Source organism: Colias philodice, chromosome 2 (assembly GCF_061535455.1).
Source record: "Colias philodice isolate Cphi_HAF_F1 chromosome 2, ilColPhil1 Martin Lab GWU primary, whole genome shotgun sequence".
NCBI lineage: Eukaryota > Metazoa > Arthropoda > Insecta > Lepidoptera > Pieridae > Colias > Colias philodice.
The window spans coordinates 690,463-762,551 of NC_143087.1; the positions used below are offsets into that span (position 1 = coordinate 690,463).

Here is a 72,089-nt window from a genome sequence, read left to right on the forward strand (position 1 = left end):
GAAAAACTTATAACGTTTATGAGTCTAATTACGAATCTAAAAGATCTGTATATGTCGGCGCAATTTCAAAATGTATGCAAAATAAATGCTTACCCGCCCCGGCTTCGCCCGTGGGCCGTACTTAGACTTTAAAGCATCCTATACCATGCACTCACGATGAAATCATTTTTGATTAGAGCGTAGTCGCATTAAACAAATAAACAAAAAAAACACTTTAAAATTATCTATAATCGACGTTAATAAAAAAAATTGGATTTTTATCTTTTTTGGAATGAATGCTTTTTTACTCTTAAAATAATTGATATTGTTGGTTGGATGGATGTTGTAAAAGTATTTTACAAATAATAAAAATAAAAATAACAAAAATGTGAGTTGTCGACCGTGACAGGACTCGAACCTGCAATCTTCGGATCCGAAGTCCGACGCCTTATCCATTAGGCCACACGGTCCTTGTTGTACAAGATCGAAATTAACGTACGTATTTTATTTCTATCGATTTTAGTGTAATAGCCCTTGATTTGTTTTCATACAATTAAATTATTTAATTGATTTTTAATCACGAATATAGCGACTCATCACGTATTTTTTTTTTAATCTATGAATAGGTAGGAATAATCATAATTTTAATTACTGCCTATGATATAAAATATAAATTAATAGTGCTCAATTTAAATTCATTTGTAAAAGAAAGAAACAATACAAGATAATATAATCATTCGATCAAAAATCACGAAATCAAATTAAAATTAAAATAAGTTAAATATTGTATTAAATATTTACGTAGTATTTTATTTCTCATTCCTAGTGCAGCGAGAGAATATTTTCTTTTCATTATCAACACATTTTAAAACAATTAAACTAGGTCACTTTTTCATGCACCAAGGTCTGCAAAATGCAGTCTCTTACCTAATTCATACTTACTTTTATTAATAAAAAAACATCATAACATTCTAATATTGTATTGAAATCCAATATCATATTAATTTCTGATGGCAAAAAAAATCTTTAATTCTTATTTTTTCATGCGAAAATTCTAATTCTCCAGGATTTATAAAAACAATGAATTTTTATAATAACGCCATCTATAGAGATTGTCAAAAAATAGATCCAATTCTTCAAAGAGTCATAAATGCTAGTTTGTAAATAAAAGTATAGATGGCGCTGATATAAATAATATCTTTACAAATTTTTATCCTTTGTGTATTCTATTGATTTCAAAAAATTGATTTAATTTTAAAATAAGTATATTATATTATGATATTTCTTATTAATACTATAAAAATTGAATCCGTGAATAAAAATTATGTACGTAATTTATTCATTATTACGACAAATTAGTAACAGCGTCATCTATGCGATTATATGAATATTACGAGCCCAAGCAGTAGAGGTGGAAGCGTTGTAGTTGATATAAATGTGTATAGATGTCACTTATTTAAATATTGCTATTGTATTTAAGCTGTGTATTTAACCCTTAATCGGCCATGACTTCAAACAAGTTTATTTTAATACATCAGTACGGGGTTATATCGAGATTAAACAGTAAAATATTAAAAAGTAAAATATTGGGTAGCTTATAGGTTTTTTGGCGGTGGGATATTATTTCCCTATAACCATTAAAAGTTATGTTTTGTGGGAAATTATTTCCCTATATCCATGAACATACATGTGGGAAATAATCTCCCACTTTTGCCGCTTTTGCCCGCGCCTTTACTCGTCGATTTTAACACAGGGACAAAAAATAAAAATGCATCATTAAATTTATTATTTATTGAATATGTATGAATTTTTAAATTACTTTTTACTTTACTCAACTTTTTACTTTTTATACCTACTTGGTATCCTTACAGGATAAAGGGAAATATATTCCCACTTGAAGATTTCATGCACGGCTACAGGGTATTAATTTCCCACCATTTTTTAAATTAGAAAAAATAACCCAAAGTAACAGCTTTCGTACGTTATTTTTTTTTATATTTGATAAATAACACGTTCTTCTTTACGAATTATAAACAATTGCATATTAACAGGAATTTTTCTGGGCGTAGATCCAAAAACTATCTTGAATTTCGGGGAAAAACGGTCGTTTTAATGAACTTTTTACTTCGATTGTCTACTGACATTCACAGTTGACGTTTAGAAAGAAGTGTTGACAGAAAAAAATTAAAAGAACTATCTATCTTAAGGTGCGTTCCTTAAATTTTACCGTATCTTTAAAAATACAAGAAATAATAATTAATTTGTGGGCAATGTCGAGGTGGGAAAATAATATCCCCATGGCTTATTAAGGGTTAAAAATGTAATGATACATAGCTTAGATACATAGTATGTATTTAAAACATTCTTAAATGATTATAAATTTCATTTTTTTTTCAATATAAAAATTCCAGAGATAACAAATTTTATTATCGCAAAACATCTTTATGTGCGGAGAAATAATTTCCTACACTAGATGGCGCTAGTACCTGGTTAAAACAATACAAGAAATAGGAAAACTACATAAAAACATAACTACCGGGATGGGATTTCTTTTTATTTTTTTTATAAATATAGGAATGAATTTGATTGAATTTTGTCTTTATTTCAATTTCAACGTTTCCTTATGAATTTTAACTAATAGGTAGGTATCATGTTTCTTACGAAAATGAATGTTCAATACCTACTTGGTTTGATGAAAAAAGTGGTTTTATCAAAATATATCTAGGCTGGCACTTTTATAACGACAGTCGGCACTTATTTGGACAAAAAGCGATTGTAATTATTTCAAGTTGTGAATAGAATAAAAAATATGTAAATCATGATACCTAGTTAAGTAAGTACTTACCTACAATAAGTTTTTTTTCATTCGTCTTGTTCTTTTGTTTATATATTTTAGTTAATAATACAAATATAATATACATACCTTTATATAACATTATTCAAAGCACAAAAGGGCTTTCTAAAATTACACTTGAGGCCAAAATCATTAGGCGACAAGTCAACGGTCTAGTTGTTGAGTGGAGAGCCAATTTGTAGGAACACTCAGCCGAATGTTTGCCCCTTAGACTGGCACTCGGCAATTTTGCCATTTTCAAGTGACCCGTTTTCTGTGGCCTAAAGTGTACCTATTTTCGATAGGTGGTATTGAACGTACCTAGATATGATTATTTAAATATTAATGTTATTTTTTAATTTCTAGGAATATTCAATACACTTTCTATCGTCTTAATACTTATTTAGGTGTAGGTATAAAGTAGGTACCTACCTACAGTCTAAGATTATGTCTAATTCTCGTTTATTATAAATAAAATTTAACAAAAATTTTATTGTTAAAAAAATGTTTTAAGTAGATACTTATCTTAAATATTTTGGTACCTACCTAGGCTACTTTGTAGTTTGTAACAAAAACTGATTAAGAATCCACCATAATATCATTATGTGGGAAATACTTATTTACGTACGTAGGTACCTAATTCTAAGTAAAAAAATTGATTGATGATTTAAAATAACAAATCCCACTCCCTCTTTAACCGACCTATAAAAAGGCGGAGTATCCAAATTCGATTTTTTGTCGAAACAGCTACCGTGGTTAATTGGAAAAAAATCTAAAAAGTTTGAACGTTTTATATTTTTTACAAAAGTTAATTTATCAACAATCCTATCCTTAAACGATGAAAGGGAAAAAATCAAAGGGCCCAATAACATGACTGAGGTTTTTATATAAAAGGGAAGGTACCTAATGGCGTAAAAACTAAACACGCATCTTATGTTAGTAAAACTGTATCATAGGTTTTAGGTAGCAGCTAAAATCTTTGGTTTTTTTGTGAACTTTTAAATTTTTTATCTATACCTAGGTTCTGATCCCAAGTATCCATAGGTATTTAAAGTTTAAACCTACCTATGTTGTAATATCCTGCGTAGGAAAGTCGTAAGTTTTTTTCTCTCGCTAAAAAAGCTAAATCAATTTTGATGAATCCAATCAAATCTCAGTAACAAAATATTATTGTCAAGACACGATAACGTGAAGGGGTAAAACAGAGGGTGATGTGGTTCTACGGGGAGTCGGGGTCTTATCACTTTATCCCACAAAATCTTAAAGAAAACGCAAGCAAAGTCATGAACAAACACTAGTTCACAAAATAATGCTCTAAATTCAAATCAACATGCGGTATTACAAAGCTGTTATTATCTAACATCCGCGCTCAATAAAAAGCCAATTTAAACGACTTGTAATTTCCCAAATATATGAATAAATTAACAGGAATGACGAAAACTCTTCAACTGCGTAATTATTATGTTAATGTACAGTTAATAGCGAGAATAATTATATTTTATTGTAGCAATGTTCATTAAATTCTGATTGATGATAACAGATTAGGGGATTATCGTTGTATTGGGAATGTTTCAAATTATCATTGCTTTTAATATTACTTATTCAATGAACTATAATATATTATTATCCGAGTATGTTCTTATGATCAGGTGATCAAAAACGTTTCCTTGCAGTCTTATTTCCATAACGAAATACGACATGAGTTAACTTTTTCATATATGAGTTGGTATCATACGCGACATGGGTTTACTTTTTCATATGAGTACTCATGAGTACCTAGGTACTCGTATTTCGTTATGGAAATAAGACTGCAAAGAAACGTTTTTCTTTATTAGGTACAAATTACAATGCAGTTACAAAATTGCACCAATAGGTAAGGTACCTACCTACCTATTTCATTCGTTTTCAAAGAAATAGAGCCATACCTATGGTTACTACTACTATCTACTAAATACATTAAATAAATTTTAATAATAAGTTTTAAGTGGCGGTCCCATAGTTCCTCTATTCAGATTAAGTAGTTAGTAGGTACCTAGCACCTAGTCTATATGTAGGTACCTACTCTAGGTACTTATTTAATCTACCTAGATTATTTACCTATATCATGTATTTCTCAAGGAATACTATTTTTAACAAACTCCAAACGAAACATTTTCCTCCAAGTGACGACAAAGCTCACATCAGGCCCCTGTCGGCTGTCGGGGGCCAAAATGGCCGACAATGGCAACGCTTCTATTAATTAAATTTTAAATTCCCACTCGACGCGACGCTGTCATTATCTCGCATTATATAATGTTATTTGTTTTAGCACCGCCATTGTAAAAATACTGAGCGCTTTTGAATAGTTCATGGTATTGTGTGCTTTTCATATTTGAGACAATAGTTGGGTTATGGTGTAGGTATCTATAAGTATGGCAGACGGTTATCTGTCGCCTTGTTAGCAGTTCAGAGAGTTTCATTGTAATTTTATAATGATTAGGTAGGTATCTACTGATCGTAAGTATAAAATCCAAAACTCTCCCTTCACACAAGTTCATAATCAATTACAGAACAAAATGTTTTCTTATCAAGAAAAATATTTACTCCAAACACTATCACCTTTTACCCTATTTAATAAAGACAACTAAAAACAAAATAAAAACACCTATCTAACCTAACCTAACCCAAATCTAAGATACCTATCAAGCATTTCCCGCGGAAAATTCCTCCAAACCGCGTCAACCAATGAAAACTTGGCCGTCAGCAACTCAATTACGAGTATATAACTGAACAATCGGCTACACAATGCGCACAAAGCCGGTCCAATCTTCCTATTGTGGCGCACAATGGAAGCCACTCCCTTCACAAAAGCGGTATTGTTTCATCTAGAGAATCCGCCACGCGATTGGCTGAGACGCACGCATGGGATATACCATGTATTTTTATTTAGATTGATGGCTTTCGATACAGTTTAGAAAGTTTAGTAAATGATGTTTCGTGTCGATATGTTTTAGTATGCGTTTGGTATAGATATTATTTTGTATGCAATGCTATGTTTGCGTGCTAGGTAAGTACCTAGTGTATGTGTACCATTGCAATGATGAATCAAAAGTGAAACTAATTAATAAAATATAGGTAACATACATTTTACAATTGATAATCCATATTATGTTAAATAGTGTAGGTATAGATACCTACTGTAGTACGAAATACATTTAATTTTATAATCAAAACCGTTTTAATTATGAAAATATACCCTTAGTTTCGGAAAAAAAAACCCTTAAAAGCTATAATCAATTGCTATTAACAATTGACATTCATTCTAATTTTATTAAAAAGTTTAATCAAAACTACCTATAGGTATATTCACATTATTACCTACAGCTACACTAGTTACTACAGAACTCAGATAAAATTAAAATTAAAGACCTATTTACAATTTTTCCCCACAAAAAAACTAAGCCTAGACCGCCAAGACTAAATCTATAGCGTACTAGAATAGAAATAGGAATAACCGACAATGGCGAGACGAGACAATGTTATCGATCGCGGTTCATTCGCCGCAGCTCCAATGTGTCCGGCTTCTTCGTTTTATATGTTAATCTATTATACACATATGTATAAAACTTGTCTTTATTTCCCATAATTAAGACATAAGACATAAGTCTTATACTAAGCTCTGAAACTGCTTGATTGATTTTGATAAAATTTCGGTCGTTATTCAATCCTACAGATAACTGAAAGGGGGAAATAAAGAGATTAATTATTACGGAAGAATATTATAATACTAGCTACGCCCCGCGGTTTCACCCGCGTGATCATATAATGTTAGGCGTCCATTACAGGCGGATCGGGCCGGGCCGCATCGCAACGGGCCGTCTCTAATGGACGCGCTGTTTGCTCCTGCCGTCCTGCGTCCACCTGTACGGGGCGCGGCGGATCGCCTAGGCGGATTTTATCTAACAGACGCTCGCCGCTCACATCCGCCTGCCTGCGTCCACTAGGCGGATCGGGCCGGGCCGGGCCGCAGCGCACCGCCGGCAGAAATCCGCCTGCGAAGCGATATCCGCCAATGCGTTGCGGCCCGCCCCGGCCCGATCCGTCGCTAATGGACGATGTTTCATACAAAACATAGGCCGGCGTATTTTTGCGTTGCGATGCGGCCCGGCCCGATCCGCCTAGTGGACGCCAGCCATAATATAGCTTATAGCCTTCCTCTACAAATGGGCTATCTAACACCGAAAGAATTTTTCAAATCGGACCAGTAGTTCCTGAGATTAGCGCGCTCAAACAAACAATCAAACATAGGTACCTACTCTTCAGATATATTTGTATAATAGATAAATTCTCTAGGTATAACTTAATTTACCTATTGATAAATTATAATTGGAGAAATTGCACTTCGAACCACAACTATATCTATCTACACACAATGCTAGAAATACCGATCTCACAGCAAACAATCGACAATCAATTTAGAACCGCACTTATAACTAGAACAAGCAATTAATTAAAAATCAAATCGAAGTCTGGAGCGTAATTATTCGCGGAGCTGGCCGGGACGTATACAATACAACTTCGAGGTATTGTATAATTGGCAAGCTATTTCAATTAATTGCCTCCATTTTGTGGCTTCCTATCCAAGTTTTGGTGCAAGACCGTTGAAGAGTTGAGGTATGTAAGGAATAGCGTCTGCGCCTTTGGAACGAATGGATATGGATTGTGCTCTTTTTAGTTTTTGTCATAACGACGAAGGTTATTTGTGGTGTCTATTTTGTATTTGATTGGTGTAAACTGTAAAGTATGATTCCTATAGACTAGGTAAGTATTTTTTCTTTGTGTTTACTGAATTGCTTTTACTTTTTAAGGCATTGTCGATATGGTTTTAAGCTCGATATTGTTATGTATTTAGCTATACAATACAGGTACATATGTATGACTTTCATCTATACTACCTAATAATATTATAAAGCTGAAGAGTTTGTTTGAACGCGCTAATCTCAAGAACTACTGGTCCAATTTGAACAATTATTTCGGTCTTGGATAGCCCATTTATCGAGGCAGGCATCACGCTGACCAACAGAAGCGGAACTACCTACGCGGGTGAAACGGCGAAGCGCAGCTAGTATAGTATCTACCTATAAAAAGTGCTATTCGAAAAAAATCAAAAAATATACACCCTGATAAGTTACACAATTAAGCAGATAACCCAACGATGAAGCATCAATATTGGAGCTATCAATCTAATAAATTACAGGCTCTAAAAACATGGCCGACCATAAACCTATTGACAAAGTAGACACCTGTGTTGCAACACCTTAGAACATACGTGAATGGGGAGGAAGTTATAAAAACACGTTTTTATTGCAGTGCACCCTGTTTTTTTGTTCGTTGACGTGTTCAGATGATTAGCGGTCTGTTTAAAAGGTGTTTGATATGGAATGTATCGGCATTTAATGGTTGTATCGTTAGTTTTTGTTATTAAAGTTGTGGCATGTAAAATACTATACTAATTTGCAAGCGGCTCGACGGAATACAGTGGGGTTTTAGTCTGTAGGAATCCGACATAACCCACGGCTCCTTCCCCGGGTGCCGTGGGTATCTTTGGAAGATTTCCCCTTTTAAAAAAAAAGTTTACGTTATCATTCATCTGTATCAGTCCATAGTTGTTTCCACTTCAGTTACCTAAGGCCGTAAGCATGTTGGCTAAGCGTCGGAAAACTTTTGGTTATTGAGTATTGACATGTCACAGTAAGTATGAACAGACTCATGTATCCTTACCATATTTTCCTATAGATAGTGGCAGAGCAATAGATATAAATATAAATTTATAAATAATAGAAAAATTCGATCACGAGGCGGGACTTGAACCCGCATCCTTTCACGCCAATCCGGGGCGGATGCTTGACCCACTCAGCCACTCGTGAAATGACATGAAAAAAACAAAAAAAAAATATAATTCAGAGCAATAGTTCTTAAATAATGTGTAGATAAATTATGTATTATTGAATAATCATATTTAAAAAAAAGACGTGTGGCACTCGGGGACTGCCGCGGTAAAGCTATTGCATAGCATGCCTTCAAGCCACACCTCTCCTTCTCCGTGCCCGTCGGAGTGGGGAGCGTGAGGTTTTTTCGTTACGGAATTTCTGGATTCGGTCCCCGCGCTCAAGGCCCGCGATAGAAGCTATGCAATAGCTATATAACTAAACAAAAATGAATGTCTCCATTTCACTTACTGTAAGGAATGGTAGGTTTTACAAAAAAAACAACTTAGGTACCTACGTCGTTCGCAATAATCTTAAACAGAGTTAAAGTTCATCATCATCATACATCATCATCTTGATATTTACAGTACCTACCTACTTATAACAAGATAAAACAGTTTTCTGATTAGAGCGAGCTTATCACATTCATTACAACATCCTCGAATGGATCCAGCCATTCGAAACAAACAAACAGTAGTTAGTACAATGCTACAATATATACATTACAGACGTTTTCAAACTGTCACGCAATCTCTGTATAAGTTGACGCGGATGTAGAGTTACTAGATCAGACAGGAATATTTTAATTTCTTAGATTTTTATAGAACAGGTTTACGACGATAAGTATCTAATTATAAGTAAGTATTTATGTACCTAGTCGAAAAGGATATCTACTTATAGACTAATTTTCTAAACTATTCGTTTTATCGTTGATATGGACTCTAGTATATTATTATTAAATGTATAAGAAAATTCATTATATTTTCAAAAAAAGGCCTGTCATTGTTATGGTAATTCAATTAGTTGTTCATTGCCACAACGCGTCGTGGTCGTAAAGCATGTTAGCGACGAATCGAATTTTGCTCTATGGTCTTTCTTTGATTGTCACAACGCGTCCTGAGCGTTTTCATAAGAGCCGTTACACGAATTCCGCAATATGGATCTTTACTCTGACCACAGAATAATAACTAGTAGGTAGCTAGCTCTGACCACGTTGATTTAGTTTTAAAGTCACGTATTGCTACTACACTAGGTATAAATATCATCCCAAACATTTTGATTGAGGTATAGATTACGGCTTGAAGTTACGAGCACAATAATTATTCGAGTAATCTGCACTTAAATACTTACTTAGGTACTTACTCCTATTGCGCTGAAACCCCAAAGTGGGTCTTGGCCTCTGAGACAAGAACTCTCACTAGTTTTTATTTTTGTTATTTAAGAATCACTTAAATAACAAAAATAAAAGTTTTATTAGTCTAGTTTTATTTTTGTTATTTAAGTGATTCTTAAATAACAAAAATAAAACTAGATACAATAATATAGCACATCCAGTATCCCTACATCGCTTGTCACCATACATCGTATATCAAATGGGAATAATATGTAACAAGAATGGATGTTTTATACATATACATACACACATACATATACAATACACGGATTTTGTGTGCTTTGTGTGACATATAATGGAAATTGCGGGTAATATCCTTTCGATGTATTAATTTTTCCTTTGTGAATATATTTTGTATATTTATATGAAAATGTATGCTTTTGGTTGAAGTATTCTTGATACTTGATAGTAAGATGTTGTTACTTGTAGATCTGTATTCTGTGTATTTAAAATATTTACATGTTCATGAAGTACCTACATAAATGATAACTTTCATTTTTCATTTATACTTAAATTATAAAAAAAGCGAACATGACTTTATTTTCTTTTCAATTCTCATATGAATAAAAAATGTTTCCAATATTTATTTGCCATAAACAATATCTTAAACATTAATTAGTATCTTGAGAAACAAGTAATAGATATCTATACAATTTAAATTTGACATCTGTCTGTCACAATACGATATGAAAGGAGGGGAATAATATCCGGATCTTTCGCTGCCTCAAATGAATTTCACGTGAGCAAAATGTGGTGAGATGATTGCTTTATGATAGCTCATATTTTGAAAGAAGGCTCGTAGTCAGTTAATTTTGTAAGTAATAAAGTGTGACAAAAGAATCAATTCTAATCTAGGTATTATTATAATACCTATACCACATTATTTTTACTTTAACCTAATTAATACCTACTTTGATAAAAACAAAATCGGGGCAGGTTGGATTATATTATGGGCAACCATATAAGGTTGTATGTGGAATAATATCTTACCTACTTGTAAATAATTTGTATGTGAATGAAAGGTAGACGATAATTAATTTGCTCTCTTTTTCAATGTCGGTTACCTACTGAAACATTTATTACCAACTTTTGCCAAAACCAAAAAAGAACCAAAATTTTTCATATTACCTACATGGGATAGTCACCATCTCATTACCTTAAAATATAAATAAATCCAAACCAAACAGCAAGGCAAACATTGCAACCTTCGCAAACTAAATACAGAAATACCTAATGCTGATTTATCTTTAACTGAATGAAACTAGAAAGAAACAGAAAAGTAATAAATTGTTAAACGTCAAACTTCAAAATTTCCCGAAGCTGGCCAGAGTTAGGAAAAACACATATTTTACTGTCAACAGGGGGATGTTTATATGAAAAACACCTTTTGTTAGCAACCCCTCAGGAGTTTAAATCCCTAAGATTATACCCTCCGTCATATTGATTACTTATTGTTTGATTATTGACATTTTTCTTTTGTTGGAAACTTCGTCGGATTTTTAAATGGAAATTTTTGACGTTGATTTTTACATCTAGCGGACGTGACGTAATCGTGGTATCAGAATGGTTTAAAGTAATTCTTTTTTTTTTTGTTTGTTTGATTAAATAGTCAAGAAATAACCATAATTCTTATACCTTCTTCCATTTTCATATAGGTACCTAGAGATTTAAAAAAATGTAAATTGTACATTGGACATTGTGAGTCTGTGAAGTAACAATAAATTATGTAAATTTTGATAAAAAGCACAGAATTACTAACGCTAATATAAACAGAACGCTTCTCTCTGGTAGTTAAATGAAGTACGTGAATCTTTTCATTCCTTATGTGGTAGTGGGAGCAATAGGCTAGCAATAGAATAAGGAAGCTGTTAAGTAGTAGGTAAGTCGTTGTTCTTTAGAAAGCAGCTAGCAACCTATAGATACACATACCTAATATGTATAACCGAGTCTTAATAAGACTTGCGTGAAAAGTAATGTAGGTATAAATTATGGTGTAGGTAAGGTAACCTACACCATAATTTATAGTGTAATTATCTGATAAGTCGATTTAACGCCTGTCGTCAGATTTATCGAAATCTAAAATTGCATACGTCAACCGCAAATCGGTAAATTTGACAGAATCCTGACGGTCACCGCGATTACAGCCGCACGTGCTGACACGTGTCGTTTGACACATGACATTTGACGTGTCAAATGTCACTTTGACAGCTACGAAGGCGGGAACGTTTGTTCTTTAAATTAACTTAGGGTCAAGTTGAAGTGGGATTAAAAATTTAAACGGTTTAAATCGAATTTGTGTGACGTAATCAGATTATACATGATTTGAGGTTTGTGTTAGTCATAATATGCTTTCTGAGGTCTGCATTACTGCAATGCTAGTTACTTCCTTGTTCTACCATACAACAATATTTTCAACAGAGTGCTTCAATATCAAGGTTAAAAGAATAAACGTATAGCTATATAATCTTCTTTCCTGAATTAACTTATGAGCATTGATGAATTACTTGCTTGAAGTACCTAGTATATATGTGTATTGTGTAGATACTTTTTTTTTAATCAGGATAGCCCTTTTTAGGGTTCCGTAGCCAAAATGGCAAAAACGGAACCCTTATAGTTTCGTCATGTCCGTCTGTCCGTCTGTCCGTCTGTCCGTCTGTCACAGCCGATTTACTCGGAAACTATAAGTACTACAGTGATGAAATTTGATGGGAATATGTGTTGTATGAACCGCTACAAAAATATGACACTAAATAGTAAAAAAAAGAATTGGGGGTGGGGCCCCCCATACATGTAACTGAGGGATGAAATTTTTTTTTTCGATGTACATACCCGTGTGGGGTATCAATGGAAAGGTCTTTTAAAATGATATAAAGTTTTCTAAAAAACATTTTTCTTAAAGTGAACGGTTTTTGAGATATCAGCTCTCAAAGTCGTAAAAAGTATGTCCCCCCCCCTCTATTTTTATAACTACGGGGTATAAAATTCTAAAAAAAATAGAGGTGATGCATGCTAATTAACTCTTTCAACGATTTTTGGTTTGATCAAAGTATCTCTTATAGTTTTTGAGATAGGTTGATTTAACTGTAATTTATTATATTTGCTGCTACGGAACCCTTTGTGCGCGAGCCCGACTCGCACTTGGCCGGTTATTTTGTATAAAATCGAATCTGGAACATGTTTTTCATAAACCCTAGCAATAAAAAAGCCGATACAATTCGATCCATATTTGTATGTTTTTTAAAATATAGGTAAGTACTTCTTCGTCTTATAAACTTTATCCATGTTTTCCTTACACATACAAACTCATTTATTATTTACAATAATGACCAGTCTTCAGTGTAGCCAACATTACGTTGGAATTATTGACTACTAATTACTTCAGGAATAATTACAGGCATATATTTGTTTATTACCAACAAACTGTGAACCGGCATGTGTAAAACGGAGTTGCAATTAGTGTCAATTGCTAATGGCGAGCGACGGGCGGTGTGTTGTAGCGTTTATTTAGAATTGAAAATATAGGCACAGATTACTATGGTAACACCACAGATAATATAATACTATACTAGTAAAAACCATGTCATGATTATTCAATTTTGCTTCTAAAAGAAGAATAATAGAATAAATAAATGATTGAGTTTGAGTTTGAAATAATGACGATGTACCTATAAAATTATCTAAGTAGGTATCTAATGATGCCGCATTCGGTTTTGCCAATTACAAGCTGTGTCCGGCGCTTTATTTACCTGCGACGAAAATTGTTTTTACTAGACTGCCAATATTGCTCTTGAATTTCTTCGGTACCTACATGTACATATTTTCTAAATTACGTTACATGTGTCTACATTTGAAAAACGAACAATGAATTTTAAATTATTTCAGTTTGAAAAGATAAATGTTTTAATTCAAAAATCATTTTGTTATTGCTAATGGCTGCATTAGGTACCCATTAATATTATCATTACATTTTTATCAACCACTCGAAAGGGGGCGAAGCGGGGTGTATTTATTAGTGTTGATTGTGTTTGCATTAAAAACAATCCTGCATCCGACGCGAGTATTTATTTTGCCTCGTTTTGTCATAATAATGCGCATTGATAGGGGAGGTGTTTAGTTAAGCTATACAGGGTGTCTTAAAATGCTGTTACTTAATTCATATTTTATTGTAAGGATAAGAAAAAAAATGAGCGCATGTGCCGAGAATACGTATCAGAAGTGAAACTTCTTTGGCAAGTTTCATGATACCAAAATCATCGCCTTACTCCATGACGAGACGGCATGGCCATGACACGGCCATGCGCGATTTTACTCTCAACGAACCTAAAGAACACTGGACAATCTACATATATGAGTTTCAGTATGTAGGTAATATGTTGTATAGAGCTCTGTACCAGTTTCTATTGTTGGAAGGATATTGTGACAAAATTGATTAATACATATTTTTACTAGGAAGAGTTCTTACTACTCGGGATACAATTTTAAAAGCGAAAGAAAGTTGACATATTTACCAATTAGGACAAAATATGAAATAGTGAGAACACTGTATAGCAATTAATAAAATGTCCACTTGATCCTGATGTGTTATAATATCTAAAAAGTATAGTTTTCAACAATATTTAACGCTCTAAACACCCTGTATCAGCTCACCTACACTACAAGAGGGTCCGCGCAATTGTTTATGTTATTTCAACGTATTTTGCCCCACAAAGCGCTTGTTTTCTTAATAAATCACTACCCTGCCAGTGATATCTATCGACTTGCATATTTTATTAAAACAGGGGACTACTGTACCGCAAGGAGTGATGTGTTAAATGCAGTGTGACGTTTAAAACGCCGCATATCTGTTTATTTTTAAATAGTTTAGAAAACAGATATCATATGCCTAGTAACAGTATGAAATATAATTGTTTCTGTAAATAAATAATAGTAAAACACTTCATTTTCTAATACTAGGTAACTACGTATGTGAAAATGCTTTTTGTTCTTGCATGCAAATACTGCACTTATATCTTTGTATCCCAGATTGGTGTCTAGAAATGTAGTAGTTCTATGTAATTAAATATTACTGTCTCGTAGAATTAAAGTAAGTACCTAGCTATTACAAATATTTTTCGGTGCTGATATAAACGTATAAATATAAGATTGTTCAATGGCTATCTCTAAGACAATTTTTTACTTTTCAGGATACTTTATCATTATATATCAAGATTTTTTTAATTTAATCATATTCCTGTACTTACCTGTGTCGTGCGTCCGTACCTGCTATGAATAGGTGTGAAAAAATAAAAATGTTTCTACTTTTACCTTTGAATTTTCCACTTCGTGTGTAAACAGCTTAAATTGATGGCCAATTTACGAATACAACTTTAAGTGTGGTAAAAAATGATATCATTTTCGATTTCAAGTTTTGTTATTGTAAAGGGTTAGAATATAATAAATATTATACGTTTTTTAATTTGTTTATTTTGCGAATGTTTATTTTTGAAATCCGCTCTACGCGAAATGGGGGTCCCTAAAAATGGTTTTATTATTGTAAGATATTATCTATGGACAATATGTTTGGATTTTAATACTATTTTAAGTATTTTTTTACGAATTTGATACTTTATTATATACGTTCATAATAACATGAGTAAATGTTAATAGAAAAAGAGAAATAAATAAAACAATAGTTGAGATTTTCCAACGATTTAATTTGAGTAATATTCTTCGTGTCTAAGTCGTGTCTATACAGTTAATTCTACACTTATTATAATATTTTACATTTATATCCATATTTTTAACAAATGTGTCAACCCTTAACAATTTTGCATTCAAAATTGCAACACTATTCAAAGCTATAACAAAATAAAAACAAATGCAATTCTTCTTTATTATTGCTTATTTTCTACATTGATTTCAAGGGTTGCCACTCATCCATAATTAAATCATATGGCAACTAAATAAGACGAAAATTATTGGTTTTTGATCTATTGCTTACATTCTAAATGATTCTAGGGTTGTCACTTCAAAAACTCGAATTTGTTTTAATATGGCAACAAAATAAATGCAATAAGAACACGAGATGATCGTGTTTAAAATAACAAAATATTTTTGAAGTATTTCTAATCATAACAATTAGATATGTTTATATAATTTTCAAATAAATGCACATAATATTAAATAAATTTCTAAATCTTATTCTATTATTTACAATATATTATTATTTATTCGTTGTTGAAATACTTTTTAAGATTTGCTATGATAAAAATTCGGCTGTATTTGTTCCAGGATTTTTTTTTATATGAAAATGACAAATGTATTGAAAAACCACCAATTCAGATGGAAAAATATAGCGAGTGTTTGATATTTGGTGAAATAGAAGTACATACATTTTATAAATAATCGGTTAAAACTTAGGTTTTTATTGTTTAATTTTATTTTTCTAGTGCACTTCCATCCGATTTAGTAGTTTTCCAAATCTATTATGAACACAAATTTACCAGTTTCAATCACTTTACATGTAATCTTGTCTTTACTAATCACAACAAATCTTAAAAAGATGATTAAATCCTATAATTTTTACATAATAAATATTTACAGTCAATCAGTTGTTTAACTAGTCAAAATAAAAGGAACTTTAAATTTATTTAAAACATGAATTACAACGAACTTTCAAACAAAGAAACGACTCATACAAAGAAAGACACGTCTTTCATGATAATTCAATCAAAAACTGGGCACAAAATGTGACGAAAAAAAAAACAAGGATAAACAAGGGTAATAAAACGAACTAAACATTTAAAAATATGTACAGAGCAGTATCATCAGTTCGGATACTAGGTATCTGGTCAGAAAATAACAGTCAACGGTCTTCGGAATTCACCGTTTTGCGTGCTCTGTGCGTATTGTCCAGGATACTGAGGCATTAGGAGCCCAGGGGACTGATAATATGGTAAAGAGGGGGAAGGGTTAGATCCTGTAGACGATCCTTCAGTGCGATCATTCTTGGGGGTCACATCAGGTGACTCTGACGATCTTGGTGAAATATTTGAGGGGTTAACTGAACTTAGACCAGCCATAGCAGCTGCGGATGCTTCTGAGTACATCTTGCTAATGTCCATCGGGTAGGACCTCTGTTGCTGCTGGTCCATGTACATGTAGGCTTTGGAGAGAGCCGCGGAGTCGAGGTAGCCGCGAGCAGGGTCAGGGTACATACCATAGCTCCTGTATTTGTCCTCGATCGAGTATTTCGACATGTCCATCGATGAACCGACCTGTAAGAGAGTTGAAAGTTTAGCAAACATATTTTAAATAAGATTTGTTTAAGATAAAAAGGGACGAATTAAAACACATATTATGCTTATTTATAAGACTCATTGTGAACCATATCTAAGCGCTGTCTCTAAAAAGTATATAAGTACAGTGGCTTAAATAGTGAGCAATAAAGTATCACATTTTTTTAGTCATCATTATTTTGCTTAATCTTCATAATAGTTAACATCATTAAAATTAACACTAACAGTAATTACAGTTAAACCATGAACATAAGGGCCATTATGACAATCGAAATAATTAAAATTCGTGAGTTCTGTTTGCTTAAGTTTTGATAAAAGTCTTTATAGATGGTAAAAAAAATATTTTGTGTCTTTAAACCACAAAAATCTATTATGAGTTGTGTTTAGTTCACCACATACATTCATATACTTCATATATTCAACAACTTTGCCATTCAGAAAACTCGAAAGCTAGTAAGATCCATAATAATTTCATGGGCACTTTATATTCAAGTGCAATCTACATCAAAACATCATTTCTCACACGTATCTAAATATTCGAATGTAAATAAAGTCCAGGATTAAGCCTACACTGTTTGCTTCTCGAGAAAAATATAATAGTCAATTGGTATGTAGGCGTAATAATGTGTATACTAATAGATCTATTTTGGGCCGGATTGGTGTATCAGACCTCAATTTATTTATAAGCTTTTGTTGGATAAAACGGGATATTTTGGTTTCGTTTCATATTTCCGGGAACTGCTGTTAACTGGATGAAAAGCATCAAATTTTGTGATAATGCTTCATCTAAGATTACGATTTTTATAACCTTTTAGAAGGTCTCTATGTCCACCAGCCTTGTCACGAGATCTTTTTTAATCATACAGCACTTATTTTGATCGTAGTAAACGTTACTAATGATGAAAATTTCTTGTAATACTATAGTGACCATTTTGTTAATAATTCATAATGTTGCATGCATCAATTTCCATATAAGATAATAATATATTCCATAGTTAATGCATAACGCATTTCTATAAATTAGGTCCCAAACGAGAAGTCAAAATATTTACGAATCAGCACCTTCCATTAATTCCGAATCGGATTATAATTTGTAATCTATCGAATACTGAAAAATTGAATGAATTCTATAAACCAGATAGCATTGTGAACTGTGCTCTATAGCATTGTGAATAGAATTGATAATCCGATGATTTATTGTGTACAGATCTTTACAAAGCCTTCGATAAAGTCGCGAGTTTGGAATTTTTAATGAAGTGAGCCGCCACAATATTGTGAGGTAAATAGCCGGTGACACACTGCTGTGTTGTTTAGATAGCATTGTTGAAATATTTAAAAATGAGTTTTATTCTCTCTTTTACTAGACTGGGAATTCCTGAAGCCGGATGCAGGTAGATAATAATAGATAGCCAATAAGAAACTTTAATATTTGCGTTAAATAAAATTATAAGAAAGGAAAAATAACTATTATTCTGTGCTTAGTGGATTTTAAATAACCGTGTGAGCTGTTTTAAAAGATATTTAAAACAGCTCACACGCTAAGATAATTTTTTAACACAAAAAAATATTAAACTATAAACGATTTTCATAAAAATTTTAAACTGCTATTAAATGACTAGTATTGGATGCGATTTCAAAAAATTCCACACGATCTTTTTCTTTCTTTATCTATCTTTTGTCGGGTCCCGCGTCGTTACGGCTAACTTACGGGCGCGCTAAATCAGGCTTAGCCCGACACCGCGACATCGACCGTAGGTTTTATAACCTTTATTGTATATGTTTATAAATGCTTGGTAGTATAAGCGATGAATTTGAAATGGAATGTTTTGATAGGTAATTGTTTTTTTTGGTTGGTTGGTAGGTTTGCGATTTTTTTTATGTACCTAGTCTACATACTTAGCTAACATCAAAAAATTTACCAATAAAAATATTTTTCTTTTTTAAATTCAGATTTTTTCGACTAACTGAATCTGCAGGTGATTTATTTTATTATAATGCTTTGATAAATATTTCTACAAAAAGCTAAATCCAGCTCTACACGGTAACCATAAAATCAATAAACACTATTTTCAAATTTTATAAAACCAGTATACACATATTGTGCTGCTATTATACATTTTAAATGAAATTTTTACCCAACAACACATGTTAACAATTACGTCCAATAATTGACCATGAAAGCCCATTAACCGGCTCCCAAAAATCATCGATCAAAATAATCGAGTGAAAATCACAATGGTTCGTTATAAGTTACCTGCGCAAAACGCACTATCACCATTTTTAATATAGCTCAATAGTAGCTGATTGTATTGTTTTCTCTGTTTAGGGCACGATTCGATACGTTAATCGAAAAAAATCGATGTCTATTAAGGTATGGTGCGAGGGGATGTAGGGTTGGCACTGTTTTGTTTTGGTTGTTTGGTAAGGGTTTAAAATACGATGTGGGTAGAAATAAGTAGGTGACTTTGATTTTAATGGAATGAATTAATTGATAAACTGTTACATGATAATAAAACGGCGAATAATCTCAATGTTTGGTTTTATATTATGTTAAATTATATTTGTATTTTTTAGTTTTTATTAATGTTTTGTGAGCTTTGATTCTTCTCAAATATCATTGTTAAGAATATTAATTAAAAGTTGATGCTGATTTTTAAATAACATTATTGTTTACTCTATATTTTTAAATGCATTATGAAACACATAAACACATTTGAAAAAATATGTACCTAGCCTTTGTACAATAACTTAAAAGTGTCAGCCCTAACAGCCGCTACCGAAACAAAACTTTCGCTCGCAGTAATTAATCGATACTTTGAAATCGAGAGCATTGTAAAAGCAGGTACGAGTACTTGAATTGCCTTTTGTTTATATATACTGTCACGTTATAATAATGACAATAAATAAAATATATACTTAAAATGAAACATTGAAATAGAGAACGGATTAAAAACTGTGCTATTATTTTCTGTTTTGTATTTAAGCCAGAAGGAATTAATGGATAATACTTATTAATTTTGATAAGCATGTCAGAAAATAGACAATTTTACGTTGGGGAACAAGAATTATATTAAAGGGATGAAATTTTGTATCACAACCGGGCAATAGGTATATGTAAATAAAATAAGACAAGATAAATAAATATAAGTATGTAATTAAAATTATTATAGGTAGTTACTAGTTATGATACCATATGTTTATATACATTAAAAAATAATATGTTCAGCCTATGACACTCAGACATAGCTGTCTAGTTTCTAATGTTGAAATAAGTCAAAATTTTGATATCTAAAACATTTAACAAACATACAAATAAAATCCATCATACAATTAATCTAGAATTAAAGTATTTTCATCCATAAAACATCCCATAATCATCAAGGGTGTAATCTTAATCTCATCCCTTAAACGCCTCCCCCACGCTTGACGTCTAATCCCAGCACCCTTCGAGTACTCATGTATAATCGATTCGTTTAATTATTGGATAAACATTCGAATTGATTTGTTTTTTTTTTTATTTAAGGCGTGTGTTGTAGTGTTTATATTGTTAAAAAAATGTTTGACTAACTACAAAAACTTAAAAATTTACTTTTAATCATGCATTTTCATGTCTTAGTAGGTACACCAGGGTAAAAATGTTATTGAAATAATATAAATATGCATAATTAACTTTTTTCTCAGTAACTTTATTATGCAGAAGCACAGTATTACCATTATTTCCTACAGTAAGGAATCGCCTTTGATGTCGCGTGATGCCGCCGCCAGCGTAGGTAATTACGCTGCCACACGAAAATACGCTAGGGTTGCAACAAATGGGAAATAAAACAATTGTGATTATTAATATTATGATGAAATCTTTATTCATATGTACATTCAAAATAATTGCGATTATTAAATCTGATGTAATTATTTGTTCATAAATATATAATTACAGATATTGCACTGCTAAATATTATTTACGTGGACGCTTTATTTTTGGATGTTCTTAATTGTATATTATAACATTTAACTAAGTAATGCATTCGCATTGGGATGTACAATCTGATTAGAAAATAATGAGGACAACATATACATAGCTTTGATTTTAATTCAACAGATACAATTAATACAATCTTTCTGAAATATTGTTTCCTTCTGGGATTTCAATGTAGATTTACATCCGTAAACCGAACAGTTTGTGCGCGCCATAATAGAATATGTAAGTACCTATGTATAATAAAATTATTACACAAAAAATACGACTGCGTCATCCTTTCGCGCTAGGTAAAGCAAACTAAGCGTGTTTGCTTTACGCGGCCCGCGTCGCCCGACCCCCGCCAGTTCCCCTCCGTTTCTCTGCACAAGTACATTCGTCGCACTACTGTAGGAAATAATGGTAATACTGTGGCAGAAGGCTGAAGGACCTAATAATATAATATAAACTATGCCAAACATATTTTTTGTATTATTATTTTTTATTTAGGTAATTGTATTGTTTAAAATTTACACATTTAAAATTCATATACCTACCCTACGTAAAAATAAAAAACGTAAAAAAAAAAATAAAGAATTTCGTGGATGGACAGTGGACACCACACAATTCTTTATTTTTTTTTATTCTAAAAAACAAATCCATGGTTACTTTACAATCTAACCCTCATCATATTGTTTACATTCAGGAAGGGTCATCGCAAAATAATTAGCGGGCCCGACCCTTGTTTACTGCGAAACGTTAACGTAACGTAACTTTAAGATTTAGTTTGGGGAAGATGGTTTTTTTAGGGTTAAGATCGAGGATATTTTTTAAAGTTGATAAGAATTAGGATTTTTTTATATGTTATTGTAGAGTAATGTTAATAAGGTTACGTCTTTAAGGATATATTTAAAATGGTTTTATGCTTGGTCCATTTTTTAAATAAATTTTACAAAAAGTATTGAAGTGAATATCTTAATAGCGTATTTCAACGATATTAAAATTGTAAAATTATATGAAAATCCATTTTATTATTTTATGTTAAGCATCTGTGATTAAAACTAGTGATTTATTCACTCTAACAATTCCCGACCATTTGTCTACCTAAAAACCTAAAAAAGCCGGCTCTTCAAAAAAAAGTCATCCAGGATTATTTTGTAAAAACACAAATAAGTTAATTTAATACTAAACGAAGCGTTAAACCATAGTTAAGCCAAAAAATTACCAAAAAACGTAACATGCGGCCCGTTTCGCACACCTACCGTTTAGCGTGACGAATTGTCAAAATTTTACCGACTTTCCCAAAAAAAGGTACGAATAGTAGCGCCTCGCTAATTTAAAGAGTAAACTCATTCCATATTAATTACACGCGTGTTATTTTTTTAATAAATTACGTTTTACGCAGATAATTAGGGGGAATGATGAGTCAGCTGATCGTCTTAAGTTGCCGACATGTTTTGATGATGTAATCATTTGTGTCATACATAAAAAATAAGGAATATTTAGAGCTTAATTAAAGATCAAAGGCAATATGCGGGTTAATTAAAATTAACTCAGTTAACTACAATTTTAGTAAACAATGAACGAAGTTTATGTAATTGATTTTTTAAATTAGGTACCTAGGTACTATTTTTATTAAAATTTAAATAAAGTAGGTAGATAATAGATATTGTATTTATTTTATTATACCTTTTGTATTATTTATTAATTAATTTAAATCTGTATTTAAAATAATAATACTATTTACTATTATTGTATGTACCTACCTACACATCATTCTGTATAATTTGTTAATACTGTCAGTATTTTTATAAATAAATATAAAAATAAAGAAGCAAGTAACTCATTTATAAGTCATATCCCAATAAGGGCATCATTCAAAGGCAAGTGTTAAATAAACAAAGGTTCAAGTGTAACTTTTCGCATCTCGTATTGAGGTACGATTTCGCGAAAGGCTAATAAAAATAATATGGTTTAAATTATTCTTGTGAAGTTATTTCATACCTTCTTTATTTATATTATTGAGATTTTTGTTTACATTTCTTTGCGATTAAAATTTAAACACCGAAAGATTTCAAATCGGACCTGTAGCTGTGCCTGTAGTTCCTGAGATTTAAAACGCGTTAAACAAACAAACAAACTCTTCAGCTTTATAATATTAGCCTATATTTAATTATTACCTATGTAGCCGTTAGCGAAGTAAAGTCTGTTTGTTTAAAAAAAAAGATAACTTAGATTTTGTCAGAGACTCTTAAAAGTTAAATGTTTTTAATAATGAAACGTAACAGTACCAATGAAACCAAACTCACATTATTCCAATTCAAACTATACCTACCTTCCAAAAAGTAACTACATTTTAGATTAATTCTGCAAGAATATACATGTTAGTGTTACCCGCGCAAGTGAGGTATAATAACCTCCTCTTTTTTGTCATCCCAAACATAATATTATCAACATACCTGTGCATTAGGCGTAAGAGCAGCCGATATAGCGGTCTGCTGTGCCGCCGCAGCCGCCGCGGCCGCCATGCTGGCCCCGAGCGGGCCGTACGCGGCCCCGTAGTAGCCGGACATCGCCTGGCCCATGCCCCCGCCTGCCATGCCTGTACAATGGAATAAAGTTAAAGCATAATTATTGTATGAGGTAATATAACACGCCGAAACGACAACGCGTTATGTAAAAATAAAATCTATCAAATAATCACTTATAATACCACAAGAGCTAAAATTATCGGGTATTTTCCGATAGGTTCGTTGCAAACAAATGAAGGAGTCAAGTTTTTAGTCAAGGTTAAAAAATCACGAGCGCGAAGCGCGAGTGATTTTTCCTGAAAAACTTGACGACTTTATTTGTTTGCAGGGAACCTTGAGGGAAATGCCAGATAATTTTGAAGCTCGTGTGGTATTCGGGAGATTATTTTTCCGTCCCAAATGTCGGCCAATAATTTCACAATTGAATTGAACCTGTCAGTTTGACGTCAACGACCAGAGAAAATTTTCAAAAAATTATCAGTATAATACCATGTAGGTTGTACCACGTGACGTCGAATGGTGCAATTCTATTGGTCGATATTTGGGTAATCAACACAATTTTTGAACTCAATATTTTTGAAGGATTTTAAAATGTAATTGTGTTCATTTCAATTAAGTCAGTATCAATAAATAGATCCTTATAGTTATCGTATTGGATAATATGTTTTGTAAAACAGAAAACATTTCACAAATAATCACTCTTATTGTTTCAAGAGTTTATCTAAGGAGGATTAAAACGTCTTCAGTTAAACAAATATTCATAAATAGATATGTTCGAAGATCATCTTTTGATTTCGAAACATAAACTAAAACTATCTTAACTTATAAATCAAAATCACTACAACAATCCATACTTAATATTATAAATGCGAAAGTAACTCTGTCTGTCTGTCTGTTACTCAATCACGCCTTAACTACTGAACCAATTTGCATGAAATTTGGTATAGAGATATTTTGATACCCGAGAAAGGACATAGGCCACTTTTTATTGCGAAATATGTACCACGGGCGAAGCCGGGGCGGACCGCTAGTACAGTATAAAACCACCTTCATCTATAAATAAACAGCCACACAGAACTGCAACCCTATTCATTACAACATAATCCCATTAACCCAAACTAAGTTGTGTTTAATAAACACCTTGAGACCTCAACTGACCGCAGTTAATAGTACTCTAGAGGTCTACACAATGAAATAATTAATTGCTCTCGATTCTGAGGTCTCTGTATTGTTCGTTACTCTGTCCCGGTACGGATTTAGATGAACTATGTATAGATGTTACCGGAAATGTATGTAATCCGTCATTGTATACAATTCCTAGGAAATGTATACAATTCCTTGATTTCATACATTTCCGGTAACATAGACACTGTATACACTAAAATTATAAGAGGAATGTGTTTTTGTAATGTTTTCACACTATTGGAGTGATTTGAGAAGTTCTTTCAGCAATAGAAAGATGTATTTTTCCTCAGTCACACGGGCTATATTTCGGACAGAGACGGGATTAGCGGCTAGTCAATATAATTGTCGATACAGAAGTTTTGTTATTGTTTATATTGATAACGTAAGTAATTAAGTTTCAGGTATAAAAAGCGGTGAAAATAACTCAAAAATCGCATAAAGCTTTCCATATTATTTGGGAGGTGATTCAAATAAATGTGATAAAACCTCTTCACTAACAATAAACGTCATTATGTGCGCCTCTGAATTTCAAATTAGATGTCATTTATGACATATCAATATCCGCATTACACGTAATCGAACACTCGATGTCTTCGAAATTTAAATTCTAAAAAAATAATATGAATCCCCTTTGTGGTGACGTCACTCGAACCTACAACATATTATAAAGCGCGCCAATTCCATTTTGCGTGTCGGAAACTCGATTCGCTCCTTTTTCAAACGTACTAAAGGTCAAATTCACTTGACAATCTATTAAGAGATATTTCCATTTAATAGAAGGGACGCTGGAGATTTTTTTATTATATTTTATAATTAAATTCGTTGTCATCTCGCGGTATTCTGTCTCCGTCTGGTATTGGCGTGAATAACGATGGATTTTCTCCTCGAACTTTGTGAAGAGTTTTATTAATTTAAATGTTTGAATTAGGCGGGACTTCGGATTCTATAATTATTGTCACAGATAATAAATTAAACGTGTACGTCAATAGTATATCATATTTTAACGACGGTTATTGAAAGTTGGAATATTAATTTCATTGAGATGTTTATAACGATGCTGGTATTGATTTATTATAGGCTACTTTATATCGAAATAAAATATATAAATATCCAATACAGTGGGCAATATATTACTTAGTGCGGACGGCATTATTCATAAATATGACAATACTTTATTTGTATTATTAATAATACGAATAAACTATTGTGCACAATGGAACTTGCAATTTTCTGTCTAAATTTATTACTCAATAACTCAGTTATTATTGTAGAATAAATTAATGAAAAATATTCACAGGTATTTTCCAATACGCCAACGAATCTTAATCAATTTACAGACACACAAATTCTTAAAGTTCAACGCATTTATAATATGAGAACCCGCAAAGATCAATACTGTCGTAGAAAATACCAAAATAGTGTCTCATCACACGACCAGCCCATGAAATAAATCGAAACAAAAATTTCCCTTACGTACGAAAAAAGTAGATTTTAATAAACCCTAGCAAGACGTGGAATATAAACTGTAATTTCGGCCCCTCGCCGGACAAAGCGTCCATTTTCGCCGTCCCCATTCAGGTAGCATAATGACTGGCTTCCTATATGTTAATACGTAAATATAGCAAGGTATTGTGCATGCGAGATCGGTTTGAAAAAGGTCGAACGGATTCCCAATGGGCTGCCTCCCCCGTCACTTTTGTTGCGTGTTAAATTTTACGGAAAATGTCCATTTTTCTGTACTGTTGGGCTAAGGTATTGGTGTTTAATGGTAATGTGGATCGAAATCTTGGTATCACAAGGTGGAAGTGTATTGATAATGTGGCCAAGTGAATATCTAATCAGAATGAATACAGATACGAATCACGTTACACATGCGTTACACACATACATATTTTATATCTAACTAGCTGTGTCCCGCGGTTTTACCCGCATTACTCCGCTCCTGTTGGTCTTAGCGTGATGATATATAGCCTATAGCCTTCCTCGATAAATGGGCTATCTAACACCGAAAGAATTTCCAAATCAGACCAGTAGTTCCTGAGATTAGCGCGTTCGAACAAACTCTTCAGATTTATAATATTAGTATAGATAGGTATACTCTTTCTTGGTAATACGACATTAAACTGATCTAACGTGGGTAGAACTTCGATTAAATGTTATCTTTTTATAGGGCTTTCTTGATTTATTTTGGAAAGTAGGGATATAAATGTCTATTCATAATTTCTTTACAAACAGTTCTTTGATCTTACAACAGACTATTTACGTAAAGTTCTAACTATTCACCCTTTAATATTGTATGGTTTCTCTAACAATTAACTCTTTCTTTTGATGTTTTTTGGGGTCAGGTGTTTGGTTTCGTTTCATATTAACCATCTATGTAGCGCGTTACCATTTTCTTACTTCATTACATTATACAGTGAAGGTTCTATTTCGTTCTATAAATATAGCTTGCTTTCAACATCAAAAATCCGCTCAATACATTTGACTACCCATTTATTCTTCGCGTGGACTAAATCATTTAACTGCTTCTAGATTAAAATTCTTCACTATCCCATTTATAAATCCCATTTATAAAACGTCGCTTGCTCATTTGCCCCATCCTGTCAGTTCTGCGGAACCTCTAAGTGGATCAGCTCAATACGATTATCCACGGCCGAAACATCTCAACCAATGACATGGCGAAAATACAGCCGTTTCATACAAGCACCCCGACCCGGCTCTCGTTAACAAACCGTGCTTAAATTGATAGATTAGTTATGCTTTTGCAAATCATGCTAGCATAGTTTCGCTTGTTTAACATCAAATGACCTGTGATGTTGCTTTTGGTATGGGGTAATGGTGGTACCAATTTTGAAAGGTACTAGAAATGTTAAGGTTATTAACCATTTTCAAGTGTTATACTACATACATAAGTTATTGTTGTTAAAAATAAAAATACAATTTATTTTGGTAAGGTTCTGTTCTTTATATCCTTAGATATATAAGCTATGAAAACATCAAACATTTATCGTAATTATCCCTTCCCACGCTATATCACATAATCCATGAAAAATACAACTCATTTCCGCAACCAGTTAACGATATATCGCTCTCCGCACGTCCTCTCTCCCCGAGCGCTCGCCATCATCTGTCACGTAAATGTAAAATGACGTCACGCGACCGGCGGTGGTGGGGTGGCACTTCCGGAACGCATGCGATTGGTCACTTCCGCTCACTAACAAACACTATGCTAATGGTGATACAGCGATTTATTGGAAGAAATTTCCCTTTTCGCTATTTTTATGGCCTTTATTGCGTAATTATACGATTCCGCAATGGTGTTAATTTTGTGAGACATTAACCGTTATTAAATGATAAAATCAAGCATCAATGGTCAGCTTTGTAATATTTTAATATTTTAATGAAGAAAGTATAGACTGTATTTTTTGAGAAATAAAAATTAAGTAGATACTTCAGAAGTTCAGAACACGATGTACCCTCATATTATCGCAATGATTTCGCCACAGTCAGGAGAGTGTAAAAGTATTTTTAATTTGAACAAAAATTACTTCTTTATTTTTGTAAAACCATGATCTAATTAAACCTATTATTGACGTCTTTTCAATCCAAACATCCTTTTATCTGTCCAAACACACATTGTCTCAAGTTTAAACGAAACAAAAAAATTTATCAAATCAATATTTGTAACCGCATTATACAATGGGACATATGCTTTGTCTCTTATTTGATTTTCCTTTATAAATGTGCCTAATTAGCATTTAAATAGTTTTACAGTTTATAATGTTATGTAAGAAGGTTGGGTATGTTTGTTTTTCATAATGGTTTTATCTGTTTTTATAGAATTGCGCAATTGATATTGATTGAAAAAGTCATTATAATAATTATTTTATTTTAATTTTGAACGAGAAGAATACTATGTGTGAATCCGAATGAAATTGGACTTAGATTATAGACTTAAAAAAAGATCGTGGGTGCCGAGCACACGTGTCAGAAGTGAAACTTCTTTGGCAAGATTCAAAGATACCAAAATTTTTGCAAAAACGTATTCGTGACGTGACGGTATTGCCATGACGCGACCTTGAAATTTTACTCTCAAGTCTCAACGCGCCTAAAGTTTCACTTCAAAAACTTTTTACAGTCCAAATTTTAAATGTTAATTTATAAAATACTTTTTCTAGCACTGCATAAATCACAAATATTTATGCAAGCACAGCCAAGTTACTGCCAAATTAGCGGCAAAACATATTAACGTCGGTCAAATCGCCCCAAGAGGCGGTGCTGAGTGTGTCGCGACCCTTACGCGCCACGCGCCGCCACGTGTGTCGCCACCCTTAATTGAACTTTTAAGTTATTTAAATACATTTTTGTATTAATTATTTGGAAGCTTTTGTGGATCAAAGAAATTGATTAGACGAAGTATATAAACATGAAATGGTTTGAGTTTTTAGAGACTTCATTCGATGTGTTTTATTAGTCTACCATCGGGATCAATAGCATTTTTTTTTATAAAAACGTCAATTTATATGAAGAACTAAATAATAATAATTAATAAAAAACTATATATTCTAAACTCCGTTCTCATTCCCGACATGCAAATCTATTCAGACACACATTCACTCCACACAATACTGAAATTTCTTACCCAGAAAATTAATTACTTAATACCAAAACAGTCATCCAAGACAAAACCACATGAAGAATTTACATAAGCCCATTACGCAATATCACTATAAGTCACCCCTAGCATGCAATTAACTTAAAAGCTACTTTAGTGTGTCGCGACCCTTAGTTAAGGGCGGTGGCACACGTGCCGGCCACACCCACGGTGAAACCGCAGTCAATAATCAGTATAAATCGGGGAAGTTTAAATTCTTGAAGGAGGAAGCCGTAGAATATTAGGAAATAAATGATTTAAAAAATCTGCTAGTAAAAAGTAAAAATCATTAGATATAATCAAAATACAATACAAGTTCTCTATAAAGTAAAAAAAATATTTATTGACATTCGATGAATCCGAGCTAACAGACATACATGATAAAACTCAGTTTTTAAAATGATGAATTAAAATGGTGCTATTTTGAGTCGAAAAATCTTTTAAACATCGATATGACCCCAAAACTAAAAAGTATAGAATTTCACCATTACCATAATAACAGAGTCCGAGTCCAAAAATTCAATATCATCCCCTTTACATCCTTCAATAGCCACAATATAAGCCCTAAGTTTGACGCACCCCCGCCATTGTCACCTTCACTTTGACAGCGAAAACTGTCAACTGTCAAAAGCAGCCAAGAAGGTTTAAACTATGCGTTCCATGTTCTATTTTCAAACGCTTTTCATATTTGGAATCTTTTGTACTATTTTCATTTTCGTGTTCATTATTGTGCGCGTGTGTGTCGTCGATTATAATGGCATTCCATTTTCAAATAGAAACGGTTGTAGTTCTTAGGGACGGTTGTAGATCACAGATAACGTAGGAAATTGTTCCATTTTCAAACGTTTTGTCGATTTAGTTTTTTATGGCGTGTTCTATTGAACAAATGAAGATAGATAGTGCGATTTGATTCTGTTCCAGGAAATGATGAGATTCTGTTTCTGTTTGCTTTGTTAAAATGTTTTTGTGTAAAGTGCCCGAAGTTCGTAAATTAGTTCATGTACTTTTTCGTGGTTTTGCGTTTAACTTATTACAATTTTTGCTACTTTACTACCTACTTAATCGATTAGTATATATTCGAATATGAACAAAAATGTAATAAAAAATGGATACAAAACGGCACATCATTCCATATTTCCATATCTTTGTAAGAACTTATCAGAACCATCTTAAATCTCAACCTTTTAAACATAACACCTCAAATGGCATCTTAAATAATCCTTTTATAAGCCATAATGCGAAACAGTAAATGACGATTGTTCAAATAATAGCTTACAAGTTTTTATTAATGCTCACGAAAAAAATTCGTGACTATTGACTCGTATTCCGTTGAGGCTAGTGACCGAGCCTCGTTTATAAAAGCGGAATTAAAAACATATTCACATTTTTTTTGGGTTTTTAATTGTTTTTAGGTATGTTTTTATGTGCCTGTGGCCGAGAGTAATGAATGTACCTACTAACGTACCTAATGTGTATGTGTGTTCGTTTGTTTTGTAGATGTGTTTGGAAGCGTAATGGGATAGCAGTCGGTACTATGAAGTACAATAAGGCAGATTCAGAAATAGCAAGGAAAAGATTTATAATTTAGATACACTTAAGAGATTATCCATTTTTTTATTGTAAACTTATTGCTAATTCAAAACTGACGTTCGGGGAATCGTCATCTGGAGGAATAATAGAATAAATTCAATCACGAAGAAAAGTTTTTAAAAAACTTTAGGTACCTACACATATCAAACGGATTTATGAGACTCGAAAGTTACTATAGCCATTGTACTGGCTGCCAACATCCACTGGCGCCATTCACTTGCCAAATGCGAACGGTACATCGATTACGTAATCTTCAATAGTATGGCTCGACAAAAATCGATGACTTTCATTGAATAGCGCTCGCTGTCCCGAATAGCCTTTTCACATTGTAATATCTGAAGTATCGAGTATTGAGTTTGTTTAATTTTACTGGGTAACTCGTAAGTCGTATGTATGTTTATTTTTAGTGTATAAAATATTTGTGTAACAGATTACGGCCATTGTAATTTGTAGCTAATCTTACTATCTTTAATTAAACTTTTGCATCTATTGTAACAACGATATTTGTGACTGATGTAGAAGTAGGTAGGTATGAGACACGAGACACACTGATGTACAGTGAAACAGTTAAGTGTTTGTAAAATTTGAGCATTGTCTCAAGGTTAAGAATCGAATGAAAGATGATTAATTAAAATTTACTTCAATAAACAAATTATAGTGAAATAATTGGAAGAAAGAGAAAGATTCGTTCTTTCTAAGAACAAGTTCAGAATATTTATCAATTAGGTATACTTTGATATAAAATACAATGTGACATCTAAAGCCTATCTATTAGCGTAAAAGTGTATAATAATATTTTATTTTACATTTTTATCACCCAAAATCGAATCCCAGATACAGCGTAACATAAAAACGCAATAAAACCTACATTGTAGATTTGGTGTTTTTGATTATCTGTGGTCATTTCTGACATTAGCCGCGGCTTTACGACACGTAATGATAGCTTTTCGTGTGATTGCCGCGCAAAACAAAGATGGCCGCTATAAATGTCAAACTAGAATTAGATCCATTTACATAATGGTCATGTTGGTTTTAATATTTCGTGTTATTATGCCAATAAGATGTTAATTTTATTGCAGTGTCCTGTTTATTTTATTTAACTGGGATTAAAAAGTAAATTTAATAACTTATGGGTTAAGTAATCAGTTTTATAATTGTTTTATAATAATCTATAGGCCAGAAATAGGACGGGAGGTAGTGCTTGTATGTTACGTAGTACTAATATTATGAAGGAATGTAGAAATGCTGCGATAAGCACTTTCATACTTTATTTATTCGATAATCAGTCTTTACGCATTAGTTCAATGAAATAATTATATATCTAATAATAACACTTCAGTTGCTGTTATTAAACCTCTATGAAGATTCTATAATCCTGGTATAGTTGGCTATATAAATAAGTTTATATATTTTATAACATCACTAGCTTTTCACCCGCAGCTTCGCCCGCGCAGTCAAAGAAAAACCCTAGTTCCCGTTCCCGTGGGATTTCCGGGATAAAACCTATCCTATTTCCCGGGATAAAAAGTAGCCTATGTCCTTTCTCGGGTATCAAAATATCTCTATACCAAATTTCATGCAAATTGGTTCAGTAGTTAAGGCGTGATTGAGTAACAGACAGACAGACAGAGTTACTTTCGCATTTATAATATTAGTATGGACTAGCGGTCCGCCCCGGCTTCGCCCGTGGTACATATTTACGTTTTCTCTACATAAGAACCATCCTCGTACTTCAAGGAATATAATAGAAAAGAATAATCGAAATCGGTTCAGCCATTCACACGTGATGCCGTGACAACGCGAAACGGGTGCAGACCCGCCGCCTTTTTAATTTTTATAGCTCCCGCCGCGCAGCGCGTCGAATGCGGCAACTGATACACAAAAATAATCCTTATGGCATGATTCTGTATTCACGCGCGATGACTTATAACGTATTTCATGTATAACTTTGGTGTCTCTACGCCGATTTACATGATTCTTTTACTATAACCTGCCCAGAAGTATGAAGAATAATTGTGCCAAATTTGGTTAAAATCCGTCGGGTAGTTTTTGTTTCTATAACGAATATACAGACAGACAGACAGACAGACAGACAGACAGACAGACAAAAATTTTACTGATTGCATTTTTGGCATCAGTAGCGATCCCTTATCACCCCTTCATAGTTTTTTTTTAAATATATTTCATGTACAGAATTGGCCTCTCTACAGATTTATTATAAGTATAGATTATAATTGTCCACCCGGTACTATTAGGTAGGTACTTTCAGACAAGTTCTAGGTGTTAATCGTTAATGTCATAACATTTGCTCATCTTGGCATTAAGCCTATCAATTATTATTAAATCTTATGCAATGCCTCTCTCCAGTCATGAATGCATTTAAATAATCCATACTAATATTATAAATGCGAAAGTAACTCTGTCTGTCTGTCTGTTACTCAATCACGCCTAAACTACTGAACCAATTTGCATGAAATTTGGTATGGAGATATTTTCATACCCGAGAAAGGACATAGGCTACCTTTTATTACGAAATAATAATATGTACCACGGGCGAAGCCGGGGCGGACCTCTAGTGTTTTATATAGTTTACTTTCCAGTTAATTGACAACAGAAAGAAAGACACAAATTATATTAACACATGCATAAATGACTTTTTAACGAATTTTAAACTCGATTTATTCATCCTGTAACCAACAAAACTTTAAAGCCAGCATGGTCACGTCACTTAAAGCTGTCAATTTAGTGACCCCGAGAATTTGCAACAAAACGAAAAATACGCTTTCTGATCTAGAAAACATTGCATTTAAGATGAAAAAACTTACCAGCTCTCAACGCATCCATAGGCACACTGGGATACGGTATGGAGTACGGGTAGCCCTCCTTCCTCAGTGTCTTGGGTTTCCTCCGGGGCCGGTACTTGTAGTCGGGGTGTTCCTTCATGTGGATCGCCCGGAGACGCTTGGCTTCATCTATGAAGGGCCGCTTTTCGTCTTCTGTGAGAAGCTTCCATTCTGCACCTGTAAGAGGATTGGTTTGATCAAATTGTTAAAGAAACTGATTTGGATAATCTTGGAGATAAATATGATTGAGATTTAAAGTTAAAACACGTGAAAGATATCTCATTAATTAACTTGGCTTTGAAGTAAATACCTATAGTTGCAGATATAGTGTTTTAATAGATTAATTGATAAACATGGCAATAAGTTGGATTCGAAAATGTGTGGTTAATAAATTGTGGAAATATTAACCATAATACGAGTTATGAGTGTCTCAACAACACAAGAATGATCTAAATACCCAAATGTCCTAGACACGACAATCACAAGAATCCACAAAAGACCATTAATAAAACTAATCTAGCTATTCAAACAAAAGCGAACAGTAATATAAATCCCCATTTCAAACTATAACAACAGCGACAAAATGAGAAAAGTAATTTGCGCTAACCATTCCCCATTGCGCAGACAAAGCCTTTGAATCGATACAATAATCGAACGACCTGTCTCCCAACTCGATTCAAGACCAACCCTTTGTGTCCCCCCTTTGGAGGCAGGCATCGATACCGTGGAGGGGCCGGCCATTGAAACAGACAAGACAATTCCGATTCAGGCGGGTATAAAGCGAAAACAATGTTCCCGCCATAGAAAGGAACAATCCGCCGAAGGACCATCCGCTCTCCCGCTTTATCCCGCGCGACCGCACGCGGGCGCGAGCGGGACGAAGACAACAATGGCGGAAAGCGACGCCTAATGACGAATTTGCGCTTTTCATTCCGCTACACAAGTTTTTCCCGGTTACTCATTATTGCTGATACTTGGAGGGTATTCGCTCTTTGTCGCTCGCTCTGATAAGAATCGTATTTGCGACTGTTGCGTTCGAATAAATCGAGTTTGCTGTTTACTCATTACCTCCACATGTCACTTTGAAGGTACAATGTCTTTGCTATTTAATATTTAAATCAAACATTGAAACGTTTTTGTTATAAATTTCATTTACAAAGCCTATACTGCTTCGTGTTTTGCGTCTTTAATTAAGAGTAAGAAATTATGAATTCAGATCTAGCTTTTCATACATCTTTATAAAGATTAAATCACATGTCTTCTCTACATTAACAACGGAAAGCACTCGTCACTCGTTACGTTTTATTTAAAAAACATCAGAGAACATAATTAAAATGATACAAATCCATTGTAAACGACATTGAAGCTAAGTTTTATTCATTCTTTAAATAAAGCATTTCTTCTATCTAATATTCTGCGAACACAATACTCGGTTTGCGACTAAGAAATTTTTCCTCGTCTTTTGTGGACGCCAACAAAAGCCATACAATTGTTATGTAAATAAGACATCTTATAGCATTGGATGCTATTAATGCAATGCATTTGCATAATAAATGCGTTTTCTTGAATAAATTATATATTGTCTTTACTTCAATTGCTAATTTGTTAACGTTTGTGGTACAAGTGAAAATTGTTTTAGTTGTCAACTTGTGTGTTAGTGTATAGTGAATTAGTTACAACATACAATGGATATAATGCAGAATTGTGACAGATACAGTAAGGTAGGTCGTGGTTTCGTAAATCAAGTAAAACCATGTTTATATTCTGACATTTAAATAGTTGTCTCAAGTTACACATAAAGCAAAATATTCCATCTATCATGACAATATTGTCGAATCGAAGATTGATCACAATTGTAAAAACTAACAATTGGAGGAAGGATGTGGTATCTACTTATCTATAGGTACATATAATAAATCTGTAGAAGGGTCAATTCTGTACATTGAAAATATTGAAAAAATAAATAGCAATTACTGGATTACTGGATCGATACCAAACCCAAATATGTGATTAAAAAAATTTTTGTCTGTCTGTCTGTCTGTCCGTCTGTCTGTCTGTATGTGAAGACATCACGTAAAAACTAACGGTTCGATTTCGATGAAACTTGGTATAATTATACCTTATTATCCTGGGCATAAAATAGGATACTTTTTATCCCGGAAAAATACGTAGAAATAAATAAATCTTAATTTTTCCGCGCGGACGGAGTCGCGGGCGGAAGCTAGTAAAGAATAAAGATAACTAATAATTAATTTATTTTCGTTTTTTCATTAAGATTTCAGGTTACACCTACCAGATTTACACATTTAATCAAAGTCTTAGATAAGAAGCTAATTTTCTATATGTATGTTCACAAATACACAAAAAAGATATTAACAACACAAACGTGCTTCAATCTATTCCCGTCTAAAAAACAAAAAGAACACAAACTGAATCATTGATACTTTTTAATTAACAGACGCACGTGCTCCAGTATTGCCACTCTACAGTAATTATTTCCTACAGCCACGATAACAATGGTAACACCGAATCTTCTGTAATAGTTTGTATTCAGTTATTTTTAGGTCCTGTGGATAAACTTATTAATTAATAATGATAATGTGGGGATTTTAATGAAAGTTAGAATTTGATGTTAAGCTCGTATCTGGGTAAAAGATATTTTAAATTATGCTAGGCATTTTATTGAAGTCACAGTAGAAAGACTTACAACTCAATAGAGTTGACAAGCTAATTACTTGAAATTTAATATCAAAGTTATTCAAAAGTAAGATACAATTATAATTATTATAATTGTATCTTACTTTTAAAATATTACGATTGGAGAATTACGAGTAAGAAAATTTGAGATAATCTTTGCACCTTATAGGTAGGGCATTTTTTTCCAAAAAGCTAGATGTATCAGCAAATTGAAATAATTTTCGAAAATTTAATTTAAAAGAAATACAAACGATACTTTGGTATTAGGGACAATATTTAGATATTGTCCCATTTTCACAAAAACTCAGATGTATAAGGTATTCTGAATGCAAACTCCATTAGGAGATTACAATATCTTACGATATGTTACACATGATTAATTTACTAGTATGGTACTTATATGAGAACTATAAATTGCTTTTGATGTACTTAGTGTGTAATGTGCTAAGGAGAAATAACAGATGGTCAATTGTATTAGATTTATTTCATTTAAAAATTGTTCATATTATACGATTTGTGAAACTAATTGAATCATGTATCAGCAGAGATTTATACCAGCGTTAGAACTAGCCCAAGCATTAGAATAACAAACACCATGATCCAATTAACAAAATTGTTAATAAACAATGCTACATAGCAGCTTTGTACAACAATCGTGGAACAAAAACACACAAGGGCCGTATGTAACGCGCGCACTACAATACGCCGTGCGACAAAGAGTTTCCTCTCTGCCTTGTATTAAAACGTGCATTGTACTCGAAATCGGACGAAAATGCTCTTCATTACTGTGAAAGCCTGCACGACAATAGCGCGGGGGGATGGGGGGAGGGGGGGTCGCCAACAAAGACGAAGGAGCCACCCTTTCGTCCGGAAAATTGAAACGCCAAGACGTTATTTGGGTCATGATTTTATTAAATTTTAATAGTGTCGGCTAATAGCCTTGGAGTGGTGGTGTCATGGGGATTCAGGGCTTTAATCCGACACCCGTGAATGCAGTTTTGTAGGCGCTTTTATAATGGCTCGGATACTTCAATTATTTCCTGCTTTGAGGGTAATACATTTTTGCTAAAGAGTTCGGTAATATCTATGGTCTTTTTGGTTTTTGTATTAGGTTAAGTGACTGTTTATCGATACCTCATGTTCTGTATCTAAAAATTGTATTTGAATTTACGTTAATAGATGGATTCTAATTATACGGAACTGCTTAAATCCGATATATTACGTGCTTAACGAAATTGAATTTAAATTGACACTTTAAAAACACAGAATAACAATATTTTATAATTATTCGCAGATAACCTTTGACACAACTTTAAATATCAAATGCAAAACTTAATCCCATGTGGAATGTTGATAAACAGAACAGATTCACCCACATTATTATGTAATCTACGTTACATAACGTAAGGTATGCCGACAAAAACTGTCCTTTATCTAAAACAACAGCATTACACACAATTTCACGATCGAAACCCGCGACCAATCGGTCAACGGATCGGCCGACGGGTCCAAAAAACGCATCCAGCGCATTCGAGCGGAAAATATGAAAAACTTTGTAACTGAAAGGCACAAGAGACTGTAGTAATTAAACAACGGGCCCCTTCGACAACAGACAAGGAGCAACAATGAACAAAACAACTGTATTTTTGTTGCGTGCCCCTGACGGGCCTGTATGTCCCTGATAAGCAGGGACCGTGTGGGTATATAAGGTAAGCGTTTTTCAGTAATGTCGCATTTATAAAGCTTTGTAAAGGCAGTGTCGTAACTTTTTTGTGTTCGTAAATCTCATTTAGCGTTCTCTGTTTAATACTTTGGAGAATTGAAAGTTTGATACATAGTTTGGAAAAGACGAAATAATGGATAGTAAATTTATACTTGTAAATTTATTATTACAAAAGACGACGAAAATGAAATCTAAGATTAGACGATGAAGAATGTAACTTCTATTATAATTTATTTATCAGAGAAGAAATAATATCTCGTAGAAAAAGATGCATTGTATCATGTATGTTGTTAATGGAGGAAAAGTGATCTTTAACTGAAAGTAGAAGAAGATCACAACAAATGTTGAGGAAAATGATACCCGTAATTCTCAATGTCCACTCGAATTACAGACGCGGTCAACCACCTTAATTTAAGTACAATCTACAGTTCATTATAATCATGTTACAGAAAAACTTTTAAATAGACTTCTAACAGAAAACAGAACATACCCTGTGGCTTGACAAAAACGAAATTCCATCAACACAAGGCCACAAAACTCATCTAATAGATTCAACTTACAATGGCCGCTTCTTCTTCTTCAATAAAAACTGATCAGACGATTATAATAAGACATGCCCCTTGGATTATATCCAATGGGAGATAATTAAACAAAAACGGTGATAAACAAAAAATAGTACAAAAAGCTGTATATAGAGCTACCGAAGAAAATTGGTGTAAATTTGAATTGGGCCATATGTCGGGAGGCGTGCTCGAAATTGTAATTAATTTTAAAGGGGGATGGAAGACATGTACGGGGTACGGGGCATGCAATCAAACGGTTAATTAGTTTTATTGGTGTTATTCAATGTATGTTATACGTGTGATATATTTACCAGGGTATGTAGGGAATTAGAAACATGGAAATGCTTTAATTGATAAATAGGTACTTTTTAGATGTAGTACTTAGGATTTTGATATTATCAAAGAGTTAGTATTTTATTACAGCAATAATATATTACATTTGAAAAAGCTGGTAATAGTTGTACCTACTCGTAATCTTATATATCTACCTGGCAAGCCAGATGTATTTATGGTGCGTCTAGACTCTAAATCAACATCGAATATAACACCGAAAGTTAATTATATAAATTTCATCACATCACAAATCACAATATATTTGTAAGCACTGTAAGAAAAGCATAATTTTCACTTAAACACACTTGATTTTACCACCTACCTATATTAAACAAAAAAATCTATAAGTACCTAAACTTAGAAATTCTATTAACGTATCAAACTCCCAAGAACTATCCGACATACAAGCTCATGCACCCGGTGTTACTGGTGTCGATAATGGAAAAGCAATTACATCACACAAAACCAGCCCGTCTTAATTAATATTAACGACAGGGGTGGAGACGAACTCATGGTAGCGACGGACGGACAGCGAAACTTTTTGTATTATATTTATTTGTTAGCTGTGGTTTTAATAATGCTGTTTTGTTTTGACTTGTGAGTGTATGAAAATTTTTACAACTGACGAAACTTTTTTGTGTATTTGGTTGTGGTTAATATTATGGTCGTGAGTATGTATATGATAAGTTACTATGTAGGTACATAATTTAATTATCTAGATGATTTTTAATTAAATAAATTTTACATTTTATTAATTAGATTCCTATTTGATAGAAAGTCAATTTAAAGTCTAATACTTCCATATCCGAACAGAGCTATGCTTACCGCTTACATCTTACTGGATTTTTTATTAACTTCATATTCAGCCTAATTCCTATCTACTTTAAGTTACATTTGCGTAGCAAGAAGATTCGTCGAAGAATTTGTAAAAGATTCGTAAGAATAAAAAAAGGATCACTGTGCGTCTTTATTTCCAACAAAACAGCTAATCCTGGTAATTTTAAAGAAATTGATAAGTCACAAATAAAGTTGTAATCTAACATAATTTATTTGTATTCACGTTTTACATTAATCTTATTGGAAAAATTAAGCCATTATAATTGAATTATGTGTGAATCTGCCAGGTCTAATCAGACGAGATCCGCCATATTAGACACGCATCGTTTCTTATACGTAGAATAACTGTTGCAATTCTAGTCTAGTCTTGTAAGAAAACTAGTAAAAAAAACAAACGATGACAGTTATATCTATTCGATCTGCTGTAAAGCAGTCCTAGTATTTTTGGTGTACTAATGTATTTATTTTTGATTAGGCACATCTTTATCGTGTTCGATTTCTATCTATTGAATAAAAAAAACATTGAAACTATCTACTAAAAAAAATCTTACTTGATAGTTTATTTTTACTTCAACTAATTTCAAAAATAACATCATCGAGCAATCAATCGAGCGTGAAAACATTCGCCATCCTTACGCGCAGTGTGTCACAAAGGTGCACACTGCGCACATTTGTCGTGACATTCGATAGCAAACAGAACGTTTTTGTTTGGCGATTAATAATGCCAATAAACAATGCGCTTGAATATCGACAGGTACATTGTGCTGTGCAATTGTCGGCAACTGTCACGTTCAAATCGTTGAGCACAGAGTATACAAAACACGGGCATTTGTTTGTTTATAAATTACTCGGCATTTACGAATGAAAGTTGAAAGCAGGTTCTGATTGGTTAGTTTCTATCATCGGTTGAGCTAAGAAATGTTTATTAGTTGTTGTAAGATTATTTGTTTAATACCTTATTGTGAACGAAAAAAGCATTCGTAGTATTTCGTACACAAACTATAAAAACTTTCGCATAAATTTTTTGATACTTCACTACATCGTGAGGTTAGTATAGGTTTTCATACGATATTTCTACTTGAATGAGAAGATTAATTGGACCATTCTTCTTTCCATGGTGATTTACTTCTTATTGGAAACATATTATTCTTGAGAAAACGACATTAAAATAATCCAAAGCTTCACAATAATTAAGAAAGATTGAGTCAAACAGCACAAGTTAATTTAATTATCTTTGCCTCCTTCTTTAACCAAACATTTCCGAAAAAAGCTAGCATGAGGTTTAAATTAAAGAACTGTACAACACAGAGCGTGTTGAAAATGGGCGGGAAAAATAGAAAATCTCGCCTCCTCGCCATCACTGTCAGAAGGGTGGGTTTTTTTTGCTTTCTTTCTCTCTCTGTTACATGTATCTGTATATTCTTTTTAGAGGAACAATTGGAGGTTTAAATGAATTCGGGATGTTGAGTTTTTTGAGGTTTTTTTTTTAATAGACACATGTATTTTTGATCATTGAATTGATCCCCAAATACTTGTGTTATCTATCTCATTAAAATAGACTATGGTTTTAAAAAACTAGTTCCAATTCTTAAAGAGAAAACTATCATCAGAAATCATGGAGGTTCTATGAAATGGAGTAAATAAGGATAAAGTAGAAAGAATCACTACTTTAAATAAGATGGCATAAGACGATAAATAGGTACCTACATTGAAGATTCTCTGAAAGCAATGTGACTTGAATCAGGATATATCAAAGAAGAAACAATAGATTTGGAATTTTCTGAAATTAATGTTGAAATGTAATTATCTAGTAAGATTGAACACTTTTTCTTGTTACTTGCAAAGGAAATATAGGAAAATTTCATATATCGACAACAGACCCACAAGACCTATAGTAATTAGCGTACCGTATAAATCTATAAAATTATTTGAAAACAAAAGAAAACTAATCACAATTACATTTGCCACAAATAACGGAAGCGAAGCCGCAGCAGAAGAATTATATAATAACGGCGTGCGCGCTCTGCCGGCACTATCTTATTTTTAAAAAGCCCTCCGCTTACGTCCGTTGATTAATACAGTGGCAAGCCTCCTGCTGCGAAGCCTCAGCGGTTGATTGCGGACTCCATTTTTAACAGAACGATTTTTTGGCGAACCTTTTGCTAAACTTCGATTTTACGGCAAAAACATCGTTCGAAATTTGTCAATTTTGTCCCCTATAGTTGTTTAAATAATTCGGTGTTTGGTTCGTCGAATTGAGTTACAGATAATTTGGTTTTGCTTATTCTAATGGTTTTTCCGATGATTATTTCGTTTATTTATCTGGGTTTGGTGGAAATGGATTTTGTAAAGCTATTCTTTGTATCTAAATCATATTATCAAGAAAGATTTCGTTGAATTACCGTACACGAGCTACAGAACCGTAGCTAATGAACTAAAGATTTTCCAAATTCTATACTTCATAAAAACTTTATTATCAGCCAATCACTGACAAAATCTATCTCTAGATATTCCATCGAAACCGATTTAAATGAGCCATAATTCAGACTTCCTGACATGTTCTTCTGAAGAACAATTTCCTAATAGGTACAATTGATGCCTATCAATAAATATTCTGAATACCATAAGAATTATATACTGCTTTCCGAATCAGTGGCAATTGGTAAAACTATGTTACTACTTCTAGAAGAAGTTTGAATGCATAAATAATCAATCAACCAACCTAATCGCTTGGAGATCTCCGAATTGTGCATCTTCGGGTTATCCTGCGCGATCTTCCGCCGCTGCAACCTCGACCAGACCATGAACGCGTTCATGGGCCGCTTGATGTGCTCCTCTTGGGACTTCTTGCTCATCACCGCCTCCATGCCGATGCTCATGGAGATGGGGGTCATGGGGAAGTGGCCCATGGACCCGTACGTGCGATCGCACATGGTACCAGCGGCACTGGAAGGAAATTATGACATTAGTACCATGAAGAAAAGACACTCTAAATGGAGTAGATAAGAGCACTGTTGAGGATTCTATTTTGTACGTATGATCATCAAATCATACGTATCCTGTAAATAGAAGCCAGCTCAATGCTCATTGAAAAGAATTTTAATAATCAATGTAGATATGTAATAGATGACTGCGATGTTACATGTTTCAGGATTTTTTTCAAACTTGATTAGGGTTTAAGTATGAACTATGAAGGTATATTAGCTGATTATGATTTTCTTTATAATTATTACTAGTAGGTACCTATAAGTTTTTTTCAGTAATATAAACATTTCAACACAATCAGTTAGTCCGGTAGAATCAAATTGCCTAAAATTTTACATTACAGCATTATCATTATAACTTTCGATTCCATAAAAGCGGTACACAATATCATATACAAAGTGGCCTTAATATTTCCCCATAGAAGTACCACGTGTCAAGTTTTAATATAACGACAATTACCGTGTTCAAGGAAGCAGAAGGTATTGAGGGACACAAATTGGCTACTTAGGTAACGCTCCCCCTTTTTAATGATGTATTAAAGTATTTTAAAGATTACGATTCTCGTAATTGGTTGGTGGCTATCAAGTGCAGGTTTGGTTTAAGATTTATAGGATGATGTTAATTCGTTGTTTATTTAGAGCCGCACGTTCTTGCTTCATCCGGAATAAATCTATACTAATATTATAAAGCCGAAGAGTTTGTTTGTTTGAACGCGCTAATCTCAGGAACACTGGTCCGATTTGAAAAATTGTTTCGGTGTTAGATAGCCCATTTATCGAGGAAGCCTATAGGCACGCTAAGACCAACAGAAGTGGAGCACTGCGGGTAAAACCGCAGGGCACAGCTAGTAAAATATACTGTTATTCTATAATGTCGATTTCTGCTGATTTAATATTGTTTAATAGGTCGAGTACCTAGTCTATATGTCATTACTCATTACCTACGGACATTAAATTTCTCTTTATAATCAACTTATTTCATAACTTCAATGTTTCTACATTGAACAGTTATGCATCAAATGATATGATACATTCAGGTAAGATATTTTTGCTTTTATAAAAAAATGCAATATTTAAGCCACTTTAAGTGAAAAATGACTTGCATACGCGCGACACAAACGCTATCAAAACTAAAATTATGTATGAAACAAATTCATCATTGCTTTTAACAAATGTGGTATGATTAACTTAATCGCATACCTTTAAATATGAATCTTAGGGGATATCAAAAGACGTTGATTATTCTGTTTTTTGCGAAGCTTTACCCCCCGCCGGGAGGGACTCGGCGAGCATATTACAGTTGCATCAGAAAATATAATATGTACATATATACACTTGTTTTTAATTTAACAGTGCATAATATTATATAATATTGATTAATGATAGATTAAATGTGTGAGGAATGTGAAGGATTGTGGAATAGACTACCTAGATGAAGCTAGATTAAAAAAAAAACTGAGACAATTTTTGTTAACTGTAACGATTTTTGGCTAGCCTTTAACACAGCTTTTTACTAAAAATGATTAAATGTGAGTACATAAATAGTTTCATTCGTATAAAATGTAAAAATCAATCTTAGATATATCATAAAACATTCCAAATATTTTCCATATTTAACACAAATACCTATAATTTACAGGTATATTTAAAATTCTCCATATTGACACGCCTATCTTAAAACAAATGTTTGTCTCTAAAAATAAATAATTAATCCCCAACATTGTACTGCTACCGTTTTGTTTCCGAGAATACTATATTTGGGTCAAAAAGGGTTTGAAGGGTCAGCGTGTCAATATTTATTGTCGTGCGATTCTAATTTCTAACCTTAAATATATTTTAGTTCCTCCTACCTGAAATGTGTTTTTGTATTAATACAAGGTGATATTAATGATGATACCTATGATATAAATATTTTTGGTACATATACTAAAAGTTATTTATTTTAACCTCTCAACCACCGAGAGGCCAGATCCGACCGCGACACAATAGATTTTCTATTGTGTCTGTGATTCCGGGGCCTGATGGATTAAAATTGAGGAATACCCAAATAATTATATTGTGTCTTTAAATTTTCATAAGCTTGGAATTATTTCATTTCCCAAGCTATGTTGTAAGAATTCAATATTTTTTTAACTTAGGTACGGTCTATATAGGTTATTTTGCCATGTGGCTTTTCTTACAGCGGTACAGAACATTAGCTTATTAGTTGAAATTGTCTTCAATTGATGGGATTGGGATAACTTCTGACACAAATATTTTTTTCCTAATTTGTTACCGAGAATAACGTGTAATATGCTGCTTTTATGATAACTCTTTATACCAAAACAATGATTAATACCTATGGTTATACTATCTGGACACAGTGACAAATGTCTATTTTGAAACGAAAGAAAAAGCGTAACAATTTCACAGTGGCATGTCAACTCCTACGCAAATATTTGTGCTGACTACTGCCACTGGACTTTTTGAATGCCTGTTGAAAGGAAAAAGTTAAATAGGTATTTGTGGTACATATTGAAAATGAAAATGTTTAATGTAACAAACGAAATATCCAATTATTTTCCATCATATCGTCAAAGAGAGCATGGTAATTTTAGTAATATACATACATAATAATTTCTATTTTGTCCATAACGTTGGTTGTAAATTGAAGAATTTATATCTCTTTATTTTAAATAATAATTCAATACTTAACTAAATAATAAGTATGTAATGTGTAATGTGTAAGCTTTAAAACTATTTTTATGGAAAACTAGCGGTCCGGCCCGGCTTCGCCCGTGGTAGGTACATATTTCGCAATAAAAGGTAGCCTATGTTCTTTCTCAGGATCTAAAGATTATCTGTGCCAAATTTCATCAAAATCGGCCCAGTAGTTTATGCGTGAAAACCATACATACATACAAACCTTTCCTATTTAAAATAATAGTATAGATAACAAGTGCAAGGGATAAAACAGAGGTCAATTTGATAATATACAAACTATATACTTGAACAAAAAGGACGCATACCAAAACCTAACAATGCATTTATTTCTTTCTTTCAAAGTTTAAAAGACGCCAGCCACTTAAGATGAACAAGCCCTTTACCCAATCCATTGGCGCTTCAGACATAGAAACAGACACGTTCGTCAAATTTATTGTCTGTTTGTTTGTCGTGTTATCGGGACTGAGTCGGGTCACTAGTTTGAGACGATTTGTGAGACAAGATGGAGTTTTGAAATTAAGTTTTTTTATAAAATATCTTTATGAGCAACCCCATAGTTTCTATTCTATGAATTTATATGGAGTAAAATATACATTTTGTGAAAATTTGATTTCATATATGTACCTTTTTGGGTTAGGTATGTGTGCTAGTAAATTAAATGACTTAACGTTTAAAATCCCTCTTATAAACATATAACTACAACATTTTACAAAAATAAAAGCAGTCGCATACAGCATTTATTAATAATATAGGTAGAACCATAAAAGATAAACACTACTTGTAATGAAAATAAATATAGCAGGCAATTGTTAAAATTTTAGAAATAAAATGTTCTCTCTTACTGTTAAGAAGTTATTAATAAACGAAACAATGATATAAGATAATGATGAATATGGACGCCTGAATAACATCATTATAAATTACTTTCAAGGCTGAATAAACAATTTGGATCCAAATATTACTTACTACTATTATTTTTTTGCAAGTTTATCGATTACATTGTTAAATTTGTAATAAAAAAAACATACATTTTATGGAAGAAATGTTTTTTTGTTAACAAGAAAAGACCTACTAAGTACTAACCTACCTAAGATCCTAAAGAACCTAAAGATCTTGATCAATTGCCGCGTTCTACGATTGCTTAGACTCAAGCCTTAGAGCACGCTTTGGAGTAACATTAAATCCAGAAACATCAAAAATAATATCTACAGAGGCGATGTAAATCTGGAACGACTGATAGTGGTTGGGAACACTGAGGGAAAAGATCGCGTGGTCGTTCACCAACACGATGGACAGAGCAAGTCAAAAACTCATCTGCCACAAATTTTTACACGGTCGTTAAAGACGCCATGGACAGAGACCGGTGGACGCAAATCATCCGCTCCAGATGCAACCCTGATGCTGACCACGATCCTCAGACATGAGGCACCGACAATAGAGAGAGTTCAGAAAAACATATACACACACACAGTATCGACTTAAGTAAAGAAAACCTCGACCCTTTCAATCACGGTGAAATCCGCGCTAACTAGATGCGCATACGCACATCATGAGTGTTTATTTTGCGGCAAGATGAGAGGAATGGATTGTTTTACAAGTAGGTGTGATAATTGGGTAAGAGGTAACTGCTGGCATGCCACAAATTGTAGAAGACTAGCTTTTGCCCGCGGCTTCGCTGGAGGTAAGACAGTTTATATAGAAGACTAGACGTTACCCGCAGCTACGCCCGCGACGTTAGAGGTAATTAATATAGCCTAAATTGGATATTCTTTAGCATTATCTTTAGGGATTGTTTTAATAACAAGAAGTGATGAGATGTTGAGATAACTTATGTCCTCAAAGATTATAGTAGAAGCTGTGGCAATTTCTTTGAATCAAATTTGAATCAGGTATAAAATAAGTGGAGAATAGAAAAAAAGACGTGTGGCACTCGGGGACTGCCGCGGTAAAGCTATTGCTGCATGCTATGCCTTCAAGCCACACCTCCGTGCCCGTCGTAGTGGGGAGCGTGAGGTTTTTTCGTTACGGAATTTCTGGATTCGGTCCCCGCGCTCAAGGCCCGCGATAGAAGCTATGCAATAGCTTAAAAACGTGTGCGTGTACTAGTGTAGGTACATAAGTAACAAGTGAAACTTCTTTATGACCTTATTTTTCAAAAAATAATTTACTATAATATGAAACTTTACAGAAATAAGTAAAATCACGCGTGGTAGGGATAAGAAAAAGATGGCGCGTAACGGAAAAATGTCACGCGTAACGAAAAAATGTTACACCAAATTTTTTTCCAACCCCGATAAAGAAGTTTCACTTCAAAAACATGAATTAGTTTAAAAACGTTATCTTGTACCTAATAGGTAGATATGTAGGACAGGAATCTATCAGAAATATGGTGATTTTTGATGCCTTAAATAAATGATGTTCTTACATGCGTTTAATCGGATACTTTGTGAAAACGAATTTTAAGATTTGATTAATATTTTTTCTACTTGATAACTGTACCTAACACTGAGTGTGTTTTAATTATTATCCAAATTTAGATAGGTTATTCAGTTAGTTACTTGTTCCTATCAAGAAATGACTTATCGTTAAAATATCTTAAACTGGGTACAGGTGGGTACCATAAAAAAATCGTCCCATCGAATCCCAGGCTATTAAACAATTCGTGAACATCAAAGCTCGCCGCTATCATAAATGTGTAAAAACTTTATTGGTTGTAAACTCTGATTGTGCCTTCATTACTGCTTGAGGTATGTTGCCAATTGAGGTTTACATTCATTGTGGCGAAATTGTAATAAGATGAATTTTAATACAATAATAATTGGTATTTGTTGGGAAAAGAAAGAACGATGAATACCTAGGTAAGTTTTAAATTATAATTTACTAGCGATCCGCCCGCGGCTTCTCCCGCGTTTTCAAAGAAAACCCTCACGTTCCCGTGCCTGTGGGAATTCCGGGTTAAAAAAATACTATGTCTTATTCTGGGTCTTCAGCTATTTATATACCAAATTTCATTGTAATCGGTTCAGTATAGTTTTTAGCTGAAAGAATAATAAATTTTCGCGTTTATTATACCTAACCTAGGATTTATTTAAAATGATTAAAAGTGATTTTAAAATAGTAGGTAGGTATGTAAGAACTAGGTAAGAAGAAACTAGAAACTTTACTTTCAATGTAGGTATGAAACAAAAATTGATTCGACATTTGGATGGACAGATAGACAGACAGTTTTTAACCAATTTCAAAATAAATGGAGAATGTTTTTCCCCAAATAACACGGCAGTCGCCGTTGCGGTGGATCCTTTTGGTAAGATGAAAAGACAAGTTGCTTATGTTTTTCTATAGATGTGTCTAAACATAAATAAATATAACATGATAGGACCAACTAACTTACAAGATACGAATAAGAAAATTGAGGTAGAAAAAGTAGGTATCTAATTAAGTACCTACCTGTATGAATGCCCCATTCATATTTGAATTTCGAAACTTAAATGTAGGAATATACTATACCTTTTTTTTTTTTTTTTTTTAAGTGGAGAATGCATTTAGGCATACCCAGAGCGCTCGGGGAAAGGGCCCTGGGTTATGTCGGACTCACCCTGCAGAATGCAGGGACCTACCGACTAAACTCCACTGTGTTCCACCGTGCCGCTGTATTGACGGAGCCGCGGGTATTCGTTAGAACGCATCCGCAGACCCGTCAGCGAGGAATATACTATACCTAGATATTATACCTAGATAGGCACCTATGCAAAAATAAGCAGTTAAATGTTTGTTCTACGAGGGAAGAGAGGGGTAGGTATCGATATTTTTCACGAATACCTAGGTGCCTACCTACCTAATTCATTTTAATTATTATCAGCGGACTTAACCGATAAAATATTTAGTAAACCATTTAGCTCTTCAAAGATCTATACAAACCTAGGTACCCAGGTAGGTACCTATCTGTCTAGAATCGAGGTTGGTAACTACTACGTAGGTAGGTATCCTATCCTGTTAATTGTGTCTATTACCTATAGGTAGGTTAGGTAGGTACCTACACGGAAAATTTTGTAAGAATGTACCTATAGGTGTTTGTTAATCTTTTAAGCAAAAACAGCTGATCTGATCTGCATGAAATTTGGTACCTATAGAGATAGGTCTGCATTAGCAACTAGGCTACTTCACCCGGGTGCAGTGCCAAGAGAGTCACACCGCGGATAATTACAAATAATACCTAAACTTTTTTTCAATGAAACATGAAGATTTGAATAAATAAATAACTAGCAAACCTACTGTCAACGACGCCTATTGTCATAACTGTAATTAATCGAAGCATAATAAATACCAAATGGAAAAATAAAAGAATACCTAAAGCACGATGTTGTGTATGTCTATGTAAGTAGGTATGTAAAAGAAACCGCGATATACATACAGTTCATTATTCATCCGTCCGTCACAATAGGTACCTATAAACTGAGAAATTTTTCCTCCAATAATTAGAAATTTATTTTTTAAATAGGTACTCATTCATGTAATAGATACCTACTTATAATGTTAGGCATAAAAATTACCGATAGATCTGAATAATAAACCTACGTTTCCACCTTCCCTCCGGAGAGCCGATAGGGTCGGTATGACAGCCAATTGGTGCGTTTTTCTTTTTAAACAAGAAATACAATAATTATACACTTACTGACAAAATGCTAACAATAACAACTGTAAGCTTTAATTTATTGTGCATCCATCATTCAAACCACACTGTTTTTAAAGGTTATAATAATAACATTATTATTAAGCAAGCAAATAAAAACTTTGTTCCCACCTGATTAATTACTGAAAAAACGCAAGCATGCTTTGAAATCAACCAATAAACAATCATCACAACTTTAAATCAAACTTTTTCACAGGATAAATCAAGAACGGTACGTTAAAACCCAAATTTGGACCAGTACCGTGGCCAATGCATTAGTTACAAGTTCGCCGACACCACAAGGACATTCAAAACGTATGAACCAAATACCTCATCAAGTGACCGCTGGCACGGTGATACTCAATATCCACGTTGCTGGCTTCACACTCCTTTTGCAGTTAGTTACAGTAACACACAACACAATATCATTGATCGACAATCGATTAGTACGTAGCACGAACGCGAGCGACTCCTTACAAGCGACAATGGCGACAATCGACTGCGGCGTACGTCGCGCCGCCGAACCGAGTGATAACTGACGGCGTTCGGCCAATCGCAGCACGCCATTACGCCCACGTACACGCAGCGAGCGATCCCATTGGTCAAGCAACTGCCATTACCTTACGGATGTTATTATGCAGAAGAACCAACTCGAAATTCTAAATAAGATTTTAAGCGTTTACCAGCCGGGGCACAATGCAAATTGGTTGCGCGTTGTGTGGCGCGCTCTGTTTTTGTTTTGTTTTGTGTAACTAAAAATAATTTTATGAAATAAATAAAAGATAAGTACTGATTGTATGATTTTCACTGTTTCAACTGTCAAAATACATTGTTTTGGGTTACCACGTGGTTACGTGTGGTCTTATTAGAAATTAAATAACTGGTTTTATATGAGATATGGAGCAACAGCAAATTTTAATTAATAAAACATTTATGCAGACTTGAATTCGAAAGCCTAAATAAATAAAACTTTTAAATCGATTAATTTACCTACTGCGAAGATTGCAATTTATTAGAGCAAAGGTTAGTGTACGAGAATCTATTATAGGAATCCATAATAAAAGAGTTAGAATTAAAATCTATAAAACTTCGCAGACAGTAAATTTAAAAAGTTATACGACCAACACGCCTACATAATTTTAAAATAAGCTACTTTATGAATTAATAGAAAATACATCTAAAGTAGCTCGTATTTCTATAAATACCTAGAAATCTATTGTTTTACGTATATTTTGTCTAGTGTTAGGGGAATATGGGGAAGATTGATGCAGATAAATTGACATTGGCTTTAGATTACCCTATCTACCTACTTACATAGAAAATTATTTTAATATCTACCATTAATAATTCATTAAATGATTCAATTGTTTATTGGAAATAATAAAACTCCTGATTTGAAATAGGTAGGTTCCTGTAGCTGTAGGAACATAATATCTAATCTATGTATACCTACTTTTAGAATAAGAATTTTTCTCTTAAATTTGGTACAAGAAATACGGAGTTCCTGGGCATGACATCGATTGCAGGGTCAGCTGCTACCTTTTCATAATTAAATAACTAATTTTCCTAGAGGCTAGAACTTATTTTTTGAAAGTTTAGCTCGATAAGAAGTGCTGGCTTTTAAGAATTGAACTTAGACCACAAAGATTAAACTTAGAAATATGCACGAACTTTAGAGGAAAAAGTCGTAAGTAGGTACCTACCTATAGTAGAAAATTGGAATATCCTTGCATTTTCAATAATGATGAAGTTGCAATTGGAAAAAACTTAAAAAAATTACATGATTGTTTCATTGTTTATACCCACAATCTCCTCCTATCATATTATCTACGTAAGTCTAAGCCTAACTGGCATACTACCTACCTACATTCTGTTTGCCCTTTCACGATATTGTTTGTCATAATTATTAATTTATAAATTTATCCTTTTCAACTCGTTATGTACTTTTAATACTGTATATTATCTACCATTATATTTCATTCTATGAAATGTCTACTGCTTACGTAATTCATAAAATTTCGCCCTCTTTATTATGGGAACAGTATCGATTCACATAGGTAGGTAGTACGAAACGTTTTTCCGTTGTATTAATATCACTATCAATTGCAATACATTAATCGAAAATATCTACTTAACATATGAAACAGATATTATTATTGTACATTTTGTTAGACGTTTAAAAATATTCTTAAGACGACCGTTAACATTGTAAAGTCACAAATTCACTCACAATGGGATAACTGAAAAATTTTCACATCAATACCCCACATAAAAGGTATAACTAGATTAAAGAATAACATTCTTGAGTATCGATATTCATAAGTGGGACAATCCAATATAACTCAATTGGTAACGGTTACGGCCACAATAAATTCTCAAGGAAAAATTAACATATGTCTATCATCCAAAATATGATCCAATAACGCAACAATCGAATTTCATGCAAATTCGTAAACGATATCGTAAAAAATCGTATCGAATTTAAATGATACACGGCTACCGTGAAATGCTGCTGTTAAAATGTATATGAACGGCACAATCGCGGGGTCTGCTCATAATGGAATCGTAAGGTCTGCAGTCGGGCAAGGGGGCAGTGGGTCGCGCCCCGAGGTGTCGCCAACAATATCACAATGCGGTCTACAATGCAGCGTACGCAAATTAACTGCATATCAATTCAATTTTTATTGCCAATAAAAAATATCCATTGATCCATTCGTCACGTTTAGAACATGTGCTGCCATAAAGGAAATTTAAATATCGCTAAATGATTTTTGCATATGACAACCCAATAATGCTATACACATGTAGATTCGCGACATGTGTAAATGCAGGTAGCAATAAAGCTGTATAATTTAAATTCAATTGTTGAATTAACAACGGAGTTCGACAGACCGTTACAGATCCGTTTATTGATAAAACGATAAGTATCGATAAATAAATTTGCATGAAAAATTTATATTACCCATCAATACACGAATTTAAGATCGTAAATAAAATTATTCACCTACCGTTAATGATCCGTTAAAATAATTATTAAATCGAGTGTGTAATATGACTTTTAATAATTTTAGTATGAATGAAAATGACGAGACGCTATGCATAATTTGTATTGTAACTTTTAAAATGTTAACCGTCTTTATCAAAATCAGTTATACAAAGTACCTACTTCTGTTTGCATAAAAAATTATGTTCGATAGAAGATAATTCCATCCGTAAATTATTATTATATTAATTCCGTCCTTTTCTAGGTGGTTGCTAAATAAAGTTTCATTCAACAACCATCGAGAAAAGGTTAAATATAGTAGCTTTTGAACAAATTTTAATAAATCGATTTCTCAGCTATATGACTTTGTAGTTCAATATTCTATGTATTTTAATTGATTAAATAACACATGCAGTTAAATTAATTACGTTTACAAACTTTATACATAAATAATAAATATCATGAGAATATAAATCACGATTTACTAGGTAGTTTCTATTTATTTGCTTGTCTCATTATTGCATTATTGGACTTATGACTTCAAAATGGTTCAAACGCTTATGACGAGAATTTTTTTGGAATTTGTTATTTGATGGAGGTAGGTAATTAAATTATTATTGTTTGATAAAAACCCATCTAAATAGATCACACTATTGTTAGATTTATTGAACAAAACTTCTGTTGCTGCCACACAAAATGGTCGGTAAATAGCTGTTTAATAATATTAAACCACATCTATACTTATAAGTAGGTATATAAAAACGAAACCCGTTTCGCGTTATCACGGCATCACGTGTGAACGGCTGAACCGATTTCGATAATTGTTTTTTTGTCATATTCCTTGAAGTACGAGGATAGTTCTTAAGTAGAGAAAAAGTAAATATGTACCACGGGCTAAGCCGGGGCGGACTGCTAGTTAACATTAATTACAAACTATTTACCAGCATGAAGCATCATTCTCCTACACTGCGAAAACTACTCTCTTCGATCAGTGGATAGACGTATTCTGTCTATCCCCTCTCAACGCACTCATTTCTACGCGGGTTCGTTCGCTGTCTCTGCTGTCAAGTTATGGAACTCTTTACCTTTAAAAATTAGACTTGCTCCTTCCCTATCTTCTTTTAAATATCAAGTTCGTAACCATTATCTCTCAACTGCTTTTAATTCGGATTAGTATATTATATTTATGTACCTAGTAGGTATTAGTATTTATATATATTTTTAGTTATATAGTTACTACTATTTTGTATGTATTTGTATGTAGAATATATAATATGTATGTATGTGTGCCTTAGTTGTATTAATATAATTACAGTAGAATCCTTTTATTATGACTCCGGTTATATTGACCAACCGCTTATTATGACGTACCTATTACCTACACAGCAAAGTTTGGTTTTCATATAAAATTCTTAATAAAAGTCGGATAAAATGACTGCGTTTATAGTGACATATCGTTTATTGTGACCAATTTTTAATGAATTGTCCGGTTACAGTGACCAAAATGAATTCTAAAACTTTCAACACTAATTTCTGTTTGGGAAAATTGTGATATCCGACAACACTTTTTTTTTGTTTGTTTTGAGTCTCAATGTGTAGGCATCTCTATTTTGTTTCTCTGTATTAAACACTAAGAAAAACACTAGGAGTTTTTTTTCTACAAAATGCTTTGTATGACGTCCGTTTATTATGACGTGTTTGATATTCCCCTTCAATGTCATTATATAAACGGATTCCACTGTAGTTTATTATAATGTATAGTATGTTGTATGTATCTTGTATATGCATTTTATTGTATTATATAATTACTTCTACTCAATCCAATAATTTTTTTCTTCCGTTTCTCAATTTATTATCTCGCTTCTTTGCCTTCTCCCCGTGGTTGCCTGGCAGAAATCACTGCATAGTGATAAGGCCGCCCTTTGTGCTTTTGTTTATTGTAAACTGTTATTTTATGTATCTGGTTTATTGCACAATAAAGTGTTAAATAAATCATTTTTAAAGGTTTGGCTATAAATTATCAAAACCTAAAATTTAATCCAAAACCGTTCAATCAATCTCACGTGACAAACAAACATCCATTCAAACTTTTACATAACTAGATATATAAAACTACCCTTGAGACATAAAGACAGTACCTATAGGTATTGTTTGCATTTCTCACAAGTGATGTGCAATTATCGATTATCGAGACATCGGTTGTTGACATCGAGTGCGTCTGCTAGTGATGTGGTTTATCGATTGTTTGTATTGTGCGGTATTCAGTTAGTTACGTGCTTGGCTCTTTTTGATTGCTCGATACTTGTGATTTTATATATAAATGATTTCTGATGAAAATGTTTTATTAGATAGGTAGAGTAGTTTTAATTTAATAAAGACCTACCATTTCGAAACATTGTAACAATTATTATAGCTACACATCTTACCTACTTAGGGCCGATTTTTCAATGCTTGAATAAAACTTATTCGTCGAATAATGTATAAAACTACCATTTTAAAAACGTATTCTAATTGCCCGTATTTGACAGTTTATGTGCAGACATTTTAATATTATCGTGTAATACGTACTTTATTGGACGGATAAGTTTTATCCAAGCATTGAAAAATCGGCCCTTAGATACCTAAATAATATTTTGCTTAGGTAGGTAGGTACTTTCCTATGTAGGCAGGTACCTAAGTAGGTATATTAGGAATCTATATACCCACTTTTAAAGTGAAAATTTTTAGGCGCGTTGAGAGCATAAAATTTCAAGTCGCTTCATGGCAATACCGTCACGTCACGAAGTAAGGCGACAATTTTGGTATCTTTTAATCTGACCAAAGAAGTTTCACTTCTGACACGTGTGCTCGGCACACACGCTCTTTTTTAAGTACCTATAAAAAGTCGATTAAAACAAAGGTTATCCACCAGCTGACATCAACAAAGCCATAATTGAATCGGGATGAACAAAAAAACTAAAGCCACAAATATTCATATGTCTGTCTGGTAATCCGTAATACCCTCGCACTCGTTAAACACCTTTTGATGGTCGATAGAGCGTAAGAAGCGTCATTTAATCTAGCTTGATCATTTCGGTTGGGGATTTTGCGTAACGATCTAAGTTGTAAGAGAAAAGCGATTAATATTTTCACTATAAATTCAGTCTTTTTAAATACTTAATCATTTAATCTGCACCACTATGCACTCTTTTGTATAAAAATTCTGGACTCCCGACTTTCTTCACGTGAACTCAATAAAGAGTTACTACCTACCTAATACACAAACTAATGTTGGTATAAATATTTGATTGAAGTAGTTTCATCAAAATCTTTTCTGTAGTTTTCGCGTGACGGAATAACAAACATCCAGCTCCCAAAACTGTGCGATATACCTAGGTCTTTTTCATATGTAATAACTAAATAAGAAATCGTTTCAACTCAGAACACTACACTAAATAGTAATTAAGGGTTGCGTGTACTACTACAACTAGTGTAGTAGTATTTAGTTATCTATGGTAGTTTAAACTACAAATGAAAGCAAACCACGCTTCAGCTTATGCCTTATCCCAAACGTCTCTGTGAAGGAGGCAGTAATGAAGTCCTACAATTTTTTATACAAACAAACAAATAAAATACACTCTATATCTATTTCAATAAAGTCTATTTTCCATCACACAGATTATATTTGTTTAGGTGCAATGATATCAATCTCCATTGTGCGAAACAAATTCGCCATAAAGCCACTGTAGAAACCAGAAAACTGCACAATTAATGTCAATAAAGGTTTACCCTTTTGTTAAACGTTGGTTAAATTAAACACGGATTAAAACGAGTGTTTGTTTGCTTGTCTCAGACTGATACTATCTTATAAATAAGTATGGTACGTCTAGCATGTACCTAATTGTCTCGTGAAAAAAATGTTCGTTTTTTTTGCTGTAATTACTAATTAGCCAACTGGTTTTCATTGATTATTTTTAATCTTCATAAGTTTAAAAATAATTAGTAGATAACAATATTCTCTTCAATAAACGTTTCTTTTTCGTTAAAAGCATAGTGGAAAAGTCATAATGATGCAGTACCTATAGATAGGTAATAGGTAGCTAGCTACTAGTTATTATTTTGTGTTATAGGTGAGTAATAACAAATAACTTACTAATAGATATATTAAAAAACTTAAAATCTATCTATCAAACACAAAAGTGTATGAACCAAATGTATTTTTCCACAGAATTTATTACAATATACATTCACATATTCACCGTTAATTTTTCACAGGACGTTGAAAACCACAGCATCTGCCAATACATTGAAAACGTAATCCTACAATAATTACCCTTTCCGAAATTTACAGTTATCCTATAGGTATGCAATACACAGATATACAAACACACTTCATTAAAAAAACCTTATCGCCGGACAGCATCACACTTTCTTCCGATTAAATGCTTTTATTGCACACACATTGTATCACTTACTTAAGCCACAAACAATTAAATAAAGTACCACCGTATTACCATACTATAAGGTCGATATTGTTAATAACAATCCACCAGGCCGGATGTTTAAAAAAACTGGACATTTAAGTCGTATTAACGAAGATAACAATCAGATTCGAAATGCAGATTCTCTCCTGAGACAAGGCTGAATGCGGTTAGCCTTTGTCAAATTAAAAAAAAAAACTTTTGGCGGGACTTCATTTTATGTTATCTGTATTCTGCAGTTTGTACAGCGATTCTGTAAATACTGTGTTTGTTAATGCAATTTGAAGAGGATTATTGCAATACTGGTTCCCACAATGTATTTGTATTTTGAAGAGATGTTCGGTTAAGAATATAGTTAGTACACTTAATTCTTCATTACAAATAGCACCTTTGAGGACCGACGGATGTCTTTTTCACGACGAATTAAGAGGTAAGCTGTTATTGTTAATTTCTTTGCAATTTTGTAACAATTATAATGTATTATTAAAAATAGATTGTACTTGAACGACCAACAAATGTCGAGTAGTGATTGTCGAAGGTACCTAATACATGTCAGTTCCTTCCATTTTAACTTTAATTTTACATCGGATTGTCAGCATTAACTGCACTTAACTTCATTACAGTCAATAAAAGTATAGATCATTATTTAGTTTGATACCTGTAAAATTGTTCACTCACTTATTAAATTTGCGAAACAATGTACCTATCTAACTACATATTAGTATGTATATATAGATACATCACGTAACCTAATCTAACTCTTTAGCTAGATCCATTTGATTTCTGAAAAATAAGATGGTTATATTGTGCATGTCTGTCTCGAATTCCATCATCCACCTTCGTATGTAACAAAATAATATTAATCCATCATCACAGATATCACAATATATTCGCGTTTATAATATTGGAACAGATTTCTGCTACAATCGATTCAGTACTTACGATATAATAAGCAATTGCAATGTCTTTTTGTAATGTCTATTAAGCTGAAAATTTAATAAGAACAATTTTGTCTGGTTGTAGTAATTTGTTGCAGTTCTTTTTCTACCTTACCTATACTTATTACCAATTAATTTAGTTGGCAATACGCTGATACTATTTAAAGTGTTAGTTTTGCAATTTATTAAAGGCCAAGACGTAAGCATCGAAACACAGGTTATTTTTTGACTCTTTATCCAAAAACAAAGTTTCCAAATTCATAATACCTACATTTTATATTATTTAGGGTTGTCACCGTTTTCATGTTTTCAGACTGCACGCTACGAGCTTCAGCTGCCCAATCGATGTTCTCACGGAACTTACTTGCTCCGTGACCTGTCATACGGAGATTTTACTAGATAGGGTTGCCACTTGCTAGTTTTTAATTTAGTATGTACCTAATTTTTGGATAATTTTATGTATGAAATTATGTTAGCTATAAAGTGGTAAGTTTATTTTTGATTTGTAAGTAAAGTTCTTTTTGGAAGATTCACACATTACTTGTGTTGTGGGAACTTGTAGGTATATAATATAAGGATTTTTAAATATGTACCTATTTCTCTTTATTTAGTCTAGGCATTTTAAATTTACAAAAATTATAGTTAGTATCTTTGTCCAATTACATAGTTACTTTATAACACGATTATTAATTATTATACACAGCTAAATAAATAATAAATAATAATAAATAAATATTATAGGACATTATTACACAAATCTACCTAGTCCCACAGTAAGCTCAATTAAGGCTTGTGTTGTGGGTACTAGGCGACGATAAATATAATATTTAATAAATACATATATAGATAATAACACCCAGACCCAAGAACAAATAATTGAGTTCATCACACAAATATTTGCCCTGACCGGGGATCGAACCCGGGACCGTCGGCTCAGTAGGCAGTTACTTTACCACTGCGCCAACCGCGTCGTCTTAAAACATTAATTATTTTATACAATTTATAACTCGTAGGTACCTTCAAATCGTTAAAATCCTCATCTAATATTGAATAATAAATTACGAAATTATTATTATATCCACTGTGGCAACCCTAAAAGAAATAGATCAGGAAGTACAAGGGTGTGAGTATGACCTCAAGTTACAAACGCACCCCATACCATCATTCCTTACTTCTGCAATCGTCAAAAGAATTACACGCTATGAATCGATCGTCAACAAAAAAATCCAATAAATATCATACAATTATATTTAAAGGGGTTTTAAATTTAATATAGGTCCCATTGGGGTTCAATAAGAGACAATTGAAATATATTTTCTGCACTTTTTTTGCTGATTGTCTTGAGACGTGGTGACGGATCGGTTTTTTTGCGAACGCTACTTGCAGTTGTTAATTTTGTTCGGATGAAAAAATGTTTTGTGTGACATCGTCAAAGGCTTGTGAAAAGGACTTTCTCAATTATATATTTATTTGCAGTTATTTGTGTGGCTTTATTGATTTTTTTAATTAAATTGTACCATTGTAAAATACCTTATATTATGTATAACTAGATTTCCGCCCGCGGCTTCGCCCGCGTTTTCAAAGGAAAACCCGCATAGTTCCTGTTCCCGTGGGATTTCCGGGATAAAACCTATCCTATGTGCTAATCAAAGTTACCCTCTATATGTGTGCTAAATTTCATTGTAATCGGTTCAGTAGTTTTTACGTGAAAGAGTAACAAACATCCATACATCCATAAATCCATACATCCTTTCAAACTTTCGCCTTTATAATAGTATTAAGATTATGTTTATATTTATCTATATCCATGTACCTATGTACAATAAATTGTTGATGACGGAAGATGAATTAATTTATTAAAGCAAGATACACAGATACATTTAGATCTATGTCTGTGGCAAGATACAATTTTAACTAGAATGTCTGTGGTTATTAAAGCAGATACCTCCTGAGAGAATGTAGTAATTATGTACTTAACTTACTCGATAAATTGCCTTATGTTTCAATATTAGGCTTGATGATCGTTCTTATGAACTTATAAGTTTTATGTTATTTTACAGTAGAAACTTATTTATAATAGTACTAGCGACCCGCCCCGGCTTCGCACGGGTGCAATGCTGATACTAAATACACTACAGAAAAATTGTGAACGTTGGGTTAGGTATAAAAATATAGCGGCCCGCTCCGGCCTCCGGCATCGCACGGGTATAAAATACATAGCCGGGCGGCCGCAAACGCTACGTCCTGCAATTTTTAAATCTGTAATATCTTCGAAAATATTCACTTAAATCATACGGTGTAAAGGGCCATATAGATCTATATAAAATGAACAATGTATCCATGGTATTTAATTGGTTAAGGATTAATGCTGTATTGGTTAAAATCGCTTCGAAAATTAGCCATTATTTGTCGTAAAAAGTAAATGACAAAAAAAAGTTATTGTGGGTTATCCATAAGAGATAGACATATACCATCGCGGACTTTTCTGTAGACCTTTTCAATGTGTATAATACTTAGTACATTATTTTGATAAAACTCGTAGGGTTCAGCCTGCGTTTGCAATGTAAGCGGAATAAATGTAATTTTTTACGACATCACATTAGAAACCTCAAAAATAAAAGTACTTCTCCACTACTTAATGGATCTTATTATACATATAAACCTTCCTCTTGAATCACTCTATCTATTAAAAAAAACCGCATCAAAATCCGTTGCGTAGTTTCAAAGATTTAAGCGTACAAAGGGACATAGGGACATAGGGACAGGGAAAGCGACTTTGTTTTATACTATGTAGTGATTTGCACTATAAAATTGTAATAACAGTGTTGTTATTGTAACTGCATTCTTGCAAATAAATGTAATTTGAATTTGAATTTAAAAATATATAGTGGAATACGAATTGTCTCAAAAACGTGTTAAAAATACGAATTTTCTAATAAATCTACTCAAAACCAGTTTTAAATAACTCCTTTCGCTCATAAATTGACTTCGTGTTTCTAAATTAATTTATTAAAATAATTTAATCATCAAGTCAAACAAGGATATGATATTTAATTCAAAATCTAAAAAATGTGACTTTAAATTTAAAACCAGAAGCAGTTAATCCTACTAGTCCTACTAAATAAAACTACTTCTTCTTCTTATATATAAAATTCTCGTGTCACAATGTTAGTCTGCATACTCCTCCGAAACGGGTGGACCGATTCTCATGAAATTTTCTGTGCATATCGGGTAAGTCTGAGAATCGGCCAACATCTATTTTTCATATGTACCACGGGCGAAGCCGGGGCGGGCCGCTAGTAGGTATATAAAAATAGGAAATTGTATTTATAACATTATTGGTGATGTATGTAAGTATGTTACTCTATAAAATAAAAATAGCCGGACCTATATGAAATTTGGTACAAACATAGATTATAGTCTTATACATAATGATTTTTCAGGATACCATGCGAGTTTTGCTTCTTCTACATAATATGTGTAAACAAAACAAATTATTTCTGAAAATTAATTTTTGCAAGGTTTGAAATAGTCATATCTATACTAATATTATAAAGCTAAAGAGTTTGTTTGTTTATTTGTTTGAACGCGCTAATCTCGGGAACTACTGGTCCGATTTGAAAAATTATTTCGGTGCTAGATAGCCCATTTATCGAGGAAGGTTATAGGCTATATATCATCACGCTACGACCAACAGGAGTGCAGCCACGGGGGTGAAACCGCGCGGAGCAGCTAGTTTTAAATTATATCCTCTAGGGTAAATAGTAAATACACGTGTAAGATGAAACTACCAAATTCTGAACAATGATTTTAAGGCGTTATTCTATTATAGGTATCCTTCTTTTACAAAATATATCAATACTACTTGCATAAATTTCTGCATCAATCGTCAATAGCAATAAAAGTCATACATTCGAAAAATCCCGGAAGAAATCTGTATAATTTAGCCATAATAAGTTCGCGAATAGGGTTGACAAATAAAAGTATTTGTAGAACAGGGATGGTTGAAAGGGTGAAGTTATATTTAATGGTTAAGATGATAGTAAGGGGAAAGTGGGCGTTAGCACGTCAGTTTAACAAATTACTCGGAGACATTGCTAATATTAGCTTTTATTTGCTTTATAGGATTTATGATCATTCGCGCACGGTTTTGTGAGCAGTGAATGAAATAACGCTTTGTATAACGAATATTTTTATTGAATACTGGATGGAAACACATTTGAAATTCTTCTTCAGTTGTATGAGTCTCTTAAAGTACATACAAAATATAAATATGTGGAGAAATTTGTGTAAGTATGTTGATATTGGAAGATAAGTAAAATGTGTACATCTTACGTAATAAAATATGCATACGAATAATTAATTGCAAAAAGTCGCTATACAAGGATACAATTTGAAGTCTAAATGAATGTCATCTGTTAACAATATGGTGCATTTGATTATATGTACTATATCAAAGAAAATATTGTCTGAAATATCCTGTTTTTAAATGACGATCCGATACTTATGCACTCAATATAAATACAGCATTACCGGGACATGCGTCGTTATTTTTAATCAATGGTCCTGCTCATAAAGTACTGTAAATACGCAATACACATCGTACAATATGAATAATTTAAGGCATTGACGTTAAGCTAGTTTACGCAGCCCTCGTAAAGGCGGACACAAACCGTGGCTAATTAAATCGCTTCATACAATGCGACAATATAAAGTAAACATTATTTATGGTGCGTGTTTTAAATCTCTTTTTATGGGAACTGTGGTTGCAGGTGAGGGGCTTACACCGGTCCGTGCCTGGCCGGTTTTGGTGCTCGGAATCTAGTTAAAAACTGTCGATTTACAATTGTGTAGTAGTTAATTATGGAATAAGTACATTCAATTGTACAAAGTGCGCTAATAAGTTTGGGACTGTGTGAATTTATCCTTCTGAAATAGAAGGCAGATACGGCAGTCAAATACCAAAAGGACCAAAATACTTCATTTTGATGCTTCAAGCATTATTTTGCTTTAAAAGAAGAAAAAGTAGGAGAGTATTTAGATAATACCTACTAGCAAACCGGGCGAACTCCGTTTCGCCACCAGAGACACCTTTTCTTTGCTATAAACCTCACGGAGCCCGAGACCTTTCCAACGAATGCAAAACCGTGGAAATCGGTTCGTGCGTTCTGGAGTTATAGCGTCAGGAAGGAAAACCCGACTTATTTTTATATAGTAGATATCTAGAATCTAATTATTGTTAGAAACATCTTCCAAAACACTAGAAATTTATCATAGCAATTCCGCACACAATCACATATGTTAACCATCTAATTTCAAACAAGAAAACCCTCTATTTAAACGTAACACTATACAACATCCCAAATGTTTAGTTTTCATTATAGACCATATGTATCTCTGTGGTCTTAATGAATCATCTGAAGGATAATATTGAACATATAGGAGTAAATTTTGTTACGTCATTGTGATCTTTCCCACGTTGCTACGGGAGCGAATAAAAACGCCTCCGGACCACTCCGCGTTATAAAACCCTTAATAAAGAAGCGATGCGCGGGCGCAACGTATATGTTGGGTTGGGAGATCAATCATGTGACTTTCGGGTATATACTAGGAACGTGGTAACTAGCCTGTTTGACTTGGATTATGTGTCTCTTCATAGAAATAATTTGGAAAATCCAAAAGTGCACGCCTCATAATTTTTTTTAAATAAATATTTATTAATTATTATTTTTGTTTATTTAATAACAATTAAACCACATCGAATCAGACCCTGAAAAATGAAAGGGTTCTATTCCTGAGCATACTCAAGCGTAAGAGAAAAAAAAAGACTCGATTAGTAAAGTATTTCGGTCGCTATCGTGTTAACAAGAAAAAGGATCCGCACATACAGACACACGGACGTCCAAGACAGAACTTTTTTAAACTGTTTTTTAACTAGTTTAAATAACAAAAATGACATCAAAAATATCATGAACGTTAAAAATAGTGTTTTTTCTTAATATGTGTGTGTATGTATTATCTTACAAGTGCAATGTATGATACATAAAGACATTTTAAGTTTGAAAAATCAGATGTTTTGCGCGAAGTGACAGTAGTACCCACCTCAACGCTTCGCTTATGAGGCGTGCAAAAAAGTATCGTCCCAATGTTCAATGTTCATATGAAATTTAGTATCTACATTGTAAACTGTAATGACGTTGGATGGACATAAGCATATTCAGGAACAAACATGTAATTAAGAGGTTTAGTTACTCCTATATGACCTATTGTAAACCTGTCGGATAAAATCCCGTTTTTACCTTTACATTTCATCATTACATTTTTAAAATACATTTGAATTAACATTAAAAGTGCATCAAATCTTTAAACATTTAGTTTCTATTTCTCCTGATTCATCTGCTTCCCTACCTATACTAACTTATACGACATTCAAAAATATCATTCCTCACACTTATAAAAGGTAAAAAAAATTAAAAATATAACCTTCATCGAAGGTAACACTCCATAATGACATGCGGCTAGCGGCTAGAACAAATATGATCGTACGCGCCATCTTTTTTTGGTTCCATTCAAAGGGAAGAGGTATGTTACTGTGCTCTCTTTCTAGCATAGCTATCAGGCTAGTGTTAGAAAGAGACAGTCGTGGTGTGGGTGCCACGGTGTCTGCGACGGCCAGACAGACAGGCACCATTTGTGGTATTTATCCGATGCGTTTTTTGATTGTCCTTAAGTTGTTATGAATGTTGGTTGAAAAAATTGTTACCTGGGGATAAAGGGATAGAGATAGAAAGCGAAACTAGTAATTTCATTCAAAGATGCAAGGTGCTTGTGTTATTTAATGATAAATGAATTTATCCATCCTTCAGCTATTGGGTAAATTAAACAGTGAAAACTGTGAGGTCATTTAATAGCACGATTAGGTCTTTATGGAAATTGATTGACAGTTATGTTAACATAAAAGTTAATATAGTATGTACTCAAACTTCTGCTTCACAACTTCTGCAAACAAAAGTATTATGCAATATGTCAACGAAATTTTACTAATAGAAGAAGCCTCTTAAAAAAATCGCAAAAAATATAATAATTAATAAGCTCTTTTTCCACAATTATATTTTATACACTTTAACTAAAGTGTCAAACTAATATCCAAACAGAAATGATTTCAATAAATAACAACGGATGTACGCATGGTCAATGGGCATGCTCTAATCGTAATCAAATCAAATTATGTCCAGTCGATTACACTTGACACGACGACACCAACATATGTCTGTTTGTCCAGTACTACATAATTGTTATGAAGTGATTATTACATATTGCTTAGTGATAGATGAATCTGTTACCTTAAACACATTTTTAGTACCTATTAATTCTTTTTTGCGTGGTTCAGTCCGATCCCAATAAAATTGTCAAAAATCTAATTAATAAATAAAACTGCGTTAGAAGTGCTTTTGAGTGTGATAAATAGACATCGGATTATATGCACTAACAAAATGCCAAAATATGCACTAAAAAAGGCCCGAAATATGCACTAAAAACGACTGATATGCCTAAAATATGCACAATACAATCAAAAAATCTTTAATATTTTTATATATCTATATATTTAAATCAAAGATTGTACAAAAACAGTGAAATTTTCTTGAAATTAAGTATAGTTTTTGTGCCAATATACAATTAAGCATATTTACCAAATTTCGAGCACAATTTGTGACGTTTGTCACCCGCGAGCCCAGTGATGCCACCAGACCTTTCCGGGCTAAATCTAGCCCTTTTTTGGCATTCAACCCGTGTAATATGCAAATGCATATAATCCGATGTCTAGTGATAAATATGCTGTTTTTGTGTGTGTTAAATATATGTATCTACAGAATTATTTATTAAAATGTTTTAACACTGCCTCGACAAACATTCTTCGTACATTCCTGTAGACCTCAATAGGAAACCTAGTGTTGTCCCTTTGGATATTATCATGTCACAGTTATAATCATAATAAATAAAAGCACTAAACCGTTTAGAAACTGGTACATTTCAAGATCCTCAATATACCAGTCCAGTATTCAATTAAGGTCCATTAAAAATCGGTAAAAGAATAAACGATACTTGCATCGGTACAAGCATCCCTTTGACCAGACCAAAGGGAGGGCCGTGAAGGGCCCTTAACTGATAAACCGTTCCAAAATACTGATTTACCGGATCAAAAGTAAGCCACTTATGCTCTCACTTTGACTATCGGCTTCGTTTATGACGATACATTTGATGTTTTTGTTGGCTTGGACACAAATTTTTGGCATTTTTATTATTCAATCACAGGCTTGAACATATACATATGTGATCAATTCCTGATTGATTAAATGTTATTGTAAGTTAACTTAGTGCCTTTCCCTCTTAATTAAACGCATTTGATAAAATTAGATCAGCGATAGATTAGGCCTTAGGAAAAGACATACCTACGTCGCTACCTACTTATGGAAACGTGCTGCAGTTGGAAAACTTTATTTTCTTGTATGATCTGGATCTTATAAGAATACTGGAGATCTCCGAATAGAACTTAAAATTGAACGAGGAATACATGTTAAACTCTAAATGGACGGAGGTAATATCTAGGATGAATAAATTGTATGTTAGATGACATAAATCTATTTTCTTAGTAATCAATTGGATAAATATAACAATAGTAAGGACGTGGAATAAATGTATTAGATTTTAACTTAGGCAAAATGGTTGTTTGGAGTAGTTGGCTAGTAAACAGTAGTACTTAGATAAAATACTGGGATCAATCGGCTTACACGAAATATCAAGAATAGGCAACCAGCCGTTCACTTCAAAGTCTTGGCTAACAATATCGTGTGTCTAGTTGAACAAAGTCATCATGCACCTAAAATTCATCATGCACTAGTTCTGTTCCTTCACCCACGTTCCTTTAGAAACGGGTTCTCACCTAATTTACATATCTTTGTCTGACTCCATTGTGAAGACGAGGATGGATATATGTTCTCAGTTCCGTATGAAGTTGGTCACGCACCAACGCCTTCACAGAGGGTTGATAAAACACGCGATAACAGTTTATTGAATGCCGTAAAGCCATGTTTCAAATTAAGTTCTGTAATGAATATTAATATTATGTCTACATTAATTTATGGGATTTTATCGTTTGCGGTCGGTCATGTTGATGCTCGAGGATATGTTAAATGGGAAATAAATATGTAAGGAATTTAAATCTAGTCTGTAATATTATAAACGCGCAATTTCTAGAAATAAATTTTCTCAATATTGATCATTTTAATAAATATTCCATTTAAGGTGATTGCAACGATCTGTTCCCAGCCAATATCCCGCTAGATGGCGCTGAATTCTACATTTCTAGTTTATTTGAGTTTTTGCGTAATTGGAATAGTCATCAAACCTAGGAATAGTCATGGCGGTTACTGAATATTATATTTTATTGAAATATGTTATATCATTGCCTTAAAATCCACCCAATTCGGTAAAATTATGCGTTTTAACATCTGTCATTGCATACAGGGTCGTTTACACACACAGACGTATACAAAAATGATAAAGATTTAACTCTAGATGGCGTGAATGTAAAGCGCGTCACACACGGTGAAGATACTACCTATAATATTTTATCTAATCTAGTAATATTTTATATTACAGTATCTTAAGGTATCCGGTATCAGCGTTCTGACCATCATTTTTCTTTTTTCGCTGTAGAACCGCCATCCTGTTACAAATGACCCACAATGGAGAATGACCACGGGTGGTATCGGTAAAATTTTAGTTGTGCCACGTATTCGTTATATTGTTAATTCCTATTTGTATTTATAATGATCATATGTATCAATATTAAGTCTTAATTAAACCGGATAAATTGAAATAAAAGTAAAAGTTTTGTTTTGACACATACCTATATCTATCTCTCTTGCAAACGTCATATGTCATAGTTTCTATTTGAAATGTCAAATGAATGTGTTCGACGCATTGTTCGATGTTATTTTGAAATAATGTTTAAATTACGATTTACTTTTCACATTTGTCTTGTAAATTAAAATATTACCTATGTAATAAATGTAAAACTTAACGTTCATCGTTAGTTTAAACTCGATTAAGTAGTTTTTTGAAGTGTTGAATAAAACTATTGTTTTATTTTTATTGTCGCGAACTGCGGCTTATTTACATAAAAACTTTAATCATATCTAAAAGTACTAACATCAAGCTTTAAATTGAGCTATATTTCATCTTGACACAATAAGTTTGATTGCGATACCAAGTGCCATAGTCACTTGGGCAATCTCCTGTGGTTTTCATTTTTCTGTATGGGTAGACAAAACTTCAAAACGCCACCTGCTACGGTTTATATTATTATGAACGATTAGCTTTCCGCCCGCATTTTCAAAAAAAAACCCGTATAGTTCCCGTTCCCGTGGGGTTTCCGGGATAAAACCTATTCAATGTGTCCAAGTTACGTTCTATATGTGTGCTAAATTTCATTGTAATGGGTTCAGTAGTATTTGCGTGAAACACACACATACACATCCTCACAAACTTTCGCATTAGTAGGAAGTAGGATTGTTATAAAAATAAAAGTTATATTTGTTGGCGTAAACTATTTTATTGTAATTTTGGGAAATAAATAATGTCAAAATTGATTACCTACAATAAAACGCAGTTTTATTTTATTACCTACATTACACTATTGTTTTTTTTTATCAAAACATGTATTTGAAGTAGCAAATATGATATTATGCTGATCCAAGCATTTTCACTCAAAACTAATATCACTAATGATTTGTAAAAGTAAATTATTTCAATATACATTTCATAACCAACAAGTAAGAATAATTATTCATACAACAACAAATCAAAAACACTATTTACTATGGAAAAAAAACCAGGAAGGTGAAAAACATATTTACGATTTCGATGCACTCGACTTTTAGTAAAATAATAGGTAAAAATATTATTATGGTTTTGATCACAGACATATCTGTGGTTTTGATTTTAGCTACTAGTATCAGAAAGCTGCGTGTTCAATGCACGTCGGGGTCCCACAACTGTGGAGGAAGGAAGGTAGAATACCTCCATCGAATAAGTGAAGTTTCTCGACATACTCGATTTGCCGGCCGGCCTCAATGAAGATTGTCCGAAAGTTGTATATGTGCTCTGTAACGAAAAAATTTCGCTAGCGCGATTCAGAGTGAGGTGTCGTACAATATACCTAATGAAGTTTTTCATCTTTTTATTTTACTGCAAATACAAAATAAAAATTAAACAATGGTAATGTAAATTCTAAACAAACTACTACCAAAATACAATTAGAACAAAAATCATTTGACTTGTTTATTTCACCCAGAGGCCAGAGGCGGCTCGTGACAAAATTGTATAGGTGTTCACTTGAAATAAAACAACGAAAATACAATAGCGTTCGGGATGATTTATTACAAAAAAATGAGCACCACATTTTATAAATGTCTATAACACTAAAAATTACAAAGTACAGGCTATTTCAAAACGAATTCAATGACTAGGTATCAATAATTAGTAAATCACCGAATTTGCATTCGCGAGCGTAGGTATCCATAGTGTTTGTCACTGACGGTCACTGACCTCTATAACTTATATGTAGTTATAGAGGTCAGTGGTGTTTGTTGTGTAAACATGTATGTATTTGAGTAGTTAGTAGCATATTATATTCTGAATTTCTGATCCATGCCTATTCACTCAAAACTAATAACACTAATGATTTGTAACAGTAAATTATTTCAATAGGTAGGTATTTGAACATTTCCCAACAAGACGTAAGAATAATTATTCGTAGGTATACAAGATACAATAACAAATCTAATACACTATTTATTATTTTATTATTTACTAGCGGTCCGCCCCGGCTTCGCCCGTGGTACATGTTTACGTTTTCTCTCCATAAGAAGTAATAGCTAGAGAGCTAGCGCAAAGCTACCTGTATGTATTTGACCAGATCTGGATTTTTGTGTGTTGATTCCCCTATACCTACTATACATGAGATGAGGAGTCACTAAGCCCAGAGTGGTGGACGGGGCGCGCGCTTAGGTAAGACAGGTGGAAATTTTTGGCGAACTTTGAAACCATTTGACCACGTCTGCCATTTTGATATTTGAAAATAGATTATTATTACTATCGGAAAATAACAATGGCAGACCATTATCACGCGGATAACATTCTGGCAGACACTTATGAAAGTGCTGAAAAAAATACAATTTTGAAAGTATTTGACCAGATCTGCCATTCATATATTTTATTTATTAGGGTCTTAAAAACTTATTTTCGAAACGGCAGACATTTTCATTGCGTACAGACTTCAGCAGACAACAAAACTTTACAGACTTCAGCAGTCAACAAGACTTAGCTTCTACATGGTCAGATGTATATATGTATTACGTTCCCTGACCTTACATCAATGATTTACTTTATTAATGTTTTTATGGTCATATACATTTAATTTTGAAAACTATGGAATAAAATTTATAAATTTGATGATACAAAACTAAATATACATTTGTAAAGAATCTCAAATATAAAGTTGTGTTGCAAATAACAAATCATCATTTAAATATTTAGTTTATTTCTTTATTTAAGAAACAATTAACAATTACAAAACAACATAAAAAAACACGCATGCATTTATTGAAATGTTCATTCATCATCACTATCGTATGGCGTTGTGTGACTCGTCTTCATAATCCATTGAATCGGATTCTGTAAAAGTAAAACGTAAATTATATAATAAAAGAAATGAGTCATTATAAACTTACCTAGTAAGGCAATGCCTTTGATGTCGCACGATGCCGCCGCGCCGCCAGTGTAGGTACTTCTGCTGCTACATGAAAATATGCTAGGGTTGCAACAAATGGGAAATAAAACAATTGTGATTATTACTATTATGATGTAATCATTTATTCATATTATGTACATTCAAAACAATTGCTATTATTAAATCTGATGTAATTATTTTTTCATAAATATATAATTATTATTAATTACATAATATATTGCACTGTGAAATATTTACGTATCACTTTATTTTTGATGTTCTTAATTGTCTTTTATAAAATTTAAGTGACGCATTCGCATTGGGATCAACAATCCGATAAGAAAAGAATGGAGACAACATATACATAGCTTTGATTTCAATTCTACAGATACAAAATATACAATCTATCTAAAATGATACAA

The 72,089-nt window shown here is 33.1% G+C and overlaps 1 protein-coding gene and 1 non-coding gene across 2 annotated transcripts; both read right to left on the bottom strand.

Annotated features, from left to right (window-relative positions):
- Positions 1-376: 376 nt before the first annotated feature.
- TRNAR-UCG (transfer RNA arginine (anticodon UCG)) lies at positions 377-449 on the bottom strand. Its single transcript has one exon. It is a non-coding gene; the product is annotated as a tRNA-Arg (tRNA).
- A 16,235-nt stretch (positions 450-16,684) lies between these two features.
- LOC149490130 (uncharacterized) lies at positions 16,685-51,017 on the bottom strand. The gene is made up of 5 exons (XM_089701691.1): positions 50,824-51,017; positions 42,860-43,083; positions 33,967-34,161; positions 23,641-23,783; positions 16,685-17,208 (listed from the first exon to the last, which is right to left on the bottom strand). Exons 1-5 carry the CDS (start codon positions 50,826-50,828, stop codon positions 16,783-16,785), a joined length of 993 nt encoding a protein of 330 aa, XP_089557817.1. The 5' UTR covers positions 50,829-51,017; the 3' UTR covers positions 16,685-16,782.
- Between the last annotated feature and the right edge of the window lie 21,072 nt (positions 51,018-72,089).

Coding starts and splice junctions, on each gene's coding strand:
- LOC149490130 (XM_089701691.1), bottom strand. Junction 34,162..42,859: donor GGAGATCTCCAAGCGATTAG/GTTGGTTGATTG, acceptor ATCCTCTTACAG/GTGCAGAATGGAAGCTTCTC. Junction 17,209..23,640: donor CTCTTACGCCTAATGCACAG/GTATGTTGATAA, acceptor ACTCTCTTACAG/GTCGGTTCATCGATGGACAT.